Source organism: Centropristis striata, chromosome 22 (assembly GCF_030273125.1).
Source record: "Centropristis striata isolate RG_2023a ecotype Rhode Island chromosome 22, C.striata_1.0, whole genome shotgun sequence".
NCBI lineage: Eukaryota > Metazoa > Chordata > Actinopteri > Perciformes > Serranidae > Centropristis > Centropristis striata.
The window spans coordinates 7,187,147-7,243,202 of NC_081538.1; the positions used below are offsets into that span (position 1 = coordinate 7,187,147).

The 56,056-nt window shown below is 38.6% G+C and overlaps 1 protein-coding gene and 1 long non-coding RNA gene across 2 annotated transcripts; one reads left to right on the forward strand and one right to left on the reverse strand.

Annotated features, from left to right (window-relative positions):
• The first annotated feature begins 235 nt into the window (after positions 1–235).
• On the forward strand, positions 236–45,665 carry gsap (gamma-secretase activating protein). Its single transcript, XM_059326124.1, has 32 exons — positions 236–565; positions 1,642–1,712; positions 3,346–3,402; positions 3,515–3,584; positions 4,707–4,754; positions 5,048–5,136; positions 5,507–5,576; positions 5,760–5,809; positions 6,164–6,289; positions 7,095–7,151; positions 7,287–7,333; positions 7,568–7,653; positions 8,610–8,687; positions 8,805–8,891; positions 10,364–10,456; positions 11,288–11,456; positions 11,826–11,916; positions 14,669–14,738; positions 18,197–18,276; positions 18,501–18,581; positions 19,012–19,134; positions 19,400–19,455; positions 22,802–22,833; positions 25,756–25,817; positions 29,039–29,134; positions 33,832–33,902; positions 34,160–34,254; positions 35,885–36,004; positions 38,521–38,582; positions 41,211–41,315; positions 42,687–42,783; positions 42,929–45,665. The coding sequence occupies exons 1-32, from the start codon at positions 478–480 to the stop codon at positions 43,027–43,029; spliced, it is 2,628 nt and encodes an 875-aa protein (XP_059182107.1). The 5' UTR covers positions 236–477; the 3' UTR covers positions 43,030–45,665.
• Positions 45,666–54,228: 8,563 nt separating this feature from the next.
• Positions 54,229–54,807, reverse strand: LOC131960855 (uncharacterized). Its single transcript, XR_009389773.1, has 3 exons — positions 54,716–54,807; positions 54,441–54,592; positions 54,229–54,305 (listed from the first exon to the last, which is right to left on the reverse strand). It is a non-coding gene; the product is annotated as an uncharacterized LOC131960855 (long non-coding RNA).
• Positions 54,808–56,056: the final 1,249 nt, after the last annotated feature.

Here is a 56,056-nt window from a genome sequence, read left to right on the forward strand (position 1 = left end):
AAATTTATTTTTACTGAAGTCTGAGTCCCCCTGACACCAACCTTTGGGACCCACTGTGACACCGATGTGAAGTGCCTGGCTGACCCTGGATGGCGCCCTCAATCAGCGGGACAGTGTGAGATTCCAACCCGCTGGAGCGATGTCTCCACCGGCCTATGGCAGCGAGTCTCCCGCCTGGCTTGGGAGGAGCTACAGTACCTCAAGGGACAACGTGACATTTCCGCATATCAACAAAAATACGTTCCTGAAGATTTGAGGAAGACGTAGATAGTTCACGTGGATATGCATTAACGTCCTCTTTTATTACTTTCAGTTTTACAAGTTGCCCCGAAACTAACTTGTTGTTTCGGTCACATGATGCCCAATCTGCACAGACAGCGACTGCCAGGTGCCGCCTCTTCTTCAGGGAACAAATCACTCCGGAATATTGTAAAACAAGGATTTTTGGTGCAGTAAGCGACAGGCTGAGGTTTAAACATGCTTAAGTTTAAACCACAATTTGACCTGCAGAGAGATGTGGTGTGTGACATCCTCAGGAAGGAGGCGTCGGTCTGCAGGGTGAAAGGTGAGGCGTTCAGGTGTTCATGGTCAGCTGCTTTTTCCACTGTCAGACTTACTGTTAACGTAAAGTCAGGATAAAGTTCAACTTGTCACTGTTATTACGGAGTCTAGAGTGAGTTTTAACGTGTTTTAGCCTACATTTTTGTAGCTTATACGTAATTACTTAATATCATAAACAAAGTACACTTCTTGAAGAACATGTAACTTGTGTCGTATAACTTTTGCTTCAAAAGTAAAAAGTAAAGTAAAAATCAGAATGCCTCTGTAGTTACAGGTTAATACGTATATACCAGTAGATGGCACTATTTACTTTTCACATTTCCTCTCTAAATACCTTGTAAGGAAAGTAATTAATGCATATTTCCTTTTAAGCATGCCTTAAAACGTTTCTGTGATGGATAACAATTCAAAGCTGATGATTAACTCGTGAAAAAAGCTATACAAAATATAATTTATTGAATTAATATCCTTAAACTTCTGAAGCTGCATGGTTCCAGCACTGAGCGTCCTATACTTAAATTAGAGGAAATATAATTTGAACTTAATTGAATGCATATTATTATTATTATGGTACAGTACCAGTGTATACAGTCTTACATAAAACTTAAAAACATAAAAATAAAACTTATTCAAATTTGCTGTAATATTTGGACCCTGCAGAAATGAGCAAATATTATAGTCAAAATAATCTAAAATGTCATGGTGTCACTAAGCAAGCATCAAAACTTTACTGTAACATTATATGAAAAAATATTTATGGCACATTTCCTGTAAACGCCTAACTGAGTACGCAGACATATGATAAAATGTGTTGAAAGTGATACTTGACAGTGGTGGTTTTGCAGGGAATGCACCTAAGAGGCACATTTTCACATTTGTGTACAGTATTTCACCAACACATTTCCATGTGTAATAACAAGTTATTATAATGTGGAAACACTATATCTTCTCATTTAGGGTAACATTTATTGTGTTCAGCATGAGCAGCAGCAGGGATATTGAAAATTTGTTTGTGAAGGCGTGCTGTTGCTTAGACATGATAAGCTGTATGGGTTCATAATAATGATGCTGTGTCTGCAGAATACTCCGGAGCAGTGGAGACTCGTATCCTAAACATCGAGAGAGACGGGGGCATCCTTTACTCCTGGAAGGTAAATCCATAGGGACAGCACTGCATATCAATTATTTCCCTTACTGAATGTACTCCAGTGCTCCTTCCAGCTTAGTTGTGTTGCAACCTGCATTGGTGCCACTCATGGATGGATTACTGACAGTGGCGGTTCTAGACCAATTTTACTGTGGGGGCCAAAGAGGGGCCAGTGTTTAATCAGAGGGGCCTATTTAAAAACTTCAAAGATGATATATAAGCATCCAAAACCTTTATTTTCCCTTATTTAAAAATCTCATTTAAGTATATTTGGAAGATACAAATACATTGATTGAAACAATGAGACTCACCAACAAGAACAGTTATTTTTGTACGACAATGATATTTCTCATCTTTGTGCACAATTACTTTTTTTTTTGTAATATACACAAGCTTTTATTGCTTTTATTTAACTACACAATGTACGCATTTTGGGTTCCTTTTGTGTACAATGCGATATTGTTTGAAGAAAAAATAGGTAAGAATTGTTCCGTCATTCATCGTTTTAAATCAATCGTTTCATTATTCATTTGACACAGGGGCCACAGCAGGGGCCAAGGGCTTCTTCACAGGGGCAGTGGCCCCTGTGGGCCCCTGTGTAGAACCACCACTGATTACTGAATGGGCACAGTGGCCCAAAATGTCAGGGGTTCACCTGGCCTTCATCGACAAACTCTCGCTTAAGAGTCACATGCCAACCAGGAAGAGGTACAAAATGATCACAAAAATATAAAATGATAACAAAGAGAGGCTAAACAGCTGCAAAGAGACAACAAGGAGACTCACTGCAAATATGAAAAGGAGCAAAATGACCAAAAAGAGGCACAAAATGACTACAAAGAGGCAGAAAGCAACTCCAAAGAGACTCAAAATAACAACATAGACACACATATCATTTTGTTGCATTTAAGCCATACAATTTTTCACAAATATATAGTATCTTGGGGGACAGGGTCGCATTTGCCGCAGTGTAACAGCCTAGTGTATGTGAGATATAACATTATATGGATACTATTCGCCAACTATTCTGTATCTGCTTGTTCCAGTTCTGCATTAAAGTCATAGTGAGTGAAATATTCAAATCCCAGATGCCATTTTCTCCACCATTTATCATCAAATGGACACCACCAAATGAAAAATTCTTTTATATAGATTTCCTTATATTTCTGCTTGACATATTTTTCAGAAACCTCAGGATCCTCGCTCAAATTTAGAATAAAGTTCCGACTGCTGAACTCTGCTTCTCTGCACAACATAAATTTTTAATGATAGACCCGCCAAAGAGTCTGTGGGTTTAGTAGGTTAAAGACAGAGAGTGTGCAGCCTGCAAAGAGGAAATAATCTCCTTTTTTCTGTGCAAGGTTCACAGCTTTATGCATGCCTGGCTGTGAATTGGGTTTCAGACTACACTTTTTCCTTTAAATCTTCCCGAAGCCCCAAAAGTGGTGAATCGCTGGTTTAAAGTGAAGCCGGATAATCAGCAAGGTCAGCCGAGGTGATGAGGAGGTCAAGCATGGCGTTCAGACACCAGTGGGAAAGAAGGTTTACTCGATTGGGACAGATTAGCATCACCATGTGTAATTTAATTGATTTAATGACCCTAATGAGATAAACCCTGTATTATGTCATTCTGATAGGGAGCAACAGGAACCACCAGAATTGGGAAATATGACTCCAACACCAAACAGAACAAGGTACTGTGTGTGCATCTCCTGCCTTCTTCACTTTTGTGCTCCAGTTTTTGCTTTGTGAAAGTGTGTTTTCGTGCACTCTCATTCCCATGTGGCTTTCTATTCTCTCCAACAGCCCCTGTACACATTTGACAAGCAGGTGTGTGTCAGCAGCTGTTCCCTGAACAAGGAGGAGACGCTGTTAGGTGAGCCTCTGTAATGTACAGATAATGAATTACCAGCAAATAAGACAGAACTGTGCTCTTGAGCCCAAATCACGCAATTAAGTGCGTGGCAATATTCAGGTCTTAATACTGGCGTCTAGGGAGCAGTGCAGTATCCTCATAACTTTACAAGGGATGGGAATAAAGAACCGGCTCCAGCTGAGACTTGCTTACAAATTGTCCAATCCATCAGAATCATATGCTTCCGAGCTTTCCAATTCCTTTTATAGATGCCGGCGTGCTTTTTCTGACAGATGCACATTGCAAAACTTGTCTGTGCTCCTGGAAACTTACAGCCATAATTCCATTAATCGGGGAAATCATGAATATCATCACAAGTGATTAGAAAAAGCTGTCTAGCTTGCTAATGTGCAGTCTTATATTGATTTTTTTGACTTATTTTTAATTGGCACAAACTTTATAACATTAGCTTGCCGCACTGCCTAAAGTGACAGTCCAAATCATGTAGAATTTGTTTTATTTTGAAATCCGTCTTCACTCTGCAGCATTTGATGTTTGTTTTAGTTCCACTTTAGGAATTTAAAGCACATTTTGATGATTAGCGGAAATCACAATTATCTTGCGATTGTAATCGTGACATGAAATTTCATATTATTGTCCCTGATGACAACAATGCTGCTTTTAATCCCTGTAAAATTTTAATTTCAAGAAAGCTGGAAACCATTATATTGAAACATCTTTTTCTACCCAATTTAAATTCCAGAAATGCCACGAGTGATACTGTTTACTCGGCTGAGTTAAATGAAAACAAAGGCAGTACAAATATTTTCTCTGTAATCTGTGGAGGTCTTCTTCTTTCAACACAGGAAATCTTTCAGGAATCAATAAGGGAATTGAAATAATTGGACCAATAAGCAGAAACAATAGGCATTGGTATCAAAAAAATCATATTCATTACATCATTAAACATTACTATTTGTGTGCACCCGAAAGAACAAGCTAAAGGACACAGTTTTTGGTGCATATTACTGACTGTAATGGTTCCAAATAATACCGAAAGATGTGCTGATCTAGTGTAGACTCTGTGGAAAATATATGTAAATGAAGTCACATGACCTCTTGGCTTTGCTTTTTCCCTCTCAGCTGTCAGCTTGGCACAAAACACCAGAGGAGAGGAGCGCCTCAAACCAAGTAACACCCAAGATCTTTTCCCTCTCTATTTCATTTTCATATTGCAATCTTTTAAATTGAATTTCAAGAATAGTTTACATAAGCTGTATTTGTCATGGATTTATGGATCTGTGGTGGATATTATCAAACATTCTCTGCCACACTTCTGCCGGGATTACAGCGTCAAGTTCCTCCTGAGTTTTCAATTTGTCATCAGACGTTGTTATGTGGGATTTGAAAATGTATATTGCATTTTTAATCTTTCTTATTGCACACTTCAATTAATTTCTTCTCAAATATTCCGTGTGGCTTAGTATCCAAGTGTCTCACCCTGCTGATTGAGATCCACCCCATCAACAACACTAAAGTCCTCAAGGCAGTAGACTGCAGGGTCAAAGTGCAGGTAGAGTTTGTGTGTGTGTGTGTGTGGCCAGGTTTTACTGCAGCCATAAGCTGATGTTGCAGTTATGGTGCATCTGCACTAACACTGTATGAGTGCCATATACTTTTTATTTTGCAAGCTTGCTGAAAGTCCACTGGCCGAAACTTTCCATTCTCTCACTTTACCATCCCTCTTTCTCAGTTATGTATTTTTGTCAACAAAGGAATGTTATTAATGTATATGTTATTAAGCCCAAACCACAAATGTAAATATACGCCAAGAATGTTTAAGGCCTGCATTAAAATATGAAAATCAGCAGATAGATTCCACCATCTGGTAACTGTTGTAAAACCACCAGATGCTGACTCATGTTTTCTGTGGTTGTCTCTAGTTCCTCCATTCAGAAACTGACAGGAGATCAGTGCTGGAGAGCCACCTGCTGCTGCTGACTGAGGACGGATGTGAGTCTGTGTGTGCCCTTATGCTCGTCTGTCTGCTTGGGCTATATATTTCCTTAATCTGTAACAAAACAGATCATCACATTTAGGGAGACATAATCTGACTTTTTTGCATTCGGAGAGAATAAATTATCCTGTGACACATTACATTGGATATAGTTATATTTATGTATATGTGCATTTCAGATGTGGATCTCTACCATGTCCATCTGACCAGACAGGAGGGTTATAGAGTGGTGAGTTTGACTCTGCATTCACCACATTGCTCACTTTAGCCAACTCTTTTTCTTTTTGATGAAAGTGTCTGTGGATAGTCGCCTCAGCTCAACCATAAATTGCATGGAGGAGTTTTGTAGCCGCTGCTGTTCTGTGCAGTTTTTTAGAGGTGTAAATTCTGCACACATCTCGTAATTGATAAGCAAAAAGCTCGGACTGTATTTACATAACCCAGTGCAAAGAATATATGGTTCTAACCTCGTTCCCAATCTCAAGCCATAAACTACACTGTGTCTCGTGCCCTCCTGAGGAGCTTTGCATTAAGAATTCAGTGCCTCTGCAAAACTGAATGTCAACGTGTTTTTGTGAAACAGGTGATGTCCAATCCTGAGCGGTTGTCCAAAACAGCAGAGAGAATAGTGGAGGACTTCTGCTGGGTCCAGTGGGATGGACACACGCAGAGAGTCTACTATCTCACTCATAATGTAACACACACACAGGCATGTACAACTGTGAGGACATTGCATTGAATTTATTTTTCTCAATGCAATTTTCAACTGTTGGGTCTGTCTATATTGTATATTTTGTTTGTATTTCTTATTGTTTAAAGCAGTAGTTCTCAACCTTTTTGAGTCGCGACCCCCAATTTAACATGCATGTTGTCTGCGACCCCCGCTCACTGAACACAATGTCACACGCACAGTTCAGATCACCCAAAAAAGAAACAAAATGACTCAAAAAAGACACAGAATGACCAAAAAAGACACATAATGACTAAAAAAAGACACAAAATGACCAAAAAAGACACAAAATGACCAAAAAAAAGACACAAAATGACCAAAAAAGACACAAATTGACCACAAAATGATTAAAAAAAGACACAAAATGACCCAAAAAAGACACAAAATGACAAAAAAAGACACAAAATGACAAAAAAAGACACAAATTGACCAAAAAAAGACACAAAATGACCAAAAAAGACACAAAATGACCAACAAGACTAAAACACTTTAACACAGTGGAGACAGAGCTGACTTCCAAAATGATTTGGCGACCCCCAGAAATCATCTCGCGACCCCAATTGGGGTCCCAACCCCAAGGTTGAGAATAGCTGGTTTAAAGTGTCAATACTTTTTTATATTCCTTGTTAATATATATTATTATTTTGTTGGTGCTTCTTTCTATTTTTGCTATAAACTTTTTTCTGCTGTAACAATGGAAGCTTCCCCCACGTGGCACTAATAACAGAATATATTATCTTATCTTATCACACTGTTCTTATCACAACATCTGTTTCTTTCACAGGACAAGTTCCTGATGCGTTGTGTTCAGTTTTACCCCAACCATAACTGCGAAATTGTGGTGAGTCATCTTTATGTCTTATAATTTCATAAATTAAAAGTCTTTTGCACATATTTTAACCATATATTATTATTATTTCTGCTGTCACCTGACAATATCATACAATTTTTCTTGCTTTATATTTCTGTCCCACAGTTGGAACTTCCACTGGAGTTGCCTGGTAATCTTTTCCGCACAGTCAAGTAAGGCAACAACAACTTGTACAGTGTAAATATAGAAATATATCAGCGAAATATCAATGCAAAATTGACCCTCACCCCAAATAATAATGATTCTGCATTCCTTTGATTAATATTTACATGTACCCACAATCAAATACACTTAAAATGAATTCCTGTACACTTCCTGTGCTGTGCATGTTATTAGTTTGCTGTATACCGTCTTCGGTTCTACATATATTCTGATTGTATTTGCAGGTTTGTAAATCTTGGTTTTGACCATTATCACGTGAAGAAACCAGAGCAGGATCTTTTCAGGATGGAAGTATTTACAAACACTATAGGTAATACATCCACAGACATAAATCATACTCGACAAATGTAAATAAACTGCTGTTCAAGTTACATTGCATGACTAATTCTATGTACTTGTTTGTGTTTTACATTTGTAAAAAAAAAAACAAGAAAGTAAGTCGCAACTCAGAATTTATAGCATAATCAGCACAAAATTGACAATCTCAGTGATGACATTATAATCATTGTTAGATTAGTTTCATTTGGAAATAAGATGCTCATCAATGAATATCAGGGTTTTCTTCCTTGTAAAAGTAAAGTTTTGTGCTTTGAAATTAGAGTCCTTTTAATTAATATTAGTCAACTTAATGCATAAGAATATTTTCACATCAGAAGTCAAGTCTTCAACAAGGAATCGGCCATTTTTATAATTACTGTTTGATGAGTTCAATAAATTGTTGATTGAATCTTTGATTTCTGTATCATCCATTCATCCGTTATCTTGCCCTCTTCCTGATAGATCTTACTTTAAAATGTATTAATCAGAGTAGCATGGACTGAGATCTTAAGGGACATTTCCATGTAGGTCTGCCAAGTATGCTATTATCCCACTACTATGCCTTTTTACCCTTCTTTATACATAATTGAATATAGATTTTGTCTTGTTTTCTTTCTTCTTTATTTCTGTTTTCTTTGTATTGTTTATTTTATTGTATTCTATACATTATTTTCTTTTTAATTTTCTATCATTATATACTTATTAAAAGGGGGACCATATCTTCATTGTCATCCTTAATTGTTCGACCCTTTGGAAATCAATAAACATGCTAATTAAAACCCTAAAAATTAATTAATTTTAGGTAATATGAAATGTGAATTGATTTTCCATCAAAACGTATCACAGCTGATTTAATATCTCATTGATTATCAAGAATATTGTCATGGATGAATGTGATCTATTAATGATGTGATCCATAACTGCTCTGTCTTCATGGTTTGTTTATAGGAAGCATGTGTGTGTGCTACAGCCAGCCTGTAAAAGACAAACAGGAACTGATGTACACTGTGGTTTTAGTCCAGAAAGGTATGTATGCTATCTGAAGTTGTCTATTCCAAGAATATATAATACCTTCATATTCTACTTTCCTGTTTTTATCTTGAGAACATGATGACAAATATGGATTTTCTCTACTTACTGCAGACTGCAGCAAGACATTCAGAGTTTCTCTGGGCAGCGAGCAGTCGTCACAGAACGCCACGCAGCTCCATCCGCTCTTCATCCCTATAGGTCACTGCACACAGAAATATAAAACAGTCACACCTCACAATCCTTATAAATTCAACTCAAGTGTGTGAGTTTGTAAGGTTGACTGCCAAACATGCGTTTTTTACTCCTGCATTCAAAACAGCAACACAGACACATAAATACAAATGAGTGCATGTATCCTCATGCAGTCTAATAAATGTCTAGTGTGCATGCAGAATACCAATGTACTAGTAGCAGAGGTGGAGGAAGTATTCAGATCCTTTGCTTGAGTGAAAGTACCGAATATATTAATGTTATATTATTATAGATGACTATATTATTTAGTTTTTCTCACTAGAGAAATTAGTAAGAGTATTTTAATGTTGTAATTGGTCTTTGTGGAGACAATTTTAGATACTTCATATACTACAGGGTAGATTAGTAGTACAGTACTGTAACATGTCATATTGGCATGTCATATGTTGTCGTGAAACAAAGTAAGAAATAGTGAAAAAAACAAAAAAACAAATAAGAGGTTATTACAGTTCACTGTAGGCCAGCAGTGGGAGTCAGGTTTTGTCTTGAAAATGTGGGTTTTGAGTGGATTTTTTGCTAATAATAATGATTTTTTGATTCGTTGCACTTAAGTTTGAGGACATTGCTGTTCAGAAGTGATTTGGGAGTGTTTTTGTGGAGATGTAGAGTTGGGTATCGTCGAGGTAACAGTGAAAGCTTAGCATGTACAGGATGAACAGGAGGGGACCAAGCACCAAGCCTTGGGGGACACCATTGGGCCTTATATTTAATATACAGTACCGTGCAAAAAGTCTAAGGGCAAATGTGAAACAATGCCTAGAAGAATTGATGCTGGTTTTAAGGCAAAGGGTGGTCACACCAAATACTGATTTAATTTAGATTTTTCTTCTGTTCACTAAATTTGCATTTTGTTTATTTATTAAAAAAAAAACTTTTAAAATTTCTATATTTGAAAGCATTATTATTTTACAGCATTTTTTCTACTGTATATTATAAAATATTTCACTCTGAAATGTAGTGGTGTACAAGTACACTATATAAGTACTATAGAATACTAAGAAATACTTCAGCTCACATAAAGTAGAAGTCAAAATTCTAGTAAATGTACTAACCCTAACCCTTCCTTACAGCTCTGGTAAAATACATATTGATAAACAGTATGCAAAGTATATACAGCATACTGATTATTTAATTTTCTCATCACATTAAATAAGATGTTTATGTGCTATGAACAACTAAAATCATGTTTCGTAGAGAAGGTGACAAATTAGAACAACACATTTCATAATGTTTCAAAATGTGTCACTTGTTATCCCATATAACTTAAATTCATGCAGATTTTAAGCACTCCATGTCCACTCAAAAGCATTCACAATCCAAGCACAACTCTGTGAAGTGAATTTCCAGCACCTGCAGGAACCCTGTTAGTTACATTCCACCACTGCATAGTAGTCATGCTGTGTTTTGTTTGTATGTAGGTTACCACATGCTGGTGTATCTGCAGGACTGTTTCCTCCATTGTATCAACACCAGGCAGCATGAGATGCTCTGTCACTCCCTCTTTCTCTCAGGTAAGACAAGGATTTTGTACAAATCATGTGTAAACAGTGACTGATGACAAATGGAAGATTGTTACCTCTTTGCTCAGCTACAGGAAAGACCCAGAAACACTGACCAATCAGAGCAGACTGGGGTTTTTTTTCTGGAGGTGCTCTTAAAGAGACAGCTTATATTCAGACAGACAGTAGAGCTCGACAGATATTATCGGCCGATATTGGCCTATCAAAGGCATATCGGTATCGGTGTATATGCTGTTCGATATGTGTTGTTATAAAACTTTTTTTACACAATGTATAATAGAGAAAATGTTGCTTGACGTTATTTAAAATGGTTTTAGTTCTTTTTTTATTATTATTTTTTAAATAGTCAGCAGTGAAACTGTAATAATGTTTATTTATCAATTTATTTTCAGTTATCATTTATGTAATTGGCTGACAATGTAATACATTGTATCATGCAGATTAATGTAAATATAATTTATAAAGTTTTATGTTTTAGAAAGTACCTCTCTGGGTACATTTGGAGAGTGGGGAAAAATTGGTGCACAATCCACATAAAAAATGTCTATTTTTTTATTCCAGCCCAAAAAGTTACTATATCGTCCACCATATCAGTTATCAATGAATCGGCATCAGTATGTAAGACAGTATAAGAAAAAGAATGTTTTTTGAACATTAAACCTTTAAACATATTCCAATAGTAACCCATAATTCAAATATCAACCTGAAAATGAGCAAAAAATGCCCTTTAAAACATGGAACCTGTACAAACATAGAGCTGTCATTGGTATTTGTACATAGAAAGAGTCTTATTCTCTGTCTGTCTGTCCCAACAACTTTAAGGTTCTGACGTGGATTTGGGCCTGCAGTTTCAGTCGGCTAACATCACAGTGCTGCATGCAGAAAAAGAGTCCAGTGGTAGTCTGTTGGACCTGTCCAGTGGGAGGATCCATACGGCTGAGCTGAGCCCTGCCTTCCTGCTGCAGATACTGCGATCAGACTCTCCTTCCAGGTGAGAATAATTCATATCTTTTTTGTGAAAATGAGGACTTATGTATATGGGGTTATTATTTATATACCCAGAGGAGGCAGGAAGCAGAGAAATGTATGTTTTGAAAAGTTATTTTTGCTGGAAGAAGCTTGAATTGTGGCCAGCAGATTGCAACCACCCTGCTCAATAAAGATGCATCAGCGGCCTTATGCTCGACAGTTTTCTCGGACAGTATTTTCATTTATTCATTCCACTGTTAAACAGCATATACATCACTGTTTGGTACCTGACTGTTGGCTGCCTGCCTGTGCGTCTGCCCCTGTGCCTCTGTGTTTGTATATGCTTATGTTGTATAAAAGTAAATTTGCTGAATGCCACCTCCGTTCCAAGGTGTCCCAGCAGTAAGACTGACCCTCAGCGCCTGGCCGCCCTCCACTGCCTGCTGGTTTACATGGGAAATGACCCAAACCTGGAGCTAAAGGTACAAATGACTGCAGGAAAGAAGTTGGGAGGACAAAAGTATTGACATTTAGGATTTTTTGTTAGAGTTGTTTGGAGTTTTGTTCTAAAGTTAGAATCATATTTAATCTTCTGAGACTCAAAGAAGATTTACTTTCATCTAGAATTACTTTTTTATACATCATTAATAGATGGTGTTTCACTATTATCATAATAAATAGGAAAGGGTACAGAGGGCAGCTTTTTTACTTCTGTGTGAATTCGGTAGGTGTCAACATTGCGTTGAAGCTGAGCCGATAGAAGGCGGAAGCCAGAGAAATAAAACTGTAATAAAACATGAGACGAGTGAAGACAATTGGACAGAGATCAAACAAAGAAGGAAAGAAAAGGGCACATATTTTGTTTGGGCACAGAGCTGACTATGACTCAGACTCTATTAGTAGTACACCTAAATTAAGATGTTCCCGCTCCTCTGATAGATTGTAATAAATTTTTTCTTTAGAGGTTAAATGAGTCACCAGCTTCATTAGTGCGGCTAGCACTGAGTCATTGGACACACACATAACTTTTGTATTCTTAGTGGACTCTGTTAATGGGTCCAGCAGCACAAATAAAGGTGATTGCTTGTTAACATGTTTTCGTTTGTTACTTTAAGAGAATGGTGCAAATGAAGTTTTTCTACTTCTGCCTTTTCTTTACTTTCTTCCTCCTACACTTCTCTTAAGGAGAATGTTTTTCTCGACTCATACTGTCTGTGGAAAGGAGATATATTTGCTCAAACTGCAGAGAAATGGGCAAAAGGAAATGAGTTTTCACTCTAATGCACTGTGGCTTTGAGATTTGCAGTGACTATCTTTGAGGACATCATTAATTTTTCATGTTCCTGTAATGTAAACATCAGTATACCCATCATCCCAAAAAGTCTTATCAGTAACTAGAACTCTTTCATAACCAAACAAGATACCCACTGTTTGAACAAGAGTCTACAACCATGCTCCCCGTAAATATCAGCATGCAGGCACAGAAACTATATATTGATATAGCACATTTCATTCCAGGTGGAGGCACAATGTGCTGCACAACGTGTGAGCTACCAAAGAAACAAACACTATGTGGATTGTGTGAAGATAAAACCTAAGACATATGAAAACGTAGTTAAATCAGACTCATGGGAGGTAGAAGAAGTAGGACTAAATATCAAATAATAAAGAAAAGGGGTCGGCCAGTAAGTATTGAGCAATGTGAGTACAAAAAAAGATTAAAAGGTAGAAGTATAATAATAATAAGTTGACCAATGAAAATAATAAAGACATGAGGTAAAACCAATTAAAATTGGTATGTACAGAATACAATAATAATTAGTATCTGCAAACAAGATACTAATTATTATTAGAACTACTGAAAAAAGGCAGGATATTTTAGAGGCTTGGAGCATAAAAGCTTAAGGCAGTTTCACCAGTTTTCGTGGAAACCTGGGGAATAACCAGGCAGCCTGTTCCAGATGACCTGGGGGGTCTGGCTGGTTCATAGCTCAAAGGCATGTCAGGAGATATCGTGGTGCCAGATCATGTAGAGCCTTCAAAACAAGCAGGAAAAAATCAAGTCTAAAAATTACTGGAGCCAGTGCAAAGACCTCAGCACAGTTGGTGTATGGTCCGATTTTCTCTTTCTGGTTAAAACTCTGGCAGCTGCATTGGGTAATAGTTGCAGGGGATTGAGATGTTTTTTTAGAAAATAATAATAGAGAGCAGCATGTAAGTCGTCTAGCTGATTGTAAACAAAAGCATGGACAAGTTAATTTTTTTAAAAGATAAAATGACACCGCTAACATGCTAATGTTTAGCAAGTTTGTTACCCGAAACACCGTTTTCGTTAATACGCTAACATGCTAGCATTGACCTGCTGGTGGCGCTAATGAAAAAGTCAAGGGGTCTCCAAAAATATAGTAGCAGATTTCAAGGCAATAATCCATCTAATCTTTGTTGAGATATTTCAGTCTACTCCGTACTAAAGTGAGGACCAACTGACCGACTTTTCCATCTCTAGACCATGTTAGCATGGCTGAAAAACTGACATCTTTTAAACACTAAAGAAATAATGTTTTTTTAAAAGGCATATTTCCATATACTTAACAACACTTGCTCTCTTTCTGGCTGCGATTTAGCTCAAAAGATCAATACCTCTCTCATGTTTGTGGGCTTAATATGAACATAGCTAAAGCTATTCAATTAGCTTAGCCTTAAACCAGCTAGACTGCCTCTGTCCAAAGGTAACTAAATCAATTTTCTAGCACCTCTAAAGTTCTAATTATCTAGTATATCTTATTTGTTTAATCTGTAAATCTAATTATTACCAGGAGGTTGCCAGTTAATTAGCAATAACATCAGAAAGTCACTGTTCTCGTTCAAGTAATAATCAAGAACATAACTCCCTGTAAAACCGTAACTTGTTGTTTTTTACAATGCAGTTTCTGTAATGGTTAAACAAATGAGAGACAATGAGCTTTAGCATGGCTAAGAGGTGGAACATTTAACCTGCTTTGGACACAGAGAGACTCACTGTTTCCTCCAGCTTCCAGTCTATATGCTAAGCTAAGCTAATCGGCTGCTAGCAGACTGTAGCTTCATATAAACACACAGATCAGAAGATACCAGACTCATGTCTAACACTTCAGCAAATAAATAGATATTTCCCAAAATGGCAAACGAAGTGTATTTAAAGATGTTGCATAGCTGTGATGTTGCACATTGACACCTGTCCCCTGTGTGTTTCAGGTCATCGAATGGTTGAGTGACAACATGAACGCCTTGGAGTCCTTTGATCAGATTCAGGAGTTCATTCTCGGTCAGTGGCAGTTGAAGCATAGAGACACAAGTCCTCTGAGTATCACTTCTTCTTCCCTTTTAGAGTCTAGCTGCTCTCTTGTATTTATATGTCTCCGTCTGCCTGTGGTTTGTAGACTGCTTACATCTTGTCTACACAAAACTGAATTCTTTCATCAACTCTGTTTGGCTCTTAACTCTCTTCTCTCTTGTACCGGGTGTCCAACACATGTCTGGAGAGTCTGAAAAGAGACCTCAGAGACTTGTAGCTTGCATAAAACAGTTTTACAAAATATGTTTGAGTCCTAGTAGACGCACAGCAACACATTTGAATGTCCCACATTGTCTCTCTGAAGAAAATAGAACAGCACATCATATTAATTTAATATTTACGAGAACAGCCTTCACCGAGAGAGTGGATGATCACATTAGATGTTGAAGTACCTTGCAGCATACATTTGCATATCATTGCTGAAACTATTTAAACTTGTTCTAAGATAGTTCATATAAATACAGGTGTTCCTGCACAGTATATAAAGATAATTATGTTGACCTAATACATAAAACATAAGTAACCTGTGCTCACTAATATATCACAGTGATTGGGAAAGAGGGCTCATAGACAAGGCTCTGCCCCCACATGTCATTAAGAATAATTATATAGTTCACAGTATAGAAATTGCTAGAAGTATGTGAATGTACGCATAAAAAATGCACATACAAATGTGACACAATTCCACAGTTCATCATTTTAGCCCTGTATAATATTATTATAATATTCCTATAATATCTCTGTCAGGACTTATGTGGTGCAGTTTAGGGACTTACATGAAGCGTAAAATAGGTTTTGTGCTACAGTCTAGCCTGTCATTTCCAATGTAACTTTAAAATATTCATATACTTACTTGTGATTTTGCTCTGTTGAATTTGCACCCAACATTATGTTTGTATTTAACACCAGAGTGCTGGACTTTTACATATAAATGAACTACAAGAAATGAACTAGATCTATTTTATAGTGAGTATCATATATATTTCTCATTTGATTTCAGTATGATTTAAGCCCCTTTCGGACTGTGTATCCGCAAAAGTCCAGCTAAAGTGCTGGAATATTCTCTGCCAGCATTTTGCCCTATACATTCATACTGATTCTGCAATGGGGTGATATTCTTGTCCATTCATATTGCAATCCGGCATTGTGAAAAGTCACTGTGGGAGGTGACCGTAGTGCCATGTAACGGCAGCACATGTGTACAATGTACAATGTGATGGCAGCGGCAAGTGCATTACAAACAATGATGGCTGAAGAACTGCCAGTTCTTCAAGAAATTGTACATACTTAAGCAAAGTTGTTCTGCATTTTGCTGAACATGTTTTGATTTCTATCGGACTCAGGTGAGAGCAGGCGGCAATCTCTGTGTCTGAGCATGGAGGCCAACCAGGAAGTGCATTAAGCCTGCAATCCACCGAAAATTCCAGCAGGGGGCGCTAAGTTTGGCTGCAGAAAAAATCTGCCCATTCATTTCAGTGCAAAATTTGAAAACTTCTAACTTGGTTTATTACCTCAGAATTTTTTTCAGGACAACACTATGGTCTCAATCGCTAGTAAAAAATCATCTTCAAGACAATTTGATGTCAATAGTTCTAATAATGGCCCCATTTAGAAGAAAATAGAAGATAAAGAATAGTATGATTTGGGGCGTGGCTACCTTTGATTGACAGGTCACTGACAAGGCGAGCCGTCATCAGGAGAGAGGCAGAACAATGCGTATCCACGGCAACGTGTCAATAAAGTTATATATAACGTTATATAGATAGAAAAGAGGACGTTTACCGATTTGGTCTCATAACTTTGACCCTTTCACTGTATTTTCACTTAATGACAGTTTATTTGAACGTTTTGTTCAGTAAAAGTGTCTTGTCACCTACTTTCCATCTTGTTCCGCTAGTTCACATTGATCCAGTGTCAAACAGTCTTCAACCTCTGTTACTACCTCCCAAGGTGGTACAGAGCCGGGATCACTTGGTCCCCCCATTACTCCTCTGTGATGTTCTCGGCTTGAAATAGCAGACTGAAAAAGAGGCTATTATATGATGAGTCTGTGCATCCTGTCCATTGCCTTGATTTTGAGAGAGATTCTGGTGCTGCTGCAGCAGCCAAAGCTCTGCAGAGTTGGCAGAGTATTTATAAAACACCCACATCAGGATCCCCACATTCGGGCCACTGTTCCTGGCCTTTCATACTAGTTTAATAACAAAAAGGTCATGCAAGGCACTAATCCACACAGTAATCTGCCAAAGGACAACAACATCAATAACCCTAACCCACTGCAGCACCGAGGAGAGTGCACACCATGGACCTGAGTTCATCAATAAACAAGATTTAACTGTGTAAAACCACTAATAAAGCAGAAGCCATATTGCGATGGGATCACACCAGCTGAAAGGCTAAATTGGGCCAGGGCAGCCAATCACCTCCTCCCTACTTTCTACCGCTCTATCTTCAAACTTTTTTTTATTTTTATCTCGACTACACACCTGGAAAGTTTTCTGACTGCAACTTGCACAGTCGGGATTCATTTGTGTTGAAAATATCTGTCAACAGAAATAGAAAAACATCTGGCAAATTACTCAAAACTGCTTCTGTGGTGGTTCACACTACAGTTAATGCCTTCAGAACCCCATTTTGCCATGATTAGACTCTCTCTCTCTCTCTCACACACACACACACAAACACACACACACACTCAGACTCACAAGGTGGAAACAATAGCAGCCTCACACTGTCACAGCTGGCAAAAATGCCATCCTCACTGTCAACAATTTGACTACAGTGTGAATAACATCAGCAGTATTGCCGGCTTATCCCCATTGCTAAAATTAGGAGAGGTTTTGCAGGCACAAATCCACCACACACTAAACCTTAGTGTCTCTCTTACTTTCACTCCCACAAACAGGGAATGCAAACAGAGAAATATATATTATTTACTTACTGTACATAGATCTGTGTGCTTCTCACAGATGACAGCTTCATCTCCATGATAATGACTTATAAAGAAATAGAAATTCTCGAGCCCAGCATCCTTGATTTTAATCCGGAATCTCTAACATACAGCTCCCAAAACCCACTTATTTATGTCAAGTTAAACTCATTATAAGATTGAGCATTTTTTAAAACAAAAGGTCAGAGGGCCCCTTCAAGGGGTACCAGATAGACAACACTGCAGGAACACCACAGTGCCAGCAGAATAAAAAAGGAAATCAGCAGATGCATAGTCGCTGCATGTTCTTAAATCTCATAAATATCATGCAGTGGGTCTGAATAATAACTGCTATTGGGCGAGACATTTGTTTGTGCGCCTCTTTGTCTTGTGGTTATTTTAAGATTAGAATAATGCATAACTATCATATATAAACTAAAATTCTGACTGTACTCTCTCTTTCTCTCTCACACACACACACACACTCAAACATAAACAGCCTCTTTGTACAGAATAAGCTATGAGAAGTCTCTCAGCCTGGATAAAGTCCTGCCTTACTCCTCTTTGCTCGACAAGAAGGTACCACACACACACACACACACACACACACACACACACCACACACATGTATACATACAATTCAGAAGCATGCATAAAGGCATTGAAAATAAACAGGCAACCATATATGTGGATGTGAATGCAGAATGAGGACACACACTTGCAGTTCTTTGTGCCTTAAGTAGCACACACACACACACACACACACACACACACACATTTTAATCCTTCTTTGTGTGTTCTAGGAGATACCAACGTGTCTGTTGGAGGTCCCTGGTGTGTTGTGCACCACTGAGCTGCATACTGAACCTGTGTTCAAAGGCAAGGTAGCAACATCAATTTTTTTATGACATTAAAAACTGCTTCTACGTTATTATTGAGCAATATGTATGACTGTTGTATTTATCATCATAATGTGGAGCCTCCTCACTGATCCGTCCCCCCGCTCTATACCCAGAGCTAGTTAATAAAACTTGGCCTTACATTTAGTTCGGTGATTAAATGGAGGCAATGTGTGTTTGATACATACTACAGGCCCATGTGTGATGCAGTGTCGGGAAAATGTCTGCAACAGACTTCATTCAGACATTCAAAAGACATTTATATGTAAAACAGTGTGATTTTAGATACAAACTGTGTCTACTGCTGCGCAATTCAGACGCAATTATCCTCAATTGCTTTGCAGCAACGTCCTTGCTGTGTCACTGTTTTTGTGTGTGTGTGTGTGTGTGTGTGTGTGTGTGTGTGTGTGTGTAGGCCAGGAGTCTCCAGGGTTTCTGGTCAGAGCTGCAGTGGAACACGGAGAGGACAAAGTATCTCGACGCTGTTCCCAACCCCAGATACAGAACCACACACGTACAAGCCGACTGGGATAAAATGGTGAGTGTGTGTCTCTCTCTGTGTGTATGTGTGTGTGTGTGTGTGTGTGTGCGTGCGTGTGTGCGTGCTCCGACAAAAACCTGTCAAGCATATTAATGAACACAAGATGGATCCCCCACACTGGAAGCTGAATTGATTGATGGTAATTTGGAACATGTCAGTCAGATAAAAGTGTGTGTGTTTCCTCTGTCAGCATACCTGTGGGTCTTTGTTAAACAATGAGAGCATATTTTCAGCCCTCCCATGATGCCGTTGCTTGTTTCAGAGGTCCGAGAGGAGACCATCCAGCCACATGAATCACATGGAGGAGAACACAAAGAAGTAGGTCTCCCCCCCCTCTCTCCACTTGAGCTTTGTTAAGAAAAGTACATCGCTGCAGACAAACTGTGTAACACTTAAGTGCAGAGGTGCAGTCATGCGTTCCCTTGCTCTAGCTTTATTTCCTGTTTGCTTCACTGTTTTCACAAAATTGGGTTCTGAAACGTATTCAGTATTATTTTTTGCACTTTAAAACCAACAGTAGCTGCAAAACTTTTACTTGAGTTCGGCTATTCTTGCAAGTTGCATTGATTTTTCAATCAGAGGTAGTCTGAAAAAAGCTGGATATGAAAAAAACTTTTGGCTGTATCCATGCTTAAAGGCAGTGGAGGAATGAAAGTACATTTACCCAAAAACTGTCTAGTACAATTTTGTGCTTGTACTTTATTTCTACCTTCATACTAATACTTCACTACATTTTAGAGGTAAATATTTAAATTTTTATCCCTGTTGACAGCTTTAATTTCTTCTCATTTCAAGATTTAACATGAAAGAATACAATCAATTTAAAATGATCGTGCATTTTTACCAATAAACCATATAAAAGTATATTAAGTAGTTAAAACCAATACCACCTTGACAAACAGTAAAACGTTGCTTCCATAAATGCATCATCAATAATAATAATCCAATAATATATTTAGAATATATGTAGCAATATGAGTGGGTCCATTCTGCGTAACGAGTAATTTTGATGCAGATACTTTTGTAAGTTTTGAATGCAAGAATTTTACTTGGAGTACTTTAACAGTGTGGTATTAGTACTTTAAGTAGAGGTGGAAGAAGGATTCCCTAAGTTAAAGGATATGGCGACTGTTATTCCATAGCCCATAAAAGGACTGAGGCTGTGGTCGAATAGTCCAAAAAATTACATCCATGTCTTTTAATTACCACTTTCTCTTGTCCCCAATGGAAAATATCAAACATGTTTGGCTAAATGGCTAAAAATGCCACATAACTCTTTTTCTTGTGTCTTGTCTGTGTTTTACGGTTAATATGCTGATTATAAACAGCTTTAAAATGAATTGTGGGATGGAATTGTCTCGTTTCCTTTTTTAAATGATGGTCCAGTGTACCCTGTGAAAAAAGGAGTGAAGAAAGGAAGCATAGAAGCTCCTTTCTGTAGCATTTAGAGAATTCAATCAGCTATTATCATGGCTGCCAGTGAGAGACTTCCGGGTCATTTCACTCACTTAGAAACCTTCCTGAAACCAACACTCTGATTAAATACCTTTTCGACTTCTGCCAGCCTCTGCGGCGCTCGGCACCTGGTTCCTACAGAAGATTTGAAATCTTTAAAAATTGATTTTTTTTCCTAAAGAAAAGGTCTAAATTAATTCCTAAAACAGCTGGGCACTGTGGCAAATCTCCTACTAATACAGGAGGAAATTAGTTTGGGACTATTTTCAGCTGTGGATTAATGCACATCTGTTGCTCTAAAGAGTATTTAAAGCAGCAGGAGGGCGTACGTGGGATTGACTCAGAATAAACTACTGAGGCCGTGTTCATCATAATGAAGGAGCGTGTCCCCCAGTGCAGCGCTGCAGCTCATTGATGTGTTTTTAATAGCTCTTTGACAGGGAATCTCTATGGCACTGAGAAATAAGATACATCAAGTTTTGTTTGGCTACACAGACAGTATGTGTTAGTAGAATCAATTTATTATGGGTTTTAGGCTTTTTACGGGCTTTTTTGTTCAATAACAAAAAAAAAAACATAACAGCTTTACCCTTTAACTACGCTGGAGAGTATCACACCCAAAAGTGTGTTTTAAATTATGAGTTTTTTTTCTCAGCTTGCGTAAATTATGAAGTTTAATCAATCAGCTGAAGAATAAAACATAGTATAATAAAACTGTGCTGTTAGACATGTACTTTTCAGGTTTAAAAGTACTAGAACCATCAGTAAAACTCCTTGATCCTCCTAAAAAGATGATGAGATTATTTGATGTGTCCTGACTGGAGCCTAAATAAAATTATTTCTCTAATTTTCATGCCCTGCTGGCAGCTTTGATAGATGTGGTTTTGCACACTGTCTGCAAGGCGATATGAATATAAATGTGCAACAGGACTGTGGATGGCAGAAGTTCAGTTTCCATAAGCAGTCAGTGTAAACCATGATAGAAAACACAGAGTAGAGAGAATAAAATGTCTCTTCTGTCTGCTCTCCAGCACAGTGTTTAACCTCTGCTGCTCGGGTTCTCTCGGACTAAACAACAACAGACGATGGACTTTAATAATGTTTTTAAGTTGGATGAGATCATGGGAGTTGTTGTTTTCATTGTAACACAACCACCAATGACGTGATTCAGGATTAAACTTTATGAGCAATTTGCATGTTGCAATGGTAGAAGAAGTAATCAGATCCGGTATCAGCATCAAAATGTACTTAGAGTATCAGTTAAAAGTTAAAAGTACTCCTTATGCAGAATGACACACTCAGATTGTTTTTCAGATATATTATAGCATTATATATAGCATATTATTAGCATTTTCATTTTCTCAAGCCAGGACTCATTTTAACTAGTTAATATACTGTTATGAGGTGCAATTAAAAAAAAAGCTGAATCAATATCAAAATATGTCAATAAATTACTGTCTTGCAAAAAGACATATAATAAATTAAAGGACTTTCTGGCAGAACAAATGCTGCATTACTGTTACTGAGTATAATTATGTTACATTATATGATTTATAATCACTCTCTGACGTATCATTTGGTGTTTCGCCTGGAAGTTAGAGCAGTTATATTACACAATTGACAGGCAATGACCAAATTATATGAATATTATGAGTTGTGTGCTTACATTTGGGATAATGTAAGCACACAACTCAACAAAATACATAACACAGGTCTTCGTTTTTAGACATTTTAAAGCAGAAATCTGCACAAAACTTTCCAAATACACATTTTTTACATGAACGACCTGTGTGAATCCTTTTGTAGCCTGTTAACCAGGTTGCTCTTTGATATTGAAAGAACCACTATCAATTAAAATACCTCAGAAAATAGATTAAAGAACAGTTACTGATCAAGTGACTTGATGATGGGCATGCACCTGTATGCACCACAGAAGCACTACCTGCCTTGAATTAAATATAACTCTGACTGTTTGTGCAGGGGATCAAACCAAAAGCCTTTTGGTTCATAATTAGCTTCTCTTCCTCCAGGCCAAACTCCAGCACCTGCTTACAAACTTTGTGCTTTTATAGTTTTGATATATTTTTGCTGCGGACTGCAGCAGTGAAGCATTATACTGCCTCGGCTTACAGCGCAAAAAGTAAGACTCTTATTATAATGCTAGCTTGAGGGATTGTTTTCACACAAAGCTTTTCTTCTTATTTTGTAGAGTTCTATCAATGGTGGACACCTGGTGTCTTGGTAAGACGGCAAACTGAACACACACAAACAAAGATCCATAGATGCAGCACACACAGGTACACAGACACACACAATACAGGGAGTGTGAATGCCATAAATAACGAAACCTTGGCTTATAACGGAGCTCAAAACTGTGTGTGAGTGTGTTTGTGTTTGTGTGTTCTTCTGAGGTCGCATTCTTCATGCCCACTGGAGAATTCAGCTAAACACAACCACCACACTAATTTATCTTGGAGGGAGGTTGAGAGAAAAAACAAGGGGGTAGGAAGGAAGAAAGGGAGAAGTGGGAGAAAAATAGAGAAGAACACTTTAAAAGAGCAGAGTTGAAGAATGCTACAATTATATAACAGTGGGGATTTTGTTACCTCCTTCACCTCTCTCTCTCTCTCTTTTTCTCATTCTGCCTGTCTCTCACTCTCTCATGACTACAGTGCAGATGTTGTTGTGTCAGCCACAACACGGGACCCTCCCTTACCTCAGTTAATTCACATGGATGATCTCATACCCCCAAAGCCTCCCCCAGATTCACTTGTAAAACACACTCTCTGCAGCACATATACACTAATGATAGCACTCATGTAAGAAGCTATCTGCAGTCCAACTTCACTGTTTCTAATCCACGCTGAGACGTTCAATCTGATTTTCTCATTCCACTTGCATACCAGGAAGTCCTATGGACAGATAAAACTTTATTTACAGCATTTTTAGTCCCCAGATTTTCATCAGGTAAAAAATATATATATTACCTCCAACAAAGGAGGTAATGTTTTTTGTTTTGGTTTGTTTGTTTGACTGTCAGCAGGTTTTTGAAGAAAACTAAGGGCCCACCAAAATTTAGTGGAAGTGTATAGCATGGGCCAAGAAAGAATCCATAAAATTTTGGAGCAGATCTGAATCAGGGGGCGGATACACAAATACATTTTCACTTTCCTGAACATTGCGAGCATTTGTGCTGTACGGAAGCGTATTGCTGCCACCCTTATAAAAAAACATCACATCATCCATTTATCTCGTTATAACGAGAAACTGTCATTATCTCGAAATAATGTGATAGTATCTTGTTATAACGAGATAAATGGAGGATATATTTTTTTATAAGGGTGGCAGCAATACGCTTCCGTAGTGCTGCATTCATGTGGTGTCAAAATAATCTGAAATATAACTTCCTGATTATATTTCTTGGCTCACCTAATCTCTTTTCTTTGTTCTCTATCGTCTCAAGACTATCTCTCCAGCTAACCCATACATATGAAATATGTAACGGAGTGGAGTAGAGAAAGTATGGTTACATTGTAACCTAGGTTCTCTGAGTGATCTCTCCACTCCGTTACATATTCTGTATGTACGGGGCAGCTGGAAAGATAGTCCCTTCACTCAGAGAACCAAGGTTACAATGTAACCGTATGTTCTACGTTGTCACACAAATACTGTAAACAGCTATCAATGTGTTGTTTAAATGCGCTGAGCAATAATTGCATACATTTAGTCATTTAGCAGACGCTTTTATCCAAAACGACTTACATTAATAATAATTAGTGCAATATACAACACATCTTCTTTGTAGCCTCCATGTTTCCACATGAACCCACCAAACTACTTCCCAACTTGGGAAATGGGAGCATCTGAGGAGCATGTGAATGCTCCAGTGGCTCTGTGTTCTCTGAGTGCCATTCTAGTTATATTTAATTAATCTAAATTGCCGGTAAAGTGAGTGCAAAGTCAGTGAAAGTCTGAGGACTGGAATATTGTAAATAAAGGAAGCTAAAGAAGTCAGGGGCTCATTAAAGTTGGTATGATATATCCTCTGGGAACCATGCATGTCCATACCAAATTTTGTGTCAATTTATCCAGTAGCTGATTAGGTATTTCACTGGCTTAGTAAAAAAAAACCCTTGGTGGTTTAAGATAAAAAGGATGACGAAAGAAGTCATTAGGAATCATCCACTGAGCACCATGGATATCTGCACACAACTTCATAGAAATCCATCCCATAGTTGTTGAGATATTTCAGGACCAAAGAAGTGGACTGACTGACAGACAGCCATCCCTAGAGCCATGCCGCTAGCGTGGCTAGAAATGCTCATCACAATGTGGAAGAGCCCAAAGTGACATCTTCAAATGTCTCTTTTAGTCCGACCAAGACTGCAAAACCAAAGAGAACCAACTGAAAATAATAAAAAGTAGAGAAAAAAGCAGGAAATCCTTATATTTGAGTAGGTTTTACCAGCAATGGTTGGATTTTTTTTAATTTTGATTATGTTTACTCTAGTAGTAACAACAACAATGCTTCAAGTTTGATTATGGTCAGTAAATGGTGTGAACACAGACCGACAAAAAAGCCCTGAACCCTACCTGCTGCTGCCTACAGCCAGTCAGCTTCTCGTGCCCTGCAAGTGCTATTTTTATCCATAACATATTACACTGTAACATCAATGAGCCCGCCTCTTGCATGTGTGCAAAAGTGATCAAAAGATGGTGTGTGTTTGTATATGCAAGTGTGAAATAATTCATCTAAAGTGGCCGAGCTGGAGCGTGGTCCACTTTTGTGTGGCTGACGTTAAAAAAAACTGCAGCATGCACACACACACCCACACACACACACACACACACACACACACACGGGACACAGCAGGATTGAAGCCATAACCCCCAAGCTTTGGGATCTATTTTTAAAGCGAAAGCCCACCCCAAAAGAATCCATTAATGTCTTAGCTTCAGTCCTCTTTTTTTTATTAAAGCCATAAACAAGTCAGAGTTTGGATTTCTTCCTTTCATTCCCACTGATGGTCTGTTTAATAATGTTACTTCACTGACACACCTGAGGCTACCTGTAGTGTTCAGTCTAGCGTAGATGCAGCATCAAAGCATTCTTCAAACGTCCCTTTTATGTGCGAGTTCCCACTATTGCCTGCTCTCTTCTAGATAAGAAGCTGGTGCCACTTTTCCAGGAGGAGGACCATCAACAGAGGGCGCTCATAGGCTTGGTGAGTGAAAGAACCAGTCAATGGCTGCATCATGCACACACACAAACACATACAGAACTAAAAGCTGCTATTTCATGGCTCGGGCTAGCCATTTAGTTCCTTTAAAGGGAGAATTATTATGGGAGGCAAAAGGATGCGTCCAAATTCGTTAAGAGAATACCCTTTACTTTTCTAACCTGGCTGCACATAGGCAGGTCGATAAAGAAATTGATTTTTCTCTATTGAGTTTAGTGTGGAAGAAGTTGACTGGCCTGCACAGAGCCCTGACCTCAGCCCTTCCAACACCTTTGGGATGGATGCGAACACCAACTTTGAGCCAGGGCTTCTGTCACGTTGATGGATGGCAGAGAAGGAAAAAGATTCCCAAGCGCTCATGTACAGTAACACAAACTCAAGACGATTGTCCGTACGTCAGTAAATGTAACATTAAATTAATTAAACGTGGGTTTAATTAATCCAAAGGACAAACTTAAGTTGATATGACGCATTCCATATTTGTTTAGCTCACAGGCTTTTTGTTGTTATTGCAGTAAGTTGGATGTTTAAAGGTTTTGTGAAAAGCGTGGTCCAAATATACTATATACATATACACTACTGGTCAAAAGTTTTAGAACACACCAACTTTTCAAGAATTTAATTGAAAGTGATGCAGTTTAATGTCTCAGTGTACTCTGAAATTAATGCACATTTGCAACATTTAAAATTCTTTATTGAGCATGATATTGTTTTGAAAGTAAAAAAAAGATTCAAAATCACATTTTATGTTGGACTAAAGGACCAAAAAAAGACACAAAATGACAAAAAAGACACCAAAAGACACAAAATGACTAAAAAAAGACACAAAAAGACACAAAATGACTTACAAAGACATGAAGATAATAAAAAAAATTGACAAAATAGCCCAAGACTCCATAGAGTTAAGTTCTTAACCCACTTCTTGTTCCCTGAAAAAAAGGCCTTCTTGTATAACTCTGAAATGTACATTATTTTTTAGTTTTGGTTAACCTTACCTTTTTTTATTTACCTCTGGCAGTTCACCACTTACCTTCGCACCCTTTCAAGCTGTTCATTTGACTTGAACTGCTATTTTTCTCTCATAACATGTCTTCTTTCGGAATAGTGGAAAGAAAACCTTCAAAACAAACATTTATGTGTATATTTTACTGTATTTGAACCTCGTCATCACAGGCATCCTTAAAAAGCTCACACTCTCCTGCACAGTATTATGTGTTTTACCTGTTCAGTATTGTCGTTGCTATGAATTACATTCAATATTTTGTTTTCAAATAGTCATTTCCATTAAGAATGTATGAAAGCTTTAAAGGCTGTTTTTTCAAAATGAGTTTTTTTCTCATGTTCTGAGCCATAAATCTCAACTCAAGCTTCACTTACATTCACCAAACTTACCAGTTTTATTTCTAAATATATTCTGAAGGTTTTTACGGAGGGGTTTGTCTATATATCATTCATACCCTGATTTATAGAACATATTGTTCCTAAAAACATGAAGAAAATGGATTTTATATGGTTTATGACAGTATTTTCTGATTTATGAAATCATAAAACCAGATATCCCAGTTCCCTTTTGTAAAAAAAACTTTAAATCAAATAAATCAACAAAATAAAAAAAAGACTTTAATGTTCAGATTTACATCCAGCAAATATATGCAAATTAGTGCATATTTTCAAATGATTACCTAATTTGCATATATAAACATACAATTTCAGAAAACTTGTAATGCAAAAAAAATATTGTCTTGATGTAAATAACAAACTGGGGAAGTTTCTTGGTGATACCTATAAGTTAAAAAAAATCACTCTCACCCTAGTGTCCCCCCTTAATCAAATGGCATGTGTGTTCAGCTCTGCATTCAACAGGGAAAAGAAAGCTGTCACCCAGGGGTGATTATGTGCTGGACTGTAGGCGTCCACATAGCTTTGTCCATATTATCGCATTACAATCCTCTGGGTTCTAGTGAAAAAAGCCCTTCAAAACATTTCCAAAGGATTTAAGTTTCAACTTACACTCTTTTGAAAAGCATCACTTGTGAAATGCTGTCAGCCAAATGAATCATTCAGTTAGAGGGCCAGTCATTCAGTCAGTCATGACAAAACATGCAGATTTATCAAAAGCACAAAGTCCTTTAACTCTCTCTCTCTCTCTCTCTCTCTCTCACTGTAGTTATAATCCTGCCATTCAAAATCAAGGAGCAGGAGCAAAATAGGAAATAACGAAACATTCAGCCTGGATTGTTTCTTTGAGCTACACCGCCTACTTTCATATTCTTTTTTTTAAGTTTGAATAATTTTGTACAATGCATTGTGTATTTCCTCTCCACTGTCTGTAGTAGAGGAGGCAGAAGAAAGAAAAAGTGGGTGCATAGTGAAACACTTCATTGTAAAATTCCTTGGATATATTGAGCATCCCACACTGTTGACATACAACAGTTTAACAGCTGCTGGAGGTGGATACTTCCTCTAACATGAGCTGATATATAGACCACTAAAGATCTGTAGTGAAATGCTGACGGCCCATCATTCCCCTCCACAGTCATCTTTTAAGGTGAAGCTCCCTTTACGCTTCAGATGAGTCGACACTTAAAAAAAAAGGGCATCTTAAGGTCCCTGTCCTGCGTTTTTTCTTCCTTTTTTTTTAAACTGTGTCCGTTTGATGGACAATTTCGTATCCTCCAGTTTTCCCTGTGCTCAGCATAGTTTTTAAAGAGCAGATAGCTTCAATTTAATGGAGTTCAGACTGGATGCAAGCAGTCTCTCAGCTATTCTTAGAATGACCCAGTCCTCCTGTCTTTCTCTCTTTATTCCCTCCCTCATTCTTTCCCTCCTCCTGTTTTCCGGCTTTCCTTTTATTCCCTTTCTCTCTACTCGCTTCCTTCCCTTTTCTCCTCATTCCCTTTTTCCTCCCAGAAGGATATCAGGTCATTCTGTCAACTGTCTGTTTTTAGACCTTCACTCATCTTCTGTACTTTCCCACCTCTCACATCCACAGGTCTCTTCTCTCCTCCTCCCCCCTTCTCTCCTCTCCTCTCTATGGTTAAATCAATTTTGGGACACTGTAGTCGAGGGAAAAGCTGCGCTGAACTCAATTTGACCCTGCTGAGTGCACAGCAAAGTATTCTTAAAACACACAAACACAAAGTTCCTCTCCGCACACTCACAAGCACACACAGAAAATAATCAGTGGGGTTTTTTTTGCATTGCAGACGGTTGACAAGCTCCGTGATCATCTCAACAGACACCTGCCTCGTCTGGGGAAGAAGAGGATTGACTCACTGGTTGTCAACTATGTCGCCAAACTGGTTGGTACACCAAGTGTGTGTGTGTGTGTGTGTGTGTGTGTGTGTGTGTGTGTTGGTCAGACAGTTCTGGGAGTTGTGTATACTCCTGTGAACCCTTTTTACTATTTAAAAGTACATCGTTCTTGGAGTTATGTTTATTTAATGTTTGCCCTTACTCTCTTCCGCGAAGGTTAAGTGACACTCAAAGCGAGGATCGCTCGGCGGAAAAGGCAGCGAGTTTTCCACTTAAGTTAAATGGTTCGACAGAGCTGGCGGATGGATGTGTGCTCTTCAGATTAGAGAGGTTGCTGGAAGCCATCAGGTCGCCGCGTCAGTCCTCTAAAGCAAACACCAGTTCTCTGGTTAAGATCCTCAACTTCTCAGTGACATTTCATGTCGGGATGAGGAGGAACACAAATTGTATTCTTCAAAAATACAGAACGATTCAAATGTTGGGCTGTCCTCAAGCAAAAAACGACCACATAGATCAGGGGTTGTTCAAGTTTTTATAACTGAGTGCCAGTTTAGGGAGCTAGCAAATGATTGAGGAAGAAATTCACACATCTCACTTCGTCAATAAACTGTCAAGTTGTCCACCATTAATGACGGATCATAATTCACGTGACACTCAACACTAGTTGCCATATCACCTGTAGCATTCGACAAGTTGACAGATGTTTGTTAGGGAGGTGCAGTTTGACGCAGTAGCCTAGTATTGTGTAAATATAAGCTCTTGAAAGTGAAAGTATTGAAATGATGAGTCATGTTCTGGGGCCACACAAAATGTTACTGAGGGCCAGGAATGGTCCGCAGCCCGCACTTTGAGAAACTATGACATAAGTGTTTGACACGAGCAGCTTTTACGACCAAATGTATTATTTTTTATTGTTGCAGCGACCTCTTATAGCCATAGTTATTATGACAGGAGCAAAAAAAAAGGATAGGCAGGTTTTTTTTTTATAAAGAACGACAACGTCCACAAAGTTACATTATCCTTTAAACTGCTGTCTGATCATTTTAAATGGTTGAATATTATTAATTTGGTTGGCATGTTTGGTTCAGTTGCTGTAGTTGAAGGCTTATTTTGCCTCATCATTGAAAAAGTCCTGGAAAATGATCCCTAGAAAAGAATGGGAGCTCTGTTTGGAGGACTTGTTGATGCATTTGATTTATTACAGCATGCATAGAAATATCACCTCCCTTCTGAAACCACACCTACGCCCTTTGTATCCGCCCCAAAGAGCGGCATGTGATAGCTGCATAACCAAGTGAAAAGACGTAACCGCTCTCCATCTCCGTACCATATAGAGGCACTTGGTTCGCTAAAGTCGGTCTTTAGTATTCCTGGGAGGTAAATCCCTTCACAGCTAGGAGCCGCTGAAAGCAGACATACAGCATATATCAACACAACAGTATTAAATCAGGCCAAGGGTAAGGCTGGAATTGAATAGAAAGCAGGAAGCACCACGTTTTGAGACTTTGTGGAATTGCAAATGACAGAGTAAAAAAGACCAAAGAAATCCTCCCTGCTCTCAGCTGGATCGGTCGATGGCTCAGCTCGCTACGACAGGCTCATGAGTTTTAACCTGCGCCTTCAGACTCCAAATGAAAGTAATGGAAAGAGGCGTGTCTGTAATCGTTTAGGCATCACTATGCAACAGGCAAACGTGGTTATTATTGAATTTACTCGGCGGAGTGAAAGTGAAAAAGTTTCCCATCCTGGGAGCCGGACTTATTAAAACACACTCACGCAAGGGCCCAAAAGAAACATCCTTCAGGGACGTTTTACTTAAAGAACAGTCGGGCAACTCAACAGCCGGGCCAATGTGCTTACACATCAAGCTGACTCATGCTTTAAAAACTCAGGGAGGTACTGTTTCAAAGAGGGCTGACTTCCCCTCCACAAATAAAGAACATCTCCCCCTCTTGTCTGTGCTTATTGAGACTAATGGCTGCGTTGACACAGGGGAGAAGTTGGGGGTGAAATAGATTACAGCTTTTAAGAGCCAGGGAACTTCTGCTATGATAGATTACAGCTCCACAGCACATTATTGTCATAGTTATTTATTCCCTGTCCCTGTTGCTATAGACAACTGAGATACATACCTTGTTATTACATAGCCAATGTCACAGCAAAGAATAACCCGCTAATAGCTGAATATGAATGACTAAAAGCAGGAATACATATTTAAAGTAATGGAATGGGCTGCAATGGTTTTAATTATGCAGAAAAGTTATTCTATACCCAGGGTTATTAAACTTTTTTTCCTCAGCGGGGGAGCCACACTGAGTAAATCCAGTGTCTTTGTCGGGCAGAGGCTCATTAAAACAAATCGCTGATTCCAGATTTTATTCTCATACAAAATCACACAGGGGATGCTGTGTACCAGTCGGTGGCTTAAAATCATTTGTTTGCCTTTTGTATGACTTTTTTTTTTTTTTTTTTATTCAGCACAAAAACATTGCGGCTACATATTTGTATTCTTTTTCCTGATCTTCGGGGGCTTGCATTACATCAGCAGTGAGCACAAGAGACCTTAGCTGGCAAAGAAAAGAAATTAAACTTGAATAATTTATCTTGCTTGACAAGCTGCCACCTTTTTGTCAAACAATGAAACTCTTGATTTTGAAAAATAACTGTTAATATACAGTCTATGTTGTTAACAGACCATTTGAAGAATGGTTCGCTGATTAAAGCAACTAAAAGACTTTTTTAGCTGATTATAAAACAGTTCTTATTTGATATCAGTCCCTCTGTATGACATACATAAGCAAACAAGATCAACAGCAAGACAATTGGCTGTTTCTATATAGTTTTATTGCGTGTCACTGGGTCTGATCCCCCCTGAAATTAGACTTAGAATTAGATGAAGACTTTGTTTACATTTAGTAGTAGTGCCTTAGCCAGTTGAAGGAAAGCAGGAAAATATTATCTTAAGAGAATTTTACTTTTTATGTTATATTTTGTGGTTATGGCTGATACTGGGGCAGGATCAGCAAAAAGAAAAAGAAAATAAATTATAAGAAGGACAGTGATAGAGCACAGGCGACAACATGAGTCAAGCTTGATTGCTCATTTAATAGATGGAGGGAATTGTGGATTTAAAAGGATTCAAAACTGACCCTGAGTCAGCCCTCTTAATCCTAGACAGGTATGTAAATGTGTGTTTAATTTATTAAATACATTGCGAGACATGGTTTCACATCAATACATTAAATTATGATGATAACAAAAACAAAGTTTAGTTGGTTTCACCATCGTCATATTACAATTATTTATTTTACTGAACCACAAATAAATACATTGCATCAGTGCTATGCATCTTGCAAACAGCCTCTTTTGTGTCAGTAGTATTAAAAATTTGGCTCATGGAAACACTCCCGCCTTTATCCACAGGAGCCACCAAAATCAACACAAAATTAAAGTTTCTTACAGTTGCTTTAACTGCACTTTTTGACTTTTACAATATTTAAGTTTCTTCATCTGTATGGACATAAAAACCCATAATGCCACCAGTGTTCCTTGGGTTTTGGGGGATCCATTCCCTTTCTTGAAGATTAACAATATGACAAATTTTGCATCAAAAACTTTCTAATTAAGTTATTTTTTATTGTGATAAACTTATTGTGATACACTGAATGAAGAATATGTAAAAAGAAAAATCATAGAATACTTGCATCCTGCTGTTTGTGTTAAAAGTATTAAAATAATAATACTATACTATATCCTATGTACTATACTATATAATATATACTATACTAATAATACTTACATCTGTCTTTCACTCACGTCCACAGGAGGCTGCCAAAATCTACACAAAAAGAAAGAAAGAAAGAAAGAAAGAAAGAAAGAAAGAAAGAAACTAATAGTTGCTTTAACAGCAGTTTTAGACATTTACAATATATTTTTTTTTTCATCTGGATGGACAGAGAAATCCCTAAATTCCACCAGTGTTCCTTGAGTTTTTTGGGAATCCATTCCCTCTGTTGCGGACAGACAATATGACAAATTTTGCATCAAAAACTTGTTCATTCATTAAGTGTATCGTGACAACTTTATCACAATAAAAAATTACCGAAGGATATGTAAAAAAAAAAAAAAGGCTAAAATTGGCAGCGGATAATAAAAAAAAAATCCAAGCCCTTATTATTTCATCTTTGATGCCTCTTTTATTTTTGGGCAAGTCTGTTACATAAGTGCAGCTAATTGAAATTCCCACCCCGAGGTCACTGGAGGACGTTGCCGGCAGTGTTTGGAGGGGCTGGTGCAGGGTTTCCCACTGGTCCGCAGGATGTGAATGAGGCAGAATGCCTTCCTGTTATTCGACAGGAGATGAGCGAGTGGTCATTCGTGGAAAGAAGGAGTGTGCAATGTGTGTGTTGCAGCACGCAGCAGGCGTGTTTCACATGAGTCAAGGGCCTTCGAACGAACCCATAAGCTGACAGATGTGTGGTGAAATGATGTGGGCGAGTGTGAAACGTGTGTTCACATGCTGATCCAATGCGTCAATCTTATTCAGTGGAAATGAAAGTGGGAAGTAGGAAAAAAAAGAGGGAAGCGAGGAACAAGTGTACATTTCCACAAAGAAGATGTCAACACAGCAGAAAAATGTTTTGTTTTCAGGTGTTTCGGACAAATTGTTTCATTTGAATCTAATCGAGCATCTCTTTCCTCGAAGCACTAACATGTGTGTGTCTCTGTGTGTGTGTGTGTTTAGCTGGAGCTCATCAGACACATGCTGGAGTCAGTCTGGCTGAAGTACAAACTTGGCCCTCGTGTTTTGTGCCTGTGAGTAGCCCTCCCTCGTCGGTGTGTGTCTCCTTTAAACTCCTGTAATGTAAAGTATAAACTGCTGACAGAGTGTGTGTGTTCATCTGCACGCATGTGTGCTCCAGACCCCTGTATCACTCCCCGCTGTGTGTGTGTCCACATGTGGAAACTGTCGGTGACCCCTCTTCACGTGTGCTCTCACGTTATGTAACATTCTCATCCAAATTTGTGTGTGTGTGTGTGTGTGTGTGTGTGTGTGTGTGTGTGTGTTCCAGAACGCAGCAGGGCAGTCCGGGCGAGTGGTCAGTTTTTCACTTCATGTTTCGTATCCTGGAAGCCACGAGGGGTCTCTGCCTGCCCCTTCCACCTGGTACCATCCACACACACACACACACACACACACACACACACACACACACACACACACACACTTAGCTGTTCTAATCCAGTCTGCCTCTGTCTCACGCAGAATAACAATGTGTGTTTGCACTGAGGGACAACAGACCCGCTCTCTTCAGCACTAATGTAACCAAAAATATGTTAAATATTAGCATAGCGCAGACATGAGTAAAGCAGAGTGTGAATACATTTTCAATAATTTGAATTCATTTTCCAATGTTTGCAATATAAGAACCCCCTCTGTTACACAATCCCATGATTTTAGTTGCTTATGAGGAGGGGTTTGTGGATACCAATCTTAAACTGTCTGGGAAGAAGAGAGGAAATTAAATCATGCCTTGAAGCGAGTCAGTGAACCCTTTACACTGAGGCTGCAGGTGTTAATGTGTGGAAATTAGGTGTGAAGTGATAAAATAGTAGGCAGGTTGAGTCTGTCTTTTTTGGGTGTTTTTTTGTGTTTTTCGAAAAAATAGTTTATGCACTGAATGGGAGATGGAAACACTTTTTCCATATTAGTTGCCCAGTTGCATCCATTTCTTGAAGCCTTTTCTCCAATTTCTCTGATTAGCAACCTATTTTTTGTTGTTGTTTTTCTCTCTTGCTCAATCTCTACTTCTACTGTTTACTGACAGATTAGCCTACAGTAATACATTACACTGCCATCGACTGACAAAAGTACATTTATGCAGCTTTGTTTATTTGCTCTATACCAGTTCAAAGAAACGCCCCTAACTTAGAATTTTCTTGAATGCATCATTTGAAAATTTCGCTATAAAATCCACAGAAACACATCTAATGTCTCTTTAGGTGAATAAAAGTTGAAAAAAGAAATACGAAGGTAGTAGGTGTTTTTGTGTGATTAGCCAGTCTAACAAAACCACATGCTTACTTTCATATTCATTCTAAGTATTGAGTTAAATTGAGTATGTACTGCATTTGTGTATGCGACAAAAAACCAGGATGCCATACTACATTTGGAGAATTTCTGATTATGCGGTGTGATCTTACTGTACATCAGCTGCACCAAAATGCATCTTAAAACTGTACAATGGCAGTGATTTTCAGGCTAAATGCAGTTCATATGTCACCTAACAGTATTGCATAAGTTTGAATATTTTTCAGGTGAGAAAGTGACCCTTTTGATTCCCAATATGTGGGCTTGGTCGCACCGGGCCATCACTCTTGTGATGCAGAGAACGACCTGTTGTTAATATCATACTCAGTCAGAATATACTGTATATTGCTAACTAAATGAATGATTGAGTATGTATAATAGAAAGCAGTATGTTAAAATGCCATCTTGCACACAGCCATGTCAAATTGATCAATCCTAAGTCCCGCCCTTTTACGCTCTGTGCTCCAATTAGAGTCAAGCAGGCTGGCTGCCAGTAGAATGTGTGGTTATATAAAGAGAACTGGTACAGAGTTTAAATAGGCTCTTCCGCACTTTGGGGCCCATATAGTATGTGCGCCAGGACCCCTGAGTGTTTTTACTTTTTCTTTTCCTTTGTTGTTTTCAAGAACATCAAAAACTAAAGTCTGTATTTCTTCCTCTTCTTTTCCTTCATGCCCCACTGTTTTCTCTCTCTGTCTCTCTCCAGGCTATCACACCCTGTTAGCAGTGTTTGCCGTGCGTTGCCTCCCTCATCACACCTTCTTACAGTACATTGACCACGGTTTCCTGCAGCTCACTGAAACCTTTGTGTCTCGGCTCATGACAGGTACACACAAACACACAGACACACACACACACACACACACACACACACACTGCTGAACTTTGCTTTGCATATTTGAGAAGTTTTACAAGAAAATTACAATTATTTCATCACCCAGTGATTTAGTCAGAAATCAGTTTAGACTGAAATATCTCAACAAGTATCAGATGGATTGCCGTGATATTTTGTACAGACATTCATGGTCCCCAGAGGTTAAGGCCTAATTACTCTGGTGATTGCACCATTATGAGGTTGACATTTGTGGTTTTTAGTGACATTTCCCAACAACTATTTTATGGATTGCTTTCACATTTTGAACAGAAATTCATGTTCTGCTGAGGCTGAATTGTTTTTGGCACGCTTAACTGTTAATCTAGTGCCACCATTGGGGAAGATTTCAACTACACAGTACACAACAATAAATTAAATAAAAGACTAAATCATATAACCAGTGTTTAAATGTTCCTGAAAACATGTAGGTTTACAAATTAATTTAGTAATATTTATCATAGATAGGTGGCACTGACAACAGGAAAGTAAGACAAACATTTCCAAGAGATGTTTTTGTACTTTAGTTGATTTTCATTATTGTTTAGTCTTCTTAGCATCCAGTGATGTTTTTAAGCATTAGGTGGCAGATATACTGTACCGCACCTGTGATGAGCTATTCTGAAACACCCCAGAAACCTACATGACAGTAAGGGCTGTGAACAGATGTGAACAGCTCAAGTATAAAGCCCAAGGTGTTAAAAATAGAAGAATAAGGCATTATATGACATTATTAGTCATGTGAATACAAAATGTAAAATATACATAAAAAGCATATCACACCGCAGAGCTGTGACTTCCGGTAAAGCAGCTGACTTCACTGGTTTTTATTATGTTTGAATGTTTTATGAAAGATGAATAAGCAACATCACTCATTCTCTCCACACATATGATGACAAAAGTCCACAGAGAGGCCAAAGGTTGAGTGTAGCTACCAAGGGGATTCAGTGGCTCATGGAAAGAACAGTGTCTAATGCCAAACATGGTGACTTGGCACTGAGATCAACAGAACCGAAATATCCTTATCACTCTTGATCTTGTTGTAGTTTACATGGTGCTTTCTCATGAAGAGAACAAACAAAGATCTACAGAGATGAAAAGATTATTTAAAGGAGCCAGTCCAAATGGTTTCAGACTTCAAAGTGAGAGAAAGGGATGTTTCAGGACTTTGAAGTGAGAGGGTTCATGCGTCACTTCTCCCCAGGGATTAATCAAATAAGTATATATCTATTTCAGTTTTGACTATTTTATGCTGGACAAGTGACTGGGCAGGTGTGGACTTTCTGCTTCATTGCAAAACGCACAAACATATGCTTTCATCCAGAATTTCTCAGTCTTACCAGTCTTACTTAGCTCCTGGCAATACCTCTGTTTTTTTTTAACATTTTCATAAATCAATTTAAATAAATCACGACAAATACTAAAAGCATTGCATGTCTCTTGGATGCATTTATATTTAAACTTATATCTTGTAGGAGTGACCTTGAGTAGTTTAGGAAACGGACTGAGCAGCCTGATTCGATTACCAATCTCACAGTTGAATCATTGCATTGGTGGGATAATTAGGTCATGCAACAATGGATCGTTCCATTCAGGCTGTAGGTGGGTGCTGAATATGAGATTTTACATAGAATTGATTGGTTTCTCCCTATAAATCTTGATATAAATAGCATTTATTGGGATAAAAAGCGGCTTGTCAATAATACAGCTCATAAAAATAGAAATAAGGTTACTTGTGGGGACAAAAATCAAGTGCCAGTGCTCAGTACTGGTGTACCCAGCTAATACCATCTGCCAGTGGAGAAGTTCGGGTACTTCGAGGGCAAAAAGATAATCAGGTGCAGCAGCTGCAGTAACGGTGCAAATTCATTGGTGAAGAAAGTTTGAGAAGGTAGTTAGTGTCATGCAACCAACATTGTGAGAAGTCAGATGAGGCAGTTTTTGCTGAGACAGGTTGGTTGCCTCAGACAGCCTAGATAAACTACATCTCCCAGAATGCTTCCTACCACCTGGGAGAAATAGGATTCTTAAACTTCTTAAAACCAAAATAAGAAAGTGGTGCTGACTCAGAATCCTTTTTTCTTAGGGGATCATTTGTGAAGCCCTGTTTGCCAAAACATCTTCTGTTTTCTATCAAAGTGAAATATCCCTCTAATATTTTTGTTTTTTCTTAAATAAAAAGGAAATCAGCATATGAGCAGAGGGGTTATATGCTGTAACAGTTATAGCGATCTGGGATTTTGCTGTTTTTATTTGCATTTATTTTACATGAAGTGTCTCCAGATAAAGAAAATAACAACTCTTTAATCCCTTGTTCCCTTTCAAAGGATTTCGAGCATCTAATTTAGAAATACAAGCATAGCGAGAAGGTGTGACACAGTGTATTATTTGTCCTCCCCTGTGAGATCTGTCTTCAGAAGAGTAATTACCACCATGTCTCCTCTCTTTTTCCTTTTCCTCTTTGTGTTCAGATTTGGACAACAGTGATGCCAACGAGAGACTGAAGTTCAGCATACTTAAGAGACTCCCTGAGGTACTTCTGACTGTCTGTGGCCAAACATGAAGTTTTAATGCAGGGCCAGGAGTAGTTTCGATGAGTCTGCCACCCAAATGATGACATGTTGAGCGTACAAACCCGGGTCCATGGCCAGAGTGAATATCTCAGCCTGTAAAACAATGCATGAGGCTATTATAATCCCATCTATTAGTGAGGGGGGAAGTTTTGATCTTTTCTCCAATGGTTCTCTCCCCAAACTTCCCATTCTGGTCCAATTAAGAGTTTGAAGTTATTTTAGGTCTCATCTCCCTCAAGCCCCCCTCAAGCCAATCACAAAGCACTTGTGTAACTGGCTGGTGTGTGGGAGTGTGTGCGATGGGGAGGGGGTAGCGTAGGTAGTTGTCTACTGAGTCTGTGTGTGTTTGCGTGTCCCTAACTGTTGTGTAACTTCCACGTGTTCCCGTGTGGGTACAGTATATTTCTTCTGTAGCTGCGCGTGCGTGTTTGTGTGTGTGTTCTCCGTCCGCATTGTGGTCAGAGGAATGTTGAGTGTTTAGTGTCTCTGTTCTGTTTCCTGCCCATCAGACTTTTGTTGGGTGAGTTTGGCAGGCAGGAAAGATTTAGCAGGTACATCACACACACACAAACGCTCCCACAGAGTTAGAAAACAGGAGATGCTGGCAAACTGTAGGAAATTTATATCTTGGCTAAACTCAGCGCCCCCATAATTCTCATTACATACATCTTTAAATCCCGTGGAATTCCAATAAACCTTCATATTATGCTTCACTTTTATCCAGTAACAAGATACGCCAGCTCTTCACAAGTTCAATATAGCCTTGTTATGATTAAAGTGTTCACTACGTGCAGAATTAAACAGTATTGCACCACATAAACTAGCTCATATAAAAGTTCAGTTATTGATTTACACATTTTTACACCCAGGTGTAATTGCTCCTTAGCTAATGGTATTCATAGAAGAAAATTGACATTAGCTTGTTAATTACTGACCAGTTTTAATAAACAAATAAGTTACTGGAATATGGCCGACACATTTGACCTGACGATTCCTAAAATTTGTTTTAACATTCTGAATACTTAAAATAGCCAAACTTAATGGCCAGTAACATTTTGCTAAATGACAAATGCATTAGCTTGGTTAGCATGTAAGTGATAATGCAGAGCTTTAGCAGTGTTAGCTCAGTTGGCATGTAAGGGATAATGTAGAGCTTTAATGGCATTTGAGTGTGTGAGTGATAATGTAAACCTTAAGCAGTGTTAGCTTGGTAAGGGATGTAAGGGATAATGTAGAGCTTTGGTGTTTTTAGCTCAGTTAGCATGTAAGGGAATCATGTGCAGGGGCAACTCAAGTTCGTGTGACTTTACATTTCTCTGGCTGATCGCTTTTAATTGGACAGCGCCTCAGATGTTTTTTAACAACTAATACACATTATAATTCAATCTTTAGCTAAGACTAGCAACTAGCTAGTTACTGAGAATTTAGGAAGTAGTTGGTGGATAAACAGGTTTAAACATAATTTTTGTCATCCTTCTGAATTATCTCTTGAATCTCTTCCCAAGGTTTTAAAGGTTTTGTACAATTCAGTAGTTGATCCCCCCTCCTTTTTAGCTTATTTGACTGTTTCAGCCCAATAAAACTAACTCTCTTCTTGTTTGGTCATGATATTCACATTGCAAATATTTTTTAAAAGCTTCTTGTCACAAGTTCCATTGCTTGTTTTCTTCCTAAGATTTTGGCCCATTGTAAGAAAGTTATGTTTCCTTGCCAATCATTTCAAACAGGAGAAGGGAATATTTGGAGAGCTTGGCAAGAATCAAGAGAGTCTGGCAGAAGGCAACTGAAACTGAACTAGTATATATAAAGTACACTGAAGGGCTGATTAGCTACAAGTGAGGAAATGGGCTAATGAAGGAATGAAGCACAGGTGAGAAGATGGGTGGGGAAAAAACCATATGAGGGTAATGAGTAGATTGAATGGGCTGAGTGGAGGACGGGATCTGAAATGACAGGAGAGTAAGTGGAAGCATGAAGACAAACTGGATTTGAGGGATTCATTACCATTTGTCAATATTGCCAGTGCTTTATCCCATCTGTTTATTTGATCTATAAATAGTTTCTAAAATGAACTTCACTGAAAAAAAGTACACCAGGATATATAATTACATTATAAATATACTCTGCCATGATAAATGTCAGACAGCTGCATATTCTTAAACAGTTGTATGGAATCAGACCAAATAGTTTCAGCGATCATGGTGCAGCTTTTTATTCATCACTTGAACATGCTTCTTCCCACCTCTGAAAATAACACATTCCTTCAAGTGATTCAGCAGCTCTGTATCAACTTGGCAGCGTGTTTGTAGATGGACAGAAAGCAGCCCTGAGGAAAAGCTGCATTCTTTCTTATTGTCAGTCACACCTGTAGTCTCTGTTTGTTTGCATTTCCCGGCACTGAAAAACACGAATTCTCCTGAATCCCTTATTAGCAGTCAACTCCTCAATAATGGCTTCGAGTTCCAGTTGGCAAAATAGAATAGGACAGATGTTCACTTGCCTCAGGGATTATTTTCTTCATAACATGAGCTACATGCCTGAAATGTAAACTCTACTGTGTGTGTGTGTGTGTGTGTGTGTGTGTGTAGCCTATGGAGCAGAGGATCTACCATATGTGGGACCATCCTGTCAGCTCAGCATCGATCTCCAGAGACTATGTCAGGACTCTGCTGGAGAAACACAACAAAAACAAGGTAACACAGCACAGTGTGTCACACATGCTGCAGAGAGTACATGCTATGGCACTGCAGACAAGCGAACATAACATTTGCTAATTAGCAATAAAATACAGCTGAGGCTGATGGGAATGTCATTGGTTTGGCAGGTATTGGGTTATAAAACAAAATATTTAATAAATGAGCGAAACTTTTGCTGGTTCCAGCACCTGAAATGTGAGGATAAAGCACTTTTACAGTTTTTTCAAGCAGCCACCTTAGTCTGAAAAGTGAAGGGAATGTGGAAGTGCCTTAAACCTGCATTCTTTATAAGGGACAACAGGGGGCGACTCAACCGGCTGCAAAAAGAAGAATGCAGAATGTATAGAGGGCTAAGAGAAAATCTGCTGCTTCTCTCTTGATTTATTACTGCAGTGAACATCTCCTATTGAGTTTATTGTTTCATGGTTTGATGTAGTAAGTTATGGTTCGATTTAGAAAATAGCACTTCTGTGTTTTTGTCCTAGAACTTTGACACTTTCACATGTTTCCAGGTCATAAAAGTTAATTGTGACATTCAGCCTTTGGTTGTACTAAAATACACTTTTAATTTAACTTAATTTATTTTGAATTATGGATGCACCTTGCTATCCAAGCTTAGTGACAAGTTAGTGTCCTACTACCCAACTCCATAGTCACTTATGGTCACTTCTAGCTCCAAGAAAACAAAGATGGTGACAGCCAAAATGACAAACTGAAATATTCAACATCATAGTACCATCACAGTGACTATGTCTACTTCTTTTATACTATGGTAATAGTCTGCTCTTAAAGAAGAAAGTTTTTAGGACACATGTTGGTATTTTGGGTTACTTTCAAACAATCCCATGTAAGCCACTTGCCTACAACTGTTTCACTGCATACAGTAAGCAATGGTTAGACCAGACAAGCTTTTTGAACACATCCTCTCTGGCTCTGAAAACTTGTGATGGGCTATTATCATAGTTTGTGACAAAAAATCTTTACAGCCTAAAATATGTTAACCCCCAGATACTCCTTTTTTCTGCAACGCTACACTCGCAGAAAAATGCTTTCCTCTGCTTTCTTTATCAAACGTGTTTAAACAGTGACCCCATTCGTAAAGCTAACACATCATCTATCCACTTGACGATGCTGTTGGCCAGTTTCAGTCAGCTAATTGGCTCGCGGAGCCAGTGGCATTTCACGCAATGACAGATAAGAATGTATGGCTGCCAAAAAAGTTAAACGGCAGCCAACTTCATCCAGAAGAGGAAATAAGTGAGTTAAGGTGACTAATTTTTGTTGGGATTTGCTGCAGATTTGTCTCGACTGTGTGTATCCTGGAAATGCTGCAGAATTCACAGTGTTTTTTTTTCTCTTCCTCCTCAGGGATTTGCATTCACCGGCAGAGACAAGCCAGGCTTCAGACCTGAGTTTCTGCCTCTTACCTACCTGGCAAAAATACTCTCAGATATAGAGGAACAAGGTAGAGTATGTGTGTGTGTGTGTATCTTGGCTGATTTAGATACAGAGGCCTTTGGAGGATTAAGACAGAATGTGTGTTTATGTGGTCCAATTGCAACTCCAATATAAGAAGCTGCATCCCTCGAACTCTTCTTCCTGTGTTGCAGCTCTGAACCCTTTCGAGGAGCAGGAGAACGTCGACGCCAGGTTCGTGGAAGAGACGGCTCTGAAACAGACACTAATACTGCTGGGCTTTGAGGAAAAATGAAGGATGCAGAGAGGAGTGGGGAGGGTGGAGAGGGACGGCGGATGGATGGATTGAGGGAGAAACAGATGAGGGGGAAAATGTGTTTGGGAGAACAGTCATCATTGACTGGGCCTTGAGGATAAGTAACGGATGGATGGATGATGGAGGGACGGAGGGCGAGGAGTGAAAGATGAATGGAGAGATTGAAAGGCAGAGCGCTCATAAACAAGCTCTCACTGTCTGATGACAGATTAGGGCTGGGCGGAGGGATAGATGGATGGAGACGCCCAGGAAAGAAAGATGGAGCGTGGGTGGATCATGAGACAGCAACATCTTTTCTAAACTGGAGGACACAAGCTTTGTGAGGCTTCCGCCTCTTTATGAGGCATCTTTCTGTAATTTTGATGCTCTATTCTGGTCATTTTTTACGTAGTCACTGTTTCTCTTTGTGGTTGTTTCTTGTCTTGTGTGTTCACTTTGTCTTTTTGCATTTGTTTTGTGTCTCTGTAGGGGTTTGTGCCTCTTTGTTGTTATTTTGTGCCTCTTTGTTGTAATTTTGTGTCTCTTTGTTGTCATTTTGTGCCTCGTTGTAGTTGTTTTTCCCCATTTGTGGTTATTTTGTGTCTCCTTGTTGTCCTTGTGATTGTCCTTGTGATCATTTTACATCTCTTGTATCTCTTTTTGTAAATAATGTGGCTTTTTCATTTTGTGTCTCTTTGTTGTCTTTTTGTGTCTCTTGTCATCTTGTTTCCTTTTATTGTCCTTTTGCTTCTCTTTGTGGTCGTTTTGTTTCTCTTTGTAGTTTTGCCCCTTTTGTGGGTTTCTTTGTGGTCATTTTGTGTTGTCTTTGTAGACGTTTTCCCCCAATTGTTGTTATTTTGTGTCTCTTTGTTTTCATTTTGTGTCGGTTTCTAGTTGTTTTTAGCCATTTGTGGCCATTTTGTATCTCTTTATAGTTGTTTTTTTCCCCATTTGTGGTAATTATGCATTTCTTTGTTGCCCTTTTATGTGTCTTCGAGTTGCAGAAAAAAAGTTTGTGCCCAGTAGGACTGTTAAGTGATTCCCCCCATGTGGCCGTGACAATATGAGGCAGAATGGATGTTTTTCCTGGTAAATACTGAGGTGTTTGTGGGACAAAGTGAACATTACCAAAGTTCTAAAACAACAGGGAACATAGTTAGATCTTCAGTTAGTGGTTTAATTCAATTTGAGGAAACATGATTTTCAAATTTTACTCAAAAATCAATAACTGCAGGCAGCGATTTATATGAACTCAATTTCAGCACAGCAACGATCGTCTCCCCAACTTCTCCATTTTCTCTCATCCAATTTATGGACATTGATGTCAAATACCGCAAACTGTATTTATAAATCAAACACACTTGTTTTATCCTCCTGTGGTTCCTGTAATGCCGCTGTGCCCCATCAACTTGATTACATGCTGACAGAGGCTTTGCAGACAGAGTAACTTGATATGGTCAGTCAGTGGCTGCATTAAATCTCATATTAACTCTGAGTTATACACAATCTTTGCGGCTAAAAGGGTCTCAGATATAATTCAGTGAAGGCTGACAGATTTAAAATGACAACGACAACCCCCCCAAAAAAATGAATGTATGAATTGACATGGACTTTATAAAGTAGTCGAATAACAATCAGTCTATTTTATACTAAAACCATTGGTTTTGCGACAAATGTGTTGGAAGTTCACTGCTTGTTACTGGCTGTTGTTTGGACTATAAGGGCTGGAAATGTGCTGATAAGATACTTATTTTTTCAGATTCCTTTGAGAGAAATATAAATAATTTTCTCCAAAACCCTCATCCAGAGTTTTCTAATGTTAAATATTGTCTTATCACTCCTTACTGGTATGGCCTGAAGCATATGACAGGTGAACTGTTTGATGCTACATTTGGTACTAAAAAAGTAGTGATACTCAGCCCTAGAATAATATAGAAACTATATTTATGCATAGCACTATGCAGAATAAGTCTAAAAATGCTTTACAAACCACCAAAAAGGCAGTACAGGGTCAATAAAAAGGCATAAAGAGTTGAAATAACTAAAAAGAACACTCTGACATGAGTCAGCCAGTCCACATACTCTCAAACGTCTGGTTTGAATCAGGTGCTCGTGCGCCTACAATCATGACTGAACTATTACTGTAAGTGGAGAAATTCTTTGGTGTTGGTGTGTGTATGTGTGTGGCATGTGTTCTTAATCCTTTTTATAGTGTCTGAATGTTGGCACCATCTGAGACTAAATACCAGAGACTATTTACATCTCATGTCGTGCTTTGATTTGAGAAATTACAAAACATTCCTCTGAAAAAAAGGGATTTCATAATCACTCACTTATGTTTACACACAAAAAAGTTTTGTAAGATGAAGTTTAAATAAAGAGATTTTTTTTCCAAGTTTACTGTATTTTTCTTGTTGTGCTGCCATGCTTTTGAAGAACATGCTGTTCAGAGAGAAGCTTTGTGGCAACAGCTAGGCCTGGCTCACTTTGTTTCCAGTGGATTTTCTTTGAACCCTTGAAAAACAGAGCGAGTTTCATTGTGGAGCTTTGAGATAAATTAGGAAATGATCTAAGCTCAGACATCTAGTTTGTAGCTTGAAAAGCTCTGCGCAGGAAGAAATGAGCTCTCGGATTCTCGACAGTACCTGAGTGTGTTGGACGGACTCAGCGGACTTCCACTGAAGTCAGGAAATAATCTCAGCATCAGTCATCGTACACGCTGAGTCACATTCAGTGAAGAACACACCCATCACGCTTTTTTGTTTTGCAATACCTTGATTAAATTACCACCCAATTACACAATCTTTTTTTTTTCTTATTTGAGCTTTACCACTTGTGTCAAATCATTTCACTTCAGGGGAATTCCTGTTTTAAATGTGAATAAGCCTCTCACTACCCACCCTAATGCCTCCTCCGCACTCTGTTATGCAGTCAGTGTTATGTAGCCAGCTAATAAGCACAAACAGTTAGGGGCTACATTAATCTGACAGCTCTCACCATCAGCCTCCAGTGGATGATCTCACACGCGCGCACACACACACACACATAAATCAGTGGGTGGACAGGGCTGCCTCAAAATCAGATAAACTCAACCCGCTGCCTTCTTGAACTTTTTAAGAGGTTGGCGAACACAGCGTGCATCTTAAACTAAGCTTACACCAGTGGTTTTATTCTTGACGCAGCCCTGCATCCCTAAAAGGTGATCCATTACTTTAAGCGGACAATTGAAACTTGTTTATCCATTACTTTGAGCTATTTATTTCCCTGTTTATTCTTTAATTTAAACTATTTATACTGTAAGTTGGTAATATAACACTACTTATAGCTATTTCTACTGTTCTTTTGTCTTTTAAATAAAAATTTCCACTTTTTATCCTAAACTTTTAAGTGACCATTTCAACTGTTTATCCTTTACTTTTAGCTAACAATTTCAAATGTTTAAGTTACTTTTACATAGGGATGGGTACCGAATTCGGTACTTTTATAGGTACCGACCGAATTCCGTCGGTACTACCGAGTACCGATTCATGTAAAATCAAACGGTACCATGTTTCGGTACCTAAACGGCATTAACTTTAAACTGATCATTGATTTCAACCCGTTTTCATTTGACGTCTTTGATTAACAAGCGTGCTGACGATCGCACTATTTTTTAAAATGTATTTACCTCCTCGTCTGGTCCTGTCTGCTCACCGTGGCCGCTAACTGCTGCCCTCTTCCACCGCGGAACAGAGACCAACAGCCGGCTCTAGGTCTTCTAGCCGCCAGCTACTATCTCTCCAATGTCTCTACCCGGGCTTGGCCTTCGTCTGCCTCCAGATTAGACCTTCCTTACTCCGTTTGCTCTCTCCATTCATCCGTAGACTTTTCATTAGCAGCTAGCAGCTAGCTGCTGCATCTCTGGTCCTCCGCTAATACTCCGCTCTTCAACTCAGGAATATTACCTGCCACTTAACTCCAAACTGCCTCGCTGAAATTAAATCCCTCAGACTCCTGCGTCATCCTCGATATGTGCACAGAGCAGCCCGACTCAACTTTGTTTATTCCATCATGCTATGGCCATAATACTGTCTGACCGGTGCTGCGCCGCACAGCTACGACGTCATCACAACAAATCACACGTGCACTTGCAACTTTTTTTTTTTCTCCTCCGTGCTTTGCCACCTGAGAGCGCTCCTCTACATTCTTTGATAACACTGCAACCTTCATGTTACAAAATGTACGTTCACTCAACAATAAAGCACTGCTCATCCTGGATTTTATATTGTTTTGATATATTTTTTAAAGTTTATATTTTGAGAAATAAATATGTTACGCAAAAGTACCGAAATTTGGTACCGTTGAGTACCGGTACCGATTCCCAGGTACCGGGTATCGGTACCGTATCGATTCAAATGTGAAAGGTACCCATCCCTACTTTTACATAACCATTTCAACTGTTTATCCATTATCTTTAGCTAATAATGTCAACTGTTACAACCGTTAAACTGTTAATCTGTTACTTTTAGCTAATTAGTTCAACTGTTTATCCATTATCTTTAGCTAATAATGTCAACTGTTACAACCATCAAACTGTTTATCTGTTACTTTTAGCTAATAAGTTCAACTGTTTATCTGTTACTTATAGCTAACCGTTTCAAAGGTATATCCATTAGTGTTAGCTAACCATTTCAAATGTTTATCTGTTACTTTTAGCTAATCAGTTCTACCTTTTAGTTTTAGCTAACCATTTAAACTGTTTATCCATTATCTTTGGCTAATAATTTAAACTGTTAAAACCATTAAGATACCATTTCAACTGTTTATCCATTAGTTTTAGCTAACCATTTTAACTTTTTATCCATTACTTTTAGCTAATCAGTTCAACTGTTTATCTGTTACTTTTAGCTAACCATTTCAAATGTTTTTACGTTAGTTTTAGCTAACCTTTTCAAATGTTTATCCATTAGTTTTAGCTAACCATTTCAAATGTTTATCTGTTAGTTCTAGCTAACGTAACCATATCAGACACTGTAAGTCTAAGATTATATAAAAAATTCATATTAACTACTAATGTAAACAATCATGTTATGCTTCCAATTAATGAAATGGTGTGAAACTAAAGTCGAACTTATCTTTCGAACCGTATATTGTTTTAACCATGTACGTTAGGCTCGGGTTTAACAGAGTCTGTAAAAAGACGATAACACCAGTGAATTTGCGGTGCGCTAACCGTATCCCAAATTGGACACTCTGATCTCCTTGCTGTAAAACAATGGGGGCTGCTGAGTTTTTCGGGGGAAATTGGATTATCTGGGTAAGCCAAATATATATCACCGTTATTAACCATAGTTATCAACACACCCGGAACGTACTTCTGTCCTTCACAATAAAATACAGTACAGTAAAAATAAAGATGTACTTTTAAGATCATCGCCTGAGTGGGCTTAATCGTTCTTACTGCTTTCGCTCATCAGATTTACTTTCATAAATTTACAGATCTGACAGGTTGCTGTAGTTACGTCGTTGGAGCATCTGACGTAGTCACGGCGTCTGACGTCATATAATTGCCACAGCGACAAGAAAAACAACAACAAACCATTTCAACTGTTTATCCATAACTTTAAGCTAATCAGTTCAACTGTTTTTCCGTTACTTTTAGCTAACCATTTCAACTGTTTATCAGTTACTTTTAACAAATCAGTTCAACTGTTTATCAGTTACTTTTAGCTAACGTTTTTAACTGTTTATCTGTTAGTTTTAGCTGACCATTTCAACTGTTTATCCGTAACTTTAAGCTAATCAGTTCAACTGTTTTTCCGTTACTTTTAGCTAACCATTTCAATTGTTTATCAGTTACTTTTAGCTGATCAGTTCAACTGTTTATCCGGTACGTTTAGCTAACATTGCCAACGGTTTATCTGTTAGTTTTAGCTAACATTGCCAACGGTTTATCTGTTTATCAGTTACTTTTAGTTAACCATTTCAACTGTTTATCCATTACTTTTAGCTTATAATTTCAGCTGTTTATCAGTTACTTTTAGCTAAACAGTTCAACTTTTTACCCTTTACTTTTAGCTAATCATTTGAAATTAGCTAACTACTATTAATTAAATTATTAAAAACCTTAATCCACAGAAAAATTAAATTTAACAAGCCATCAGTGATGTCACAACTATACTTTGTATTTGTAGAAAGTGCTGCGAAAGTGCCCTTACTGAGACAACACTTACAAAAATGGGTAAAAAAAACTGCATACAAAAAAAACCTCAATTAAAAAAAAAAAAAAGATTATTTTTTGGCATTTTACTGCTTTGTTAGATAGTCACAGATAGAAAGGGGGAGAGAGAGGGGAAGACATGCGGAGAGACCCCAGGCCAGATAGGAACCCGGGTCCGCCGCAGCAAGGACTCGGCCATAATGGTACGCGGTCTACCAGTGTGAGCCACCAGGATGTCCCAATTGAATTCAATTTGAATTAAAATTTTATTTTTTTACAAATCAGAAATTTGCCTCAAAGGGCTTTTCATGAACATACTGGGTACAACACCCTTGGTCCCCTGACCTTCACAGCGGACCAGGAAAAACTCCTCAAAAAACCCTTTAATGGGTGTTAAAAAAGAGGAGAAACCTCAGGGAGACCCACAGCGGAGAGGTCCCTCTCCCAGGACGGAGGACGTTGCAATGGATGTTGTTTGTAAAGAATAGGAGAAAGAAAGAAAGAAAGAAAAGTACAAGAAGAACACTGGTGTTCCCATGAATGGTTTTTAATGCAAATTTAAAGGATTTGCATGAAAATTGCTTGATGGAAACACGTTTTTACAGACTATACAGAGAACAGCACCCTCTGTCCTTTGACCCTCATAGTGGACCGGGAAAAACTCCCCAAAAGAACCTTGGGTTTAACAGAGTCTGTAAAAAGACGATAACACTGGTGAATTCGCGGTGCGCTAACCATATCCCAAATTGGACACTCTGATCTCCTTGCTGTAAAACAATCGGGGCTGCTGAGTTTTTCGGGGGAAATTGGATTATCTGGGTAAGCCAAATAAATATCACCGTTATTAACCATAGTTATCAACACACCCGGAACGTACTTCTGTCCTTCACAATAAAATACAGTACAGTAAAAATAAAGATGTACTTTTAAGATCATCGCCTGAGTGGGCTTAATGGTTTTTACTGCTTTCGCTCATCAGATTTACTTTCATAAATTTGCAGATCTGACAGGTTGCTGTAGTAACGGCGTTGGAGCATCTGACGTAGTAACGGCGTCTGACGTCATATAATTGCCACATCGACAAGAAAAACAACAACAAACATGAAGGAGGCAGGTCACCTCAGTATATTGGCCTTATCACTGTCCAGTAGAGGTGCAGAACATCTCGGAGAAACCGGGCGGATGGACGTCCCCGTCGGCCCGCATGAGTTGGGCGCGGCTGCCGGTGGACACCTCGTATCCGCGCTGCCCACCTCGTCTCCGCGCTGCCCACGGACAGTCAAAACCAGTGTGTTTGGAATGGTTCAGACTGTCCAAATGCGATTTTAAACTACCTCCCGAAGGTGGTTTCGATCCAGTCTGCAAAAATCGGATTTCATGTGATTTGTGACTGTTTAGACTTCAAAAGAGCCGTCCAGTTCCAATCTGGATGTGCTAAAAGTCGGATTTTGGCTGGCAGTCTGAACGAGGCCTTAAGAACAGTGTCTGATTTGGGATACAGTCTCTATAAACATTTCAACTGTTTATCCATTATCTTTAGCTAATAATTTCAACTGTTAAAACCATTAAGCTGCTATTTCAACTGTTTATCTGTTACTTTTAGCTAATCATTTCAACTGTTTATATATTACTTTTAGCTAACCATTTCAACTGTTTATACTTTTAACAAATCAGTTCAACTGTTTATCAGTTACTTTTAGCTAACGTTTTTAACTGTTTATCTGTTAGTTTTAGCTAACCATTTCAACTGTTTATCCATAGCGTAAAGCTAATCAGTTCAACTGTTTTTCCGTTACTTTGAGCTAACCATTTCAACTGTTTATCAGTTACTTTTAACAAATCAGTTCAACTGTTTATCAGTTACTTTTAGCTAACGTTTTTAACTGTTTATCTGTTAGTTTTAGCTGACCATTTCAACTGTTTATCCGTAACTTTAAGCTAATCAGTTCAACTGTTTTTCCGTTACTTTTAGCTAACCATTTCAACTGTTTATCAGTTACTTTTAGCTGATCAGTTCAACTGTTTATCCGTTACGTTTAGCTAACATTGCCAACGGTTTATCTGTTAGTTTTAGCTAACATTGCCAACGGTTTATCTGTTAGTTTTAGCTAACCATTTCAACTGTTTATCCGTAACTTTAAGCTAATCAGTTCAACTGTTTTTCCTTTACTTTTAGCTAACCATTTCAACTGTTTATCAGTTACTTTTAGCTAATCAGTTCAACTGTTTATCAGTTACTTTTAGCTAACGTTTTTAACTGTTTATCAGTTACTTTTAGCTAATCAGTTCAACTGTTTATCAGTTACTTTTAGCTAACGTTTTTAACTGTTTATCTGTTAGTTTTAGCTAACCATTTCAACTGTTTATCCGTAACTTTAAGCTAATCAGTTCAACTGTTTTTCCTTTACTTTTAGCTAACCATTTCAACTGTTTATCCGTAACTTTAAGCTAATCAGTTCAACTGTTTTTCTGTTACTTTTAGCTAACCATTACAACTGTTTATCCATTACTTTTAGCTTATAATTTCAGCTGTTTATCAGTTACTTTTAGCTAATCAGTTCAACTGTTTACCCTTTACTTTTAGCTAATCATTTGAAATTAGCTAACAACTATTAATTAAATAATTAAAAACCTTAATCCACAGAAAAATTAAATTTAACAAGCCATCAGTGATGTCACAACTATACTTTGTATTTGTAGAAAGTGCTGCGAAAGTGCCCTTACTGTCACAACACTTACAAAAATGGGTAAAAAAAACTGCATACAAAAAATAACCTGGTATAAATTGTTGGTTCTTGGTGTTCAGGTTCCTCTCCCTTAACCATAATACTCATAATAAATTCAATTAAAAAAAAAAAAAAGATTATTTTTTGGCATTTTACTGCTTTGTTAGATAGTCACAGATAGAAAGGGGGAGACAGAGGGGAAGACATGCGGAGAGACCCCAGGCCAGATAGGAACCCGGGTCCGCCGCAGCAAGGACTCGGCCATAATGGTACGCGGTCTACCAGTGTGAGCCACCAGGATGTCCCAATTGAATTCAATTTGAATTAAAATTTTATTTTTTTACAAATGACAAATTTGCCTCAAAGGTCTTTTCATGAACGTACTGGGTACAACACCCTTGGTCCCCTGACCTTCACAGCGGACCAGGAAAAACTCCTCAAAAAACCCTTTAATGGGTGTTAAAAAAGAGGAGAAGACCCACAGCGGAGAGGTCCCTCTCCCAGGACGGAGGACGTTGCAATGGATGTTGTTTGTAAAGAATAGGAGAAAGAAAGAAAGAAAAGTACAAGAAGAACACTGGTGTTCCCATGAATGGTTTTTAATGCAAATTTAAAGGATTTGCATGAAAATTGCTTGATGGAAACACATGTTTTTACAGACTATACAGAGAACGGCACCCTCTGTCCTTTGACCCTCATAGTGGACCAGGAAAAACTCCCCAAAGGACCTTTAACGGGTGGTAAAAAAGAGGAGAAATCTCAGGGAGACCACTAAAAGAGGAATCCCTCTACCAGGACGGCAAAAGAAAGAAAGAAAGAAAGGAAGAAATGTTTTTTCCAGACTGTGCAGAGTACAACACCCTCTGTGTCCTTTGACCCTCACAGCCGACCAGGAGAAACTCCTCAAAACAAGCACCTTTGAGAGGTGGTAAAAACGAGGAGAAACCTCAGGGAGAGCAACAGATCAATAGAGAAAAATACGGAGATAGAATGTGAGAGGGGAGATGGAGGGAGGAATGTAACATTTTTGCTTCAAAATTCACTATGACTTTAATGGAAACACAACTAATGACAACAATAATAGCACAACATCACAAAACAACAACTATACTTACTTCAAGAGAGAGACAGAGAAGAACAAAATGAACAATGGCAACAACGATAACACAAACCAAATGACATGACAAAACAACAACAAAAGCAGCAGCAAAACTACTATACTTGCATCAAGATGCCTTACACACATTTTATGAATACCATGTGGCTCATTTATCTCCTCTGTGGTAGAGAATGTGTTTGTGTGTCTATCCGCTTCTTCAAAAAGACATATTTTTGTATATAGAGAAGAGCTGTTGACTTACCTGCTTCACGTAGAATAGGAGGTAAGCTGTTTTTCGGCGCTTGTGACAGACAGATGCGCCGGTTGTCTCACTGACGTGCTTGTCGTTGTAAGTAAGCCATCGGTCTTTCTTATCGCCCGGTCTCTGTAGTCTGTAGGCTCCGTCACAAATATAATGTCCTGAGAGAAGAGGAGGGGACACATTTTTATTCAGCTGAAGGGGAAGTCGATTTGTAAATGATAAAATTTGACTAATTTTCAACATGTGTGTTTGCAACCAAACACTTACCTTAGTTGGCTGTGGATCCCAAATGGCTGACGATGCTCACCAGAGAGTAGCGAGTTGTTGTCTAGAGAAAAAAACAACAACAATTAGCTACACATGCAGACACTTTGACTTCAGGGATTGTATATTTTACAGGATGATTTCTCCCTGTTTTTTTTTCTAAAACAACTTCTCAGTATTCTTACCTGTTCGGCAACGCTAGATTCTGGATTCACCACCAGCTCTCTTGATAGAACAACAGGGCTCTGCACCTTCACCAGGTCGTAGGTTTTGGTGAAGCTGAATCTCTCCAGCTGTAGGATCAGTACACTGTTGAGAAAGGGAGAAGAAGAGATGGAGGGAAAGGGGTCAGATCACAGACTGATAAATGAAGACAAAAGAAAGTGAAAGTGCTTTGCCTGACACCTGACTGTACTTTAGTGGTGGACGGCATTACTCACTTTGGCGGGGTCATGAAGGATGGCCGCTGTGTTGACTGCTCTGCACCACACTCGCAGCGATACTCCAACTGGTCCAACTGCAGGGGGATAATCAGTAAACAGAGTAAGTTTACATCTTTAAAATCACTTTAAATCTGAATAAATGAGCAGATCAGGGATGGATCACTGAAAGGGTGTCTTGCTTACTTTAAGGTACTCCTTTAGACACTGGTTTACTGAGCCACCATGCACCAGGTCTAGGGACAGGTTTATGTAATCCTCCTCCCTCATGGATTGTATACCGCATCTATAGAATAAAGAGACAATTGAAATGAAAATATAGCACAGATTATACACTTTGGTTGAGAGGTTTTCTTCCAAAACCTTTCCTTGAAGAAAAAAAATAAGCAATGGGAATATAACTGTGGCTGTGTATTCATACCCTTTGCAGGTCCTGATGCTCAACATCTGGAAGGTGAAGTGAGCATCAACAGGGCAGGTGTATTTGAAGCCCATGTTAATTGCTGATGCCTGCAGATCAAAGCTCAGAGACTTCATCTGATTCAACAGAGAACTGAGGAACTCATGGGCATCCTGCACAGAAACAAAGAAAAACAATTAAGGACGATGGACATTTTAAAAGTGTAGAAGTCGTTCAATAAAGATAATTGTGGTGCTGTGCTGTAAAAAAAAAAAAAAAAAAAAAAGGGTACTTACTTTCTGCTGATGGTCCTTAAACTCTGAGTTAAACTCAGCTACAGTGTCTTTAAAAGCAGCCAGGACACTTTTTGCCTCTTTCTTGTTGCTGTTAAAGTGGCTGCGTCCCACATCTACAAACCGTCTGAAAAAACAAAGACAAAAGATATACTTCATTAGTTATTGTTACATAATGATGACCTACAAAGCTAGAAAACAAACTAAAGAGTGAGTGAGTGTGTGTGTGTGAGGAGGTGCTGTACCTGATGACCTTGGATCCGGGGTGAGACATCCACACCTTCTTCTGCTTGTTTATGTCGTGAACAAAAGGTCTCAGCGTCAGGAGGCCTTGCAGAGTGAAGTTCATGTAGCACGTCTGCGCCAGGTTGGGGAACCTTTAACACAACAGAAGAAGAAAGTCAGATCGGAGCTCAACATAACCTAACCCTAACTTAAATTAAAATAACTTTATATGAACAAAATATGAGAATTCAGTGCGTATGTGAGTCTCTTTGCACTGTTCTTACCCAAGGCAGACCAGTTCCTCTCTGGGAATTACTTCTGTGCTGGCTGAGGTTTTTTCCTGCAACAGTTTCTTTTGCTGACGGAACACTTTTCTACCTATATCGGCGTTGACGGTTTCGACATGTAGACTCCCACCCTGCCCTATTGGGTTGGGTTTTATAGTGGGATGGTTTTTAGCAATGACAAATGGCTGGGCCTCAGTGCAATCTGTGTGGATCTCTGGTGTCTCAGATGGAGGTTGTGTCTCTGTTCCTTCATCCTTCACAATTGAAGACTCCACCTTCTGTTTCTATTGGTTGTTAGACCAAAAAAAGTTTAACACAACAAATAAGACCACATAATACACAGCATGCAGAATGAATATGTTAAAGGGTCGCTTTATTATGTATCCCACTGCAGTTCACAACAAGACCCTTCCTACGATGCTATGAACTCCTTGTGGCTTAACGTTAACGATAAAAAGTGTACGGAAGGCAGGATTTAAAGCTGGCTGGTTCGGGTTGGAAGTCATGGGATTGATTGACAAATGATTTGTTCAGCGGGATCCATAATAACAGTTTGGTCAGCAACATTTGGTGGTACATACCTTGTGGCGAGGCAACAGCCAGCGAAGCCAACTGGAAGCCTTCTCGACAGGTTCACCATGATCAGGCTCAATGGTGGTGTTGACACTGGTAGCTTCTTCATCAGGGGTGGGTGAAGCCTCCTGAACACCAGCTTCTTCCTCAGACTCCTTGTCAGTGTTGATGCTGCTGATAAAAGAAAACAACATATACTTCTCTTCTGGGGCAGAAGACAACAACTCGGTGTCTTCTGAGACGTCTTCATCCTCAGTTG

Coding starts and splice junctions, on each gene's coding strand:
- gsap (XM_059326124.1), top strand. CDS start 478: ATGCTTAAGTTTAAACCACAATTTGACCTGCAGAGAGATGTGGTGTGT. Junction 566..1,641: donor GTCGGTCTGCAGGGTGAAAG/GTGAGGCGTTCA, acceptor CTGTGTCTGCAG/AATACTCCGGAGCAGTGGAG. Junction 14,739..18,196: donor GATTCAGGAGTTCATTCTCG/GTCAGTGGCAGT, acceptor AAACATAAACAG/CCTCTTTGTACAGAATAAGC.